Raw genomic sequence first — 72,089 nt, forward strand, 5'->3', positions numbered from 1 at the left:
CTCTCAGATATAATTTCCCTCTGAGATTGAGTGTATAGAAATGAGATTATAGACAGAGCCTCTCTCTCTCACGCCTACTATATTTGACATTTTTCTTCTGCATAACCTACCACATTTGACACAGACTACAATGTTGACAAAGCAAAAGTAAAATTTGCTGCCAATTTAGAAAAAAGAAGACAAAGGAAGAAAGTTATCTTCCTTAAATTATGAGATAGACCCCACAAATCTCCCCCTCCAGTCTCATTCACCTGAAAGAGGTAACACCAGAGATTCTAGTTTGAGCGCATGCTGATGACCTTCTTCTTTATAGGATCCCACAATCCGCATCCTAACTCTTCATCTTCATATCTAATGAATATGTAGGGAACAAATTTATCATCCAACTTTGTTTTCTGCTCCTTTGATACATGTGCCAAAGCTCTGCAACCGAACACCTTCAGGTGTGAGTAGGACACCTCCTTGTTGGTCCAAATTCTCTCCAGGATGTCAAGCTCCAACGGAACCTTGGTTAGCATACCCACGGGATTTTCACTAGTGTGAATCTATTTGACCTATAAAGATTCGTTCTCTACCTACTCACGAATCTAATGACATCTGACATCGATATGCTTTGTTCTTGCATGGTACATGGAGTTCTTGCTCAAGTCTATTGTACTTTGACTGGCACAGTAGACGATATTCTCCTTTTGATGCAATTCCAGCTCTTGAAGAAACTGCTTGAGCCATACCATCTCCTTGTCAGCTTCTGTAGCGGCAATGTACTCTGCTTCAGTGTTGAAAGTGAAACACACTTCTGCAACTTAGACTGCAATGATATAGCTCCCCTGAAAATGTAAACAAATATCTAGTAGTGGATTTTCTGTTATCAATGTCACCTGCCATATCAGCATCAGTATATACCTTCAAGATTGGATATGATCCTCCAAAGCACAAACAATCTCCCACAATACCTCTTAGGTACCTGAGTATCCACTTGACTGCTTCCCAATGTTCCTTTTCAGGATTTCAAGAAACCTGCTGGCAACACCAACTGCGTGAGCAATATCAGGTCTAGTGCATACCATTGCATATATCAAGCTTCCGACTGCTGAATAATAAGGAACTCTAGCCATGTTCCCTTTCTCCTCCACTATTGTAGGACATATCTTCTTTCTCAACTTTAGATGACTAGCAAGAGGTGTGCTGACTGGCTTAGCATTTTTCATGTTGAAGCGTTCCAGTACACGTTCAATGTACTTCTCTTGAGATAGCCACAACTTTCTGCTTATTAGCTCTCGAACTATCTTCATCCCCAGAATTTGTTGTGTTGGGCCCAAGACCTTCATATCAAATGACTTGGATAGATCTCCCTTCAACTTTGCGATCAACTCCTTGTCTTTTCCTACAATTAACATGTCATCCACATATAACAACAATATAATAAAGTTATTCTTAGAAAATCTTTTGAAGTATACACATGGATCAGAATAGGTCTTTATGTATGTTTGACTTTTCATGAATGAGTCAAACTTCATGTACTACTGCCTTGGTGCCTACTTCAATTCATAAAGGCTCTTATTCAATTTGCACACCATGTGTTTCTTTCCAGCTACTTCAAATCCTTCTGGTTGCTCCATATAAATCTCCTCTTCCAAATCTCCATGAAGAAATGTAGTCTTCACATCCAACTGCTCCACTTCAAGATCTAGGCTAGCTTCTAAGCTCAAAATTGTTTGAATAGAAGTCATTTTGACAACATGTGAGAAAATTTCATCAAAATCAATACCTTTCTTCTATTCGAAGCCTTTAACCACCAATCGAGCTTTGTATCTGACCATCTTGGCATTTCCATCTTTCTTTAGTTTAAAGACCCATTCGCATTTGAGTGGTCTTTTACCCTTTGGAAGTTCAACTATCTTGTACGTACCATTTTTCTATAGAGATTCCATCTCTTCTCTCATTGATTTCATCCACTGGTTCTTTTTTGGATGGGACAACACCTTCTTAAGAATTTCTGGCTCTCCTTCATCACCGATGAGGACATACTCTGTTGAAGGTTACCTATATTACTCTACCCGTGGCCTCTCTAATCTCCTCAGAGGTTGAGGTTGTTCTTCTTCTTCAGTGGGGTGCTCCACTTCCTTGACACCTTCATCAAGTTGCTCCCCCTGCTCTGCAACCTTGTCGGTCCTACGTTCTGCACTTGTGGGATTGTTATAAGTAGATGGATTAGTAACAAGGTTAAGAATTATACCATTCTTGGCATTCTCTGACATATCAGCAGCAGTTCCAACTTCACTTTCTCGAAAGACTACATCTCTGCTTCTGATGACCTTCTTCTTTACAGGATCCCACAATCTGTATCCAAACTCTTCATCTTCATATCCAGAATATGTAGGGAACAGATTTATCATCCAGCTTTGTTCTTTGCTCCTTTGATACATGTGCCAAAGCTCTGCAACCGAACACCTTTAGGTGTAAGTAAGACACATCCTTGTTGGTCCAAACTCTCTCCGGGATGTCAAGTGCCAACGGAACTGATAGATTTCTATTGATAAGGTAACAGGCTGTCTGAACTGCTTCACCCCAAAATGACTTAGGCAGTTTAGCCATTCTGAGCATGCTTCTCACTTTCTCCACAATGATGCGGTTCATCTTCTCGGCTATGCCATTAAGTAGTGGGATTCCAGGAACTGTCTTTTCATGTCTGATCCCATGACTTGAACAATACTCTTCAAATTCCCTTGAAGTGTACTCACCTCCATTGTCACTTCGGATACGTTTTAGCTTTCGACCCGTCTCCTTTTCTACTAGAGCATGAAACTTCTAGAGAACTTGAAACACCTGATCTTTGGTTTTCAAAATATAAACCCATAATTTTCATGAAGCATCATCAATAAAAGTAACAAAATACTTGTTACCGCCCATCGATTCAATTTTCATTGGACCACAAACATCAAAATATACCAAATCAAGTATATTCAATTTTCTTTAAGGCGATGTCTGAAATGAGACTCTATGTTGCTTACCGAATAAACAGTAGTCACAAGATTTTACCGTTGTACCTTTGGCATAATAAATGAGTGATTTCTTGGCAAGAATCTTTAATCCCTTTTCACTCATATGACCCATTCTTTTGTGCCACAAATCTGCAACAATCTCATCTTGTGCCGCGTTCAATTCACCTTAGAATATTTCTGCATTTGTTCTGTACAACGTGCCACTACCAACCCCCTTTCCAATCACCAATGATCCCTTGGTGAGTCTCCACTTTTGATTTGAAAAATAGTTCTCGTACCCATTTCAATCTAAAGCAATTTCCGAGATCAAGTTCATCCGCAAATCAGGTACATGTCGCACGTCCATTAGAACCAATGTGCATCCGACATTTGTCTTGATACAAATATCACCAATCCCCGTAATCTTTGAGTAACTTGTGTTACCCATTCTCACAGTGCCCAAATCTCCTGGTACATATCTGCAAAAAAGATCTTTTACACGTGTGGCATGGTAAGATGCTACTGTGTCAACCACCCATTCCGAATCTAGACCTGACAGGTGCATGAATTCCTCTTCCTTATTTATAAAGAGGACAACATTATCATTGTTTTGAACCATGGTAGTTGTGTTGTCGTCACTCTTCTGGACACTAGTTTCACCTTTGTCCTTCCTTAGATTTGGGAAGTCTCTTTTGAAGTGACCCGGTTGATCACAATTGTAGCAATTTCTGGCTCTTGATTTGGATCGGTTCTTAGACTTCCCACGAGCTCCAGATCTACCATTGTTGCTCGAACTCCTTTACTAACTCTTGCCTCTACCTTCTGTGATGAGAGCCTGTCCTTGATTTTCAGGCTTCTTTCTCATCTTCTCATTAGGTAGAAGAGCCGATGTGACATCTTTTAACTCAATAGTAGTCTTACTATGCAGGATTGTTTTTGCCAAATTATCTTACGAAGATGGCAACGAGTTCAATAGCAAGATCACTTTATCTTCTTCCTCGATTTTTACTCCGAGGTTGGCGAGCTGTGTGATTAGTCTGATAAACACATTTAAATGTGACAAAAATTCGTACCTTTACCCATGTGTAAGGCATATAACTGCTTCTTCATGTACAATTTATTTGTCAGCATTTTAGACATGTATAGGCTTTCCAACCTTGTCCAAATATCACGTGCGGTGTCTTTATCAATGATGTTATTTACCACATCATCTGATAAGTGAAACCTGATTGCACTAGCAGCTCTTTCACCCAAGTCAGCCCAATCCTCAGCTTTCATGGTATCAACCTTTTCGGCATCATCATCTAGTACCTTGTGTAATCCTTGTTGGATGATCAAATTCCTCATCCTTCTTTGCCATGTTGAGAAACCGTTATCTCCATTGAATTTTGCTACCTCGTACTTTACTCCGGACATTTTTATTTTTCACCGAGTATAGTACTACTGACAATATTTTTGTGAATGAGCAAAACATGTGCTCTGATACCAGTTGTTGGGAATAAATCCCACAGAAATAATTTTCACGGTACTAAAAGCGGAATAATAATGTAGCACCGAGATACGGTAATTAACAAGAATAAAAGAGTTACAATGACACTAAGATTTTTACATGAAAAACCCTTCTTGAATAAGAGGGGAAAAACCACGACCCCGAGAAGAGTAACTAATATCACTATAGCAAGAAATTTTATACTTTGTAGGTCCGAGAAAAATCCTCCAAAGACCACTACAACACTCAAAAGAAATAACCCTCTTTTGATATTTTCACCTCACTACAATATCACTCACTCTCTATTTTTCTCACAAACTATTTTCTTATGCCATGTCTGTGAAACCTCACTCTTTTTTTCTAACTCTCAGATATATTTTTCCTCTGAGATTGGGTGTATAGAAATGAGACCTGAAGCTCTCCATTTATAGGCAGAGCCTCTCTCTCTCATGCCTACTATATTTGATATTTTCCTTCTATAATAACCTACTACATTTGACACAGCCTACAATGTTGACAATGCAAAAGCAAAAGTGGATGCTAATTTAGAAAAAAGAAGACAAAGGAAGAAAGTTATCTTCCTTAAATTATGGGATGGACCCCACAAATCTACCTCTCCAGTCCCATTCAACTAAAAGAGGTAACACGAGAGATTCTAGTTTGAGCGCATGCTGATGACCTTCTTCTTTATAGGATCCCACAATCCGCATCCTAACTCTTCATCTTCATATCTAATGAATATGTAGGGAACAGATTTATCATCCAGCTTTGTTTTCTGCTCCTTTGATACATGTGCCAAAGCTCTGCAACCGAACACCTTCAGGTGTGAGTAGGACACCTCCTTGTTGGTCCAAACTCTCTCCAGGATGTTAAGCTCCAATGGAACTGATAGACTCCTATTGATAATGTAACTGGCTGTCTGAACTGGTTCACCCCAAAATTACTTAGGCAGTTTAGCCATTCTGAGCATGTTTCTCACCTTCTCCACAATGGTGCGATTCATCCTCTCGGCTACGCCATTGTTCTGTGGGGTTCCAGGAGCTGTCTTTTTATGTCTGATCCCATGACTTGAACAATACTCTTCAAATTCCATTGAAGTGTACTCACCTCCATTGTCACTTAGGAGACGCTTTAGCTTTCGACCCGTCTCCCTTTCTACTAGAGCATGAAACTTTTGGAAAACTTGAAATACCTGATCTTTAGTTTTCAAAATATAAACCCATAATTTTTGTGAAGCATCATCAATAAAAGTAACAAAATACATGTTACCGCCCATCGATTCAATTTCCATTGGACCACAAACATCAGAATATACCAAATCAAGTATATTCAATTTTCTTTAAGACGATGTTTGAAATGAGACTCTATGTTGCTTACCGAATAAACAGTAGTCACAAGATTTTACCGTTGTACCTTTGGCATAAGAAATGAGTGATTTCTTGGCAAGAATCTGCAATCCCTTCTCACTCATATGACCCATTCTTTTGTGCCACAAATCTGCAAAAATCTCATCTTGTGCCACGTTCAATTTACCTTGGCATATTTCTGTATTTGTTCTGTATAACGTGCCACGACCAACTCCCTTTGCAATCACCAATGATCCCTTGGTGAGTCTCCACTTTTGATTTGCAAAATAGTTCTTATACCCATTTCAGTCTAAAGCAATTTCCGAGATCAAGTTCATCCGCAAATCAGGTACATGCCGCATGTCCTTTAGAACCAATAGACATCCAACATTTGTCTTGATACAAATGTCACCAATCCCCGTAATATTTGAGTAACTTGTGTTACCCATTCTCATAGTGCCCAAATCTCCTGGTACATATCTGCAAAAAAGATCTCTTATCGTTGTGGCATGGTAACATACCGCTGTCAACCACCCATTCCGAATCTAGACCTGACAGGTGCATGAATTACTCTTCCTCATTTATAAAGAGGACAACATTATCATTGTTTTGAACCATGGTAGTTGTGTTGTCGTCACTCTTCTGGACACTGGTTTCACCTTTGTCCTTCCTTAGATTTGGGAAGTCTCTTTTGAAGTGACCCGGTTGATCACAATTGTAGCAATTTTTGGCTCTTGATTTGGATCGGTTCTTAGACTTCCCACGAGCTCCAGATCTACCATTGTTGCTCGAACTCCTTTACTAACTCTTGCCTCTACCTTCTGTGATGAGAGCCTGTCCTTGATTTTCAGGCTTCTTTCTCATCTTCTCATTAGGTAGAAGAGCCGATGTGACATCTTTTAACTCAATAGTAGTCTTACTATGCAGGATTGTTTTTTCCAAATTATCGTACGAAGATGGCAACGAGTTCAATAGCAAGATCACTTTATCTTCTTCCTCGATTTTTACTCCGAGGTTGGCGAGCTGTGTGATTAGTCTGATAAATACATTTAAATATGACAAAATATTCGTACCTTCACCCATGTGTAGGGCGTATAACTGCTTATTCAGGTATAATTTATTCGTTAGCATTTTGGACATGTATAGGCTTTCCAACCTTGTCCAAATATCACGTGCGGTGTATTCATCAATGATGTTATTTACCACATCATCTAATAAGTGCAACCTGATTGCACTAGCAACTCTTTCATCCAAGTTAGCCCAATCCTCAGCTTTTATGGTATCAGACTTTTTGGCATCATCATCTAGTACCTTGTGTAATCCTTGTTGGATGAGCAAATCCCTCATTCTTCTTTGCCATGTTGAGAAACCGTTATCTCTGTTAAATTTTGGATGAGCACTACACTTTGTACGGTTCACACTAGGGAGATTCAGAGAGCTGGATTTGAAGGCATCAAAGCAGTGCGACTGTAGTACATATTGTGCGGTCTGCACTGAAGAAACCGCGGTTGCACTACCATTTTATGCGGTTCGCGGAAGCAAACTTTAGAGAGATGTCAAGTGCCAAAGTTCAAGCCTATGCGATCCGTGGTCATGTTTGTGCGGACCGCACTAGACTCCTTCGTGGCCGCATTCCATTCTGTGCAGTCCGCGGAGCCTGGGTTCAAAGAGTTGATTTTTCAGAGTCAAGAGCCTAGTGTGGTCGCACACCATTTTGAGCGGTCCGCACTAACCCCGCATGGGCATTTTTGTCCAGTTTTTCCAGCTTAGTATAAATAGAACCTTTTTTCCATTTTTAGGGTATCAACTATTTTTTGAACTGAGCTGCGCTCGTAAGAAGACCATCTGTAGCCATTTTGGGCATTTTAACTTAGTTTTAACGATAGAATCTCTATATTTACTTTAGTGTTTAATTAATATGCCTTTATCTTCATCTATTTCTCTGTTCTTCTCTTCAAGCATGAGGGAGCTAAAACTATTAGCTAGGGTTGTGGCTCAACCCTAGTGTGGGTAATTGATGGGTATTGTGATTTAGGGCTAGATTGACTATGGGTGTTTGTTATTTGTTTCAATTTTATAGATTAATTTATGAATTGGTGGTTGCAAATACTCGTTTGTGCTAAGTTGACTTGGCTTTTCTTGAGAAAGAGAGCCTAAGTCTCCAAAATTGACCCAACAAGGAATTGGGATGGACTCAAGAGAATTAATAGTCCCAATTAAAGGGTTAAACCTCGAGAGAGTAATTACCCGACTTGAACCCTAGTTGCTTGCTGTATCAAACGATTTATGAAACAAAAGTCGACAAAAGTTTTCGCAACTTAGGTTCATAATTTTACTTAAACATTAGGTCAAATGTTACTAAGCTTTTATCCCAATTTATTGGAATTATAGAGTGATCTACCCACCAAATGGAGAGCTGTGAGTCTAGCTTCCAACGCATTAAACCGTTCATCGATACATTTCGGAATAGAGAGATATTCGCATTTTTGCGAGACTGCGCCAAGCAGCTCTCTATGGGGCCCACATAGGCGGTTTAAGACATATGGATATATATAAAATTCCAAAACCCCATTTTAAGTCATTAATTTTCAGTGTATTCATACCTTATAACCCTAAAAACATTCTCTCAAGTTTCTCTCATGATCCAATACCCAAACAAAGGGAAAACAACATAAATCAAGTGTCGGAAATCCCGTGGCGCTAGTAAGTTTCTTGTTCTTCTTATTGTTGCTTATTTTTGTGTTGTTCCAGCTCGTGTGGGAGGTTGTTTTAAGTGGTTTATGTTCTGTAAATACTCCCTCAAGGTTTTAATATCTACCCTAGGTGATTTCAAGTCTTCTATGTGATTCTAGTACCAAAAACCCATAATTGATTGCTAATTTTGCTTCCTTGTTCTTGTGGCAGCATTGGAGGGATATTTCGTAGACAATTTAAAGTTGTTCTTTATGTTTAAAGGTAAGAAAAATCTTACTCTACAAATATTTAAGATTATCCAAGTTACGGCTAAGTCATTAAAGCTAGAACTTGTGAAATATATATCGAAAGGCTTTGTGGTAATGTTGTTGGTTGGTGGACTGTTTTGAGAGGCTCAATATGATTATTATTGATGTTGTTTGGGATTTTTGGTGATTTTTTTGACTTGTGGGAATTCGTATAAATAAGGGAGGTGCTATCCGTTTCATCATAAAATAGGTTGCGGTCGATACATAATAGTTACGACGCTTAAATGGTAACGATAATATCATTTCTCCTATTGTAGACTAAGGATTCGTGACATTTTCATATCTTGAGTATAGGAAGTATATACAAGGTATGTGAGGCTATCCCTTTCCTTCTTTTTGCATGACTCCAATTGTACATGATGTAATGAATGAGATTCCAAAAATACTCTACTCTTAGAAGGTAGCAGTACATACGTTGTTTTCCTTCTTATGGAACAATTGATGTTGAGGTTGCTTCTCTTATTCTAATGTTATCAATGTTGTTGGTACTTCATGATATTTATAAGATTCGTGATGAAGAGTTAGTCCTAATAAATTCAAATACCTTAAAACACAACCTCTTGAGTATATTAAGCACCTCTAGGTTTACCCAAAAATATGAGTTACAACATTCTTGATTCATTTAACTTCTAATACTTGTTAACCACCCTTATACACCCTTGTATCATTTAAGACCAATAGGATCAACTTATTATCATCTTAAAGACAATCTCTTCATGGATTTACGTCGACTACCTTACGACATGAACTAATGTACGTGAATATGGGTTGTAACATGCTTATAGCCATTGATCATTTTATTTGCTTTCTAGGTTAGTTTACATTTTCGCATTTGGATATAATATTTTCTCAAAACTTTTTCAAGTGTTTGGCTTAGCATAATAAGTGATAATTCTCTTACACGCCTAATCGCCTATATATTGTTCTCTATGTGATTCGACCCCGACTCATAGTTGGGTAAATTATATTGCATACGACCGTGTCCATTTACTTTTTAGTAGTGGATTCTGACGTCATCAATGACCTGAAATTCCCAACCTCAGGATAGTGATGGAGCCTAACATCTACTTGCTAGGCAAGCCAATGTTGTTAAACTAATTTTTCAATTTTTAACAATTAACATAGAGTAATGATATTTAACGAGAAATAAACTCAGAATTTAACACAGTGTTAATAGAAGTAACGTGATGCTAACTACTCCAAGAAATTTAGAGTCACTAGTACATGTGAAACTAGAGTACTACATACATGGTCTGAAACAAAGTACAACTATTCGAGACTACATAAACAATAAAATGGAGAAAGAAGGGGGCTTTAGGGTTGCGAACGCCATACAACTATACCTCAAGTCTCCAAATATGGCTGAATCCGAGCAGAACAACACTAGACGCCGCTGGGATCAACACTAGTATTTGCACAAGAAGTGCATAAGTGTAGCGTGAGTACAACCGACCCAATGTACTTCGTATGTGTCGAGCCTAACCTCGACGAGGCTATGATAGGACACCTACTTGAAACTTGTACAGATATATACATAGAGAAATGAAATAACAGGTAGGGCAATTAAAACATTAACTCTGAAGGGACATTCGAAGGGAGAATATCATAAGAGCGACAAGTACAAAATCACCAAATAACATTTTCCAAAATAAGTAACAATGTAACCAAGTAAATCAGCATTCCGAAAATCAAATAAGGCAATGAAATAAAAATGGCACGGCATCACCTTTCGTGTTTTTACTCTCGTCCTCACAAAGTAATATCATAAATAAAATGACACGGCATCACCCTTCGTACTTTTACTCTTACCCTCTCATAATATCATAAATGATGATAATCAATCAAATGCATGACATCACCCATTGTGCCTTAATCCTCATAACCTCTCAATCGATGATAATAAATGCAAATAAGACACGACAACACCCTTCATGCTTTTTACTCTTCCTCTCCAAGCAACAATACAAATCTGGGTTAACAATACAAGGCGGGAAGTAATTTAATTTCAATTATAGTGCCATGACAACAAACTGAACTTTCAAAATTTCCAACATCTTTAAAATTAACAATAAATACAAGGTGAATAATTAAAAAAGTAATAATATATCCTAAGCATGAAAATTATAGTCAATGAAACAACCTAGTACAAGAAATAATTTTCACCCGCATGCTTTAATCCAATGACAACACATATGTACTCATCACCTCACATATACATCGTCCCTATACATAATACACATAGCAAATAGACCAACAAGTCATAATCCATCAAGTCAAGGTTAACCATGACACTTACCTCGCTCTGCAACCAAATCAAGGCACAACCGCGGCTTTTCCTTTAGATTTAGCCTCCAAACCAATCAAATATAGTTCAAATAATTCAAAATAGGCTTTAGAAACTACCCCACTTGTGAAAAAGATTCAATTTTTAATGATTTTGAAAAAAGTCAATAAAAGTTAGGTCCCGCTTGAACAAAACTCGAGATTCGGACCAAAACTCAATCACCCATTCACCATCGATCCGAGTTATGTCATTACTTTCGAATGGGACCTCAATTTTACAAAATTCTCAATTTCTACCCATATCCCTAATTTCTAGCATAGAAAATCATAGATTAATGGTTAAAAATAATAGGTGTTTATGGAAATGTAATGAAACAAGTTAAGATTAACTAACCAATAAAGTGAGGATGAAAAACTTCTTCAAAATCACTTCTAGGGCGAGATCAAACTTGAAAATGGTGAAAATCCCAATTTTCATATATGTTTCGATACCTGAGCGCCAGGTGCTCTTCGCATTTGCGAAGCACCTGACACATTCGCGAAGAATAGCTTCCATGAGGCCTACGCGTATGCGATGTACCCTGCTCATTCGCGAAGGCTTAGCTCCCCCATTGCCTTCGCGTTCGCGAGCCGCAGCCCACGTTCGCGTAGAGTAACCGCCCAGCCTCCCCTAGGTTCCCTCAAAGCTTCGCGTTCGCGGAAAGTTGGTCGCGTTTGTGATGGGTAAGCCCCCCTTCCATTTCACGTTCATGATCAATTCCTCTCGTTCGCGAAGAGTAAATCCGCCCTAGTCCTAATTTTCTCTTTGCGATCGCGAAGCACAAAGCACCAATTATTAGTAACTTCTGAAAAAATAGCAATTCCTAAGTCTGAAATGGTTTGTAGCCTATCCAAAACTCACCCAAGCCCCTCGGGCTCAAAACAAAACATGCACACAATTGTGATAACATCAACCAAACGCGCTCGTGCCATCAAAACACTAAAATAACACCTAGAACTACGATTCAATCATCAAAATACATGAAAATTCAAAGAAAACTCAAGAACTTCTAAAATCACATCCGAGCATCCAAATTCTATCAAACCAACTGTGTTTTGCACCAAATTTTACCGACAAGCTTCGATAGCAAAACAGACCTATACCAAGTCCCAAAATTAAAATCTAAACCCGATAGCATAAAGTCAACCTACGGTCGCACCTAGGAAATTTCAAACCTTTAAATTACTAGCTTTCGGCAAAACAAGTCAAATCAGCCTAAGGACCTACGAATTCAATTTTGCGTATACGTCTAAGTCCAAAATTACGATATAGACCCACAGGGATCTTCAAAATACCAATCTGGTGCCGTTTACATAAAATATTGTCCATAATCAACTCAAGTTATTTTTAAAGCCAAAAATAATAGTTTCTTCAAATTTTTGCATAAAAACTTTTCGAAAAAAGACTCGGACTGTGCACGTAAATCGTAAAATATCAAATGGAGCTAATAGAGGTCTCAAAATACGAAAATAAATGCTAGTAGTCAAAACGACCTATCGGATCATCACAATAAAACTGTACAGGTTGTAGAAAGTATCATTTATAATTCTGGCTTCTTTTACCTCATCGAGGTAACAAATTAATACTTGCTGAGTTTATTGGGCCGTTTGTACTAATGCTACACTCTACACCTAACTATGCAGATCCAGGTGTCGGACCCAATCATCAGTAGCCGAGGCTAGTAGCGGAGTTGATTGCTGAGAGACGAGGTAGAACTGCATTCTTGACCGCAGTCTTAGCGTCTCTATTTTCTTATGTACTGCTATCTTTACTTCAGACAGTACTGTACTTGGTCATTTCAGACTTGTATTTCCGTATTAGAGCTCATGACTCTGTATTAAGCAGTTTCTAGGGATTTATCATGTATTAGCAATGTTTTGTTATGTTGAGGCTTCTGATTTATGTTATTTCTACAATTTCGTTATTATAGTACTTTATTATTATGGCCGGCTTGCCTAGCAAATGTATTAGGCGCCATCACAACGGATTAGAATTTTGGATTGTGACAGACACCCACTTAATCTTTCTTTGCACGTGTCACTCAATTTGCAGCCTTATGTTAAACAAGCATTACCCTCCCTGTCCAACAATTATATACCTCCTATTAGACACAGTTCTCTAAGCACTTCCATCTCTAACACATAATTTGGAAGGTATATTATATCAATTTAAAATTTAATATCTAGTTATAATATTTTAATGTACTGTTGTATAAGCGATGCATTGGCATATATTCTCGAAACTCTGTTTTGTTTACACAAACTTTGGTCATTCAAAGCAAATCAAGAGTATAGCATGACCAACATGATAATAAAATGTTGCTAATTACTGGCAATTCTACACACATAAATTGTTAAGTAGAGATGGGAACACGTGGGGACGTGAGGGGTACAAAGTTAGGCAAGGGAGCTACTGTGCGAGAAATGAGTAATTTGATCAAGGCACATAAAAATTTGCACGGTAGCTACAGTAATGCCCTTCCTTAGCTAGTTAATAACGATGCTAATGTTATCAGAATTAATGATTAACACGCAAAAGCAGATTAGTGCCGCATAACAACTTGAAATCATAACCTTTTTAGCATTACTATATATTAAGTGGTCATTTCATTATGAGGACTAGGAGAATATTTCTATAAAAAGTTTCGCATAAAATAAGAAATGTTTTATTGGAGAAACCAGAAAACATAAGTCCCACATATTTAATGTTTTGTTTAATTGATTGGGGTATGAAAATATGATTACCAAATACACTAATGTAATGTTTAATTTGCGATATTAACTAAGACCCATAATAGTTTATGTAAAAATCTATATGTTATTTCAGTGGAAGAGCAAGGATTTTAATTATAGAAATTAAAAATATAAATAACTAAATACACAAATAAGCTTAAATATTATTTTCACGTGTCGTACAACATAACCTTTTGTTGGACAATTGTTACCCTTCTACTTATGTTACTTCTTTTGAGTTTTCTTATAGATGTGCCTATTTAGCTCTTTTTACATATAATACTAATAATAACTCTAAGAACTAGAAAGAAACCTGAAGAATGAACTGCCATATCTTCTGCTTAATCTTTTACGTTAAAGGCATGTATGAAGAGAAACTCGTCCTCCATCTATACTATTTTGTATCTATTATATTTGGATTAAATTTGTAGTGCCCATCTAATACCTAAAGGAGCTGAAATAGACCCAACAATATCTTTGGGAGTTTGAAACGAAAATTTAATTATACCGCTATGACAATAAAAATGAGATAGTACAACTTTATTGCCTTATCTATGCAATTGAGCCCACGCATAACACGGGCTAATCGTAATTAGTCCATAAAAAAACACAAGAATTAGCCGTTCTAAAGTTTACTACTTTCACAAAATCTAGCAAAAGTTATAGAGGGCGTTTGACAATTAAATTCATGCAAAGATTCGAAAACAATCAATACGGAATTAGGCTAAAGAGTCGAGAATTTAATATTTGCCCTTCATCAAGACGCAATATATAAATAAGCCTGCACGCTGCGACAACTCAAACCATTTCCAATATTGCCTCACAAGTCAGTAATGCCCTTTCCTCTCTCAAACGTTCATTGTCTTTATCTCCCTTCCCCAACTCTCAGAAGAATGAAAAATGATTAAAAATTAAATTAGAAAATGCAAGTCATAATTACATCAAGTCACAGGCTTTTCTGCCATCTTCATCAACTTAAGAGTCCTACATCATTGTCTGCACAACAAGCGGAGTTTAAAAAACATGGACCCGGTAAGTTACTTTTTCTATGCAGGATTTAACTTATATCTACTAACACTGCAAAGAAATGGAGTTTACACTAACTTGGATCCCTTACGCGAATTATCCCTTCATTCTAAGTTATGTGAACCTATTTGATTAGGCACATCGGTAAAGAAATAAAGGAGGACTTTTAAAATTTGTGGTCGTAAACAAGCCATAATATTTATATGACTATAATCTTTTGAAACTTGTGGTGTTAAATATGTTAGAGTATTTATGTAGCTACAAAAGTTTCTCACTGAGGGAATAATTGGAAGGTTAAGTTTTATGAAATTCCAATTTAAAAAGAAGTCATTCTTTTTTGAATGGACCAAAAAAGAAATAAGTTCATAGTACAAAATTTCATATGATGGATTGGAACTTAGATGTAAACATATTTCCCACTGTTATGGAATGGTTGATTTCTTTTAGTAATAGAATTTCAGAACATGTTGAGTCGAAATTGTTCTCTGTCCTGTACTTTTGTCTTTCATTCGGCCCGCTTGTGAGAAGAAACTCAATCTCCAACAGTTTAGTTTTTAATTAATTTTAATCAGAAAATTGTCTTGTTTTGCACTTTTCGTCTTTGAGTTAGTAATAAAGTACGCAAATGGTATTATGATGAAGATATCACGCTTCACCTAGGTTATTCATTCAAAATTTCAAATTTAATTTTAGCTTGAACAATTACTGAGAAGTAGCATCTGTCCGATAATTTTTCAACCTAAAAGTTTTATTTTTGAAAATAAACAAAAACAATGTCCAGCACTAATTTATTAACCTGCATTTGCTCATAATGACTAGCTTACCTTATTGTCTCTTATGCTATAGATCACCAATTATTAATATATCACAGCAAACCTCCTTTTGAATTTAATGGTCAGCGGATCATGCATGGGCCAGACCTAATTATCTCCCAAAGATTTTTCTTACTCTGGTTCAACTTTTGGGGCCTCCTGATTGTCTTTATGTATAGGCTTTAACCAAAACGCACTTTCGATGGTTGAATCTTGAACTCGCCTTTATATGATTACTAACATTTCCCTCCTATTTCGATGAGGAATTTTCTGAAGAAAAACTTCAAAATGAACCCCCTTTCAAGTTCAACATTTGTACGTCATTATAAAGCTGGCAGACCTTACTCTTTCAACTATCCAAATTTAAAATTCAAATATATTTTGTATATCAAAGGCACTTAGCCAATAAAGTACAAAAATATCTGAATTTTAATATTTAAACTCTGAGTTTCACTTCGTACAGAAAATGTAGCTGATTTTTTATCATAACAATTCAACTCACCAAGCTGTTTGAATTTTAGAGCCATTATAAACATATGAATTTTAGAGCTATATAATATTATATAGATTAGCGTCAGTGGCGAAGTCAAGATTTTTACTAAGGGGTGTTGCTTATAGTGGAAAATATAATAGTTCGTCGCAGGCAAGAACAAACCTGTGTCACGGGGAGTCAACAGTGAAAAAAATTTGGACAAGAATAGCTCCGCTCCTGAGCGGGAGATACAAGCCCAGTTTTATAAATAAACTGGGCTAAAGTGTTGTATGTATGTGGGTGACAGTTGTCGTATGCGGGTACTACGAGGCCCACGACTGTCATTTACTTACCCCTTGTTATCTCAATAGTAGTATAACTAATTAATTACTATGCCGTTTCATTTTTATTTGATATATTTACAGGAAATTGGTTGTTCCAAACTGAAGGCTCACTTCTATATAAACCACTTCGTCTCAATTGTGCACCTAGCGATGCAAGTTATCTCGGTATGATCATTTCAACTGTGCAAGATATATAATACATTAAACAATTGCCTAAGGAATTGTTCACAACCACAAAGCAAGTTTTGATAAATCAGCTACACGCACTTTTTGCAGGTAATGTGATTGAGTACTTAGAATCTAATCGCTCAAACAACTCCGAAGAAAAGGATATTCAGGTGATAAAGAAAATTTTGCCTTAGCATGACTTCTCTTAAATTGGTGACAGAAGTGTTATTTTACGGGGCAAATATATTTTTGAAAAATATTTTCGGATGTTGTGATTGGTGGGTGAAAATAATTTATCTATACTATATTAAAAGCACGAAGCCCCTTAGCGAAATATCGTTCGCCTTTTTAATTACCCTTTTAAAATATGTTTCGTATTGGACAAAATTGTAATTTAAATTACAATCCTAATTTTTAGGACTTTAAAATCAACTACAATTTTGTTTATTTAGCTTTTCCTTATTGAACTAGGTAGAAAATCCTAATATTTAGCCTTTAAAATCAATAAGAGTTTTTCCTTATATAAATTTTCTTATATAAACGTTAGAAACTGCTATTATTTAGCTAAGTTATACAAGTCAAAAACACAATGCTTTTAATAACACAAAAGATCCAAAGCTTACATATGATTTGTTTATTGAAAATAGAATTCTTATTACATAAAGTTATAATTACTGTTGAATATCTTAAGGAGTTGAATTAACAAAAAGACTAAGTTACTTCTTTAATATTGAGAGCAAATAATTAAATCTTTGAAATAATTAATTAGCAAAAGAATTCAAATCAATTTTTTTTTTTCAAATTTATCATATAAGTAAAATTATTTAACAAGTTGAAAAACTCTTAAGATACATAAACTTATTTTTTATAAGAAGTGCACTAGCGGTGAAAGAAATAAAAACTAAAGCAGAATCGATTATAGTGATAAAAATATAAATTTGAAGAAATAAGGATAAAATAGTAGAAGACAAAATATATTATAAATGAGTTGTCAGTTTATTTTGCTTTTTTTCTTGTGTTCAGTAAAAATGGACAATGGTTGTATACTTTTTTATATTATGTTATTCATATTAAAATATTTATTCAACATAAATCATTTATTAAAAATTTACATTGTCGTTACCAATCGTGTAGGATATATACGCCAACCTTTTTCATTCTCAAATTCATAATAGACTAAAAGATTCATTTTTTTTTAAGTTTTGTTATTTGACAAATCTATAAAAATTATGATAAAGGTATTTTTATGTTTTGTGTTTAGTATTAGGTCAGATTAATAACAATAATTTTCATAAGATATTTCACCATCAATCTTCATAAATCACAATAAGACATTGTGAATTTTTATGCGCTAAGATTCTTCGTTTTTTTTGGTCAAAAGTATCTTCATTTTTTGAGATAGGTACATGGAAAAAATTATCATTTCAGGATTTTTTTAACTTTTATTTTATATAATTTAAACAAATATAATACTTACATGTTATTTTTAAAATTATGTATTTAATGATATGGATACACGCGCAAAGCGCATATTCTAAACTAGTATTTAAAAAAGATATATTTGGATAAAAAGGCTAGTACATTTCTTTTAAAAAAAAAAACAATACGACATTTTAAAATGAAATCATAGCATAATTGTTTGTCTGAATAGGTAAACAGAAAAATACAGATCAAAAGTTTGACAGAAGAGATCAAACATATGTTGAATTCGATGGAGGATGGAAGGTCAAGTGTCTTAGCCTATGAAACAGCTTGGGTTTCCTTTATTCCGAATACTACTAATAATCAGAGACCTATGTTTCCATCTTGTCTTGAATGGATTATAGACAATCAACTTTGTGATGGTTCATGGGGAGAGGAGATTGTATTATGCATATATGATCGACTCTTGAACACACTAGCATGCGTTGTTGCATTGACATTATGGAACACATGCCTTCATAAGAGAAACAAAGGTGAACTTAAAACTTATATTTCTTCATCTTCGTGCAAATATGTTACTCTCTCCGTTATAATTTATATTTATGTGAACCTATATTACTAGGCATGAAGTTTAAAAAAAAAAGACTTTTGAAACATGTAGTCCTAAACAAGTCATAATAGTTGTGTGAATATAATTCTTTTGAAACCTATCATCTTAAACGTATCAAATTTGTGTGTTTGTGTGGCTCTAAAAGCCTTTTATTAAGGGTATAGTGGAAAGTTCAAGTTAAATTATTTTCAAATTTGAAAAGGATTCATTATTTTTGGAACGGACTAAAAGAAATAAATTCAAATAAACTAGAACAGAAGGAGTACTATATATTACTCAGTATTTAACATGATTTTTACGTTATTCTCGTCGAATTTAAGTTATATGCATACACTTTCTCCTAACACATTTACACAATCAAATCGCTCAGGTATTTATAGGGAAATTTTCGTGATAAGCATTAATTTGTCGGCAACTTTATAAAAATAGTAATGGATTGAATAGCCTAAATAACATTCTAATTACTTACACCAAACCAAATAGTTTATTCTAGTAAAATATCGAGTACTTATAAAATTTTACTAGTTTCGTAAGCTCCTTAGCTTTTAGTATCTAACCAATACTTGCATGCTTACAATGGGCCATTCTTGTTTCCTAGGAGTGATCTTTATCAAAGAAAACTTAATGAAGCTAGAGACGGAGGAAGTTGAACATATGACTTGTGGATTTGAACTTGTGTTTCCTGCTCTCCTTGAGAAAGCGAAACAATTAGGCATTGACATTCCGTATGATGCTCCAGTGTTAAAGGATATTTATGTAAGGAGAGAAGTAAAGTTTACAAGGTAAATTCACTACTCCTTTTTCATCTTAGCGTTATCCTAATAACTTCAATTGGCACGAACGTGGATCCAAGATTTTAATTTACCGGTCCAATCTATAAGATTTCAGCATCATAGTCATTGTACTTTTTTCTTATGGATTCAGAATGTAATATTTATTGAAATTACGGTAAAGGTCCAAATATGCCCTTGTGCTATATGAAATTGAACACAACTACCCTTCGTTAATACTTTAGCCCATATATGCCCTTACCATCACATAGTTGGTCCATTTATGCCCTAGCAGTCACATAGTTGGTTCATATATGTCCTTTTCGAAACGGAATCCACCCAAACTAATTAGCTCTTTCTTTAATTGTACTAAAGTACATTACAAACACTATTTCCTTTTTATTTGTACTTTTTTTCCTTTACCGTTCTCTTTTCTTTCTTCTTTTTTCTTTTCTTCTCTTTTTTTTCCTTTTTCTTTCTCCCATATCCGATTTCCTCCATTGGTGATGCCTTCTCCATTTTCGTTACCAATTTTACGTGATTTTATTCCTAAAAATCAAACCTACACCACCAAAATCTTCATAGCGAGAAGGCTCTGGTTCTTCTGAAAAGAAGGAGATGAAAATTGTTGGAGAAATTTCGATGGTGTTAATTTGGTGAAGGTGGGATATGGTTATTCAAATTTTGAAGGTGTTGTTCACTGTGGAGCTTCAAATCTGAAGGGAACATGACCTTTAAAATCCGAATAACCATATCCTACCTTCACCCAATTAACACCACCGAAAACATTTCTCCGACAATTTTCATCTCCTTTATGTCAGAAGAACTTGTGGGGTTTGTGATATTAAAATTAGCAGGAATTCATGAGTTTTGTCAAGTGAAATTGGTGAAGAAAATGGAGAAGGCATCAGCAATAGAGGAACTCGAATATGGGAGAAAGAAAAAGAAAAAAAAAAGAGAAGAAAAAACAACAAAAGAAAAGAGAAAGGTAAAGAAAAAAAGGTACTAATAAAAAGGAAATAATATTTGTAATACACTTTAGTATAATTAACGAAAGAGCTAATTAGTTTGGATGGATTCCCTTTCAAAAAGGGCATATATTGACCAACTATGTGAGGGTAAGGGCATACATGAGCTAAAGTATTAACGAAGGGCAAATGTGCTCAATTTCGTATAGTACAAAGGCATATTTGGACCTTTTCCGTTGAAATTATAGTGATTTTTCACAAATATATCTATATTCCGTAAAAAAAAATTTATTAGATTTAATTGTTGAACCCATTGGTCAGAGGATCCTTCCTTCCGTGAATAATATACATTTTTGTTTTGTAGAATTCCTAAAGATGTTATCCATACGATTCCGACAACAGTGTTGTTTTCATTAGAAGGATTAAGGGACGACTTGGACTGGCAAAGGCTTTTGAAGCTTCAAATGCCTGATGGTTCATTCTTAACATCCCCTGCTTCCACTGCCTTTGCATTCATGGAAACAAATGATGAAACGTGTTTGGCATATCTTCAAAACGTTGTTCAAAAGTGTAATGGAGGAGGTACCTAGAATATTCCTTTGTCCAATAATGTTACATAACATGAACAATTTCGAAAAATTGTACTACTTCTGTTTCAATTTATGTAAAAGCATTTCATTTTATGTCTAATTACAAGCTTTTAAGCAACACAAATAACGTTTAAGCAATACAAATAGAATGATAAGACCACAAGTTTTAAATAACGTTTACATCCTTACATGCAATATGTTTAGCGCGACAATACCCACTCGACATAGTAACGCGACTTTGGGCGATTGATCGATTACAACGCCTTGGAATCTCTTATTATTTTGCGGAAGAGTTCAAGGAACTTTTGGATCATGTGTTCAGGTAAACAAGGAGCAATATAATTCTTCTCCATTTGCTTCACACTATTAAGAGTATGAAATTATCAATTTTGAGCAATTTATGTGACAAGTCTTATTTATTGTTGAACTACAGATACTGGGACGAGGAGAATGGAATTTTCTGTGGAAGGAATTCAAACTTTTTTGATGTTGATGATACATGCATGGCTATAAGGTTGCTAAGGTTACATGGGTATGATGTTAGTCCAGGCAAGTCAATGGAAAATGAGTTCCTCAGTGATTTCGCAATACTATAAGTCGCAATAATGAACCATTCAAAATATCTAAAAAGCATATGAAAAAATCACGGTCACAAAAAAACTCGTTTGACTCTCAAAATTCGAACTCTGCCAAATACAATAGCATTTACTGGTGGCTTAATCTATTTTTTTATTATCTGTCACAGAAGCGCTAAACAATTTTAAAGATGGTGATCAATTCTTTTGCCAAAGAGGTGAAGTGGACGGGTCACCATCACATATGTTTAATCTCTATAGATGTTCCCAAGTATTATTCCCAGGAGAAAAGATACTTGAAGAGGCAAAGAATTTCACTTACAACTTCTTACAGCAATGTCTAGCAAACAATCAATGCTTAGACAAATGGGTCATAGCCAAGGACATCCCCGGGGAGGTAAATAATGAGCAAAGATTTTAAGTTCTACATGTAATCATCCATAGAAAATGCGATTAGCAACATGGAAAATATGGGAAATTAACTACCTGTTAGAATACCTTACAACACACTAATAGTAAAATTCTTTACGCATGCAGTACATATAAGTTAAATCCATGAGAAATAAACTACTCATTTTGAAGAACTGCAATATGCGATACTCTTTATGTTTTACCTTGCATATTTTACCAAAAATCTTGTAAAACATTCATTTATAGATAAGGTATGCACTTGAATTTCCATGGTATGCTAGCTTGCCTCGGGTGGAAGCTAGGCTTTATATAGAACAGTATGGTGGTGCAGATGATATTTGGATTGGCAAAACGTTATTCAGGTAACACTTTTATTTTCTAGTCAATAAACTGTTCTATGTTAGTTTTCATTTGATTTTACTATACATAAGTAGTTACACAAATAAGAGAGTATTTAACTTGGTAAAACTACAAAATTATAGTCTAACCAACTCTTGTCTCTTGGTACTTCAAACAAATAAATGTTATCATAATTGCCTCAGGAAGACTTAAATTGATGTGTGTGATTATCTCATCTAAATTTCAATTTGGTAAAGACCACAATTTTATTTGCTTAATTTGTCTAATTAGTTCTGTATACTCACCTCACCAGCGGAAATGATTTTTCTTCTGGCCAAGCATGTGAAAAGTTTTCTTCAATAACAGGTGTCGGTGAAATTCAAATTTAGGATCTTTGCATGTTATAATGCTATGTTTATGTCACGACCCTAAACTCGGACCCGATCGTGATGGCGTCTCTCATGAAGACAAGGCCATCCGATACTTTTCCATTTCAATTTTAAGAAATTAAACAATAAGTGTTAAGTCTTAAACACGATAAAATCCCAAATGATAAGTAGTGAACATTACAGTTTGCGGAAATAAAACTCAACATAGTCTGGTACCGGGGTGTCACCAGTCATGAGAATCTATCAATTTAATACAAGTCTGAAGTGTCTACAAAGCTATTATAGAATCGCTGAAAGAGAATGAAATGAGATAAAGGGGGGAAGCACTGGGCTGCGGACACCGAGCAGCTACCTCGTGAACTCCGAAATCTGTCGGGAGCTCTCAACTCTCGCAAGCAGGATCTGCAATGCCTGAATCTGCACACGGAGTGCAGGGAGTAATGTGAGTACTCCAACTCAGTGAGTAATAATCATAAATAAAGACTGAGAAATATGAAATCACGTAAGCACATAACAAGCTATAAGGAAGTAGTAAAAGCCAGCAAAATAGTGAAACAATACAGATGTGTAAAATCACTAAGTTCAGTTTAAACTTCATAAAATGTCTTTTTAACAAGTTAAGCAAGTAAGTGACAGGCAATTAGGAAAGATAAACACATAAAGGATCGCCCCTCGGGCACAGTGACAACAAATCCGCCTCTCGGGCAATATCTCAGAAACAATACCAGCCCTTTCGGGCTATATATCACATCACAATGGGTACCCGCGATTACTGGGGGTGTGCAGACTTCTGGAGGGGCCCCTTACAGCCCAAGCGCAATATCAAGCCATCTCGTGGCATCATCACTAGGCTCTCAGCCTCATATCAACAAGCTACCTCGCGGCGTACAAATCTCATGCCCTCGGCCTCAAAATCATAATCCGGTGTTTCCTCACAACATAGGCCCTCGGCCTTACTTAGTCAAAAATCCTCACAAGCCACTCGGATAATAGTAAAACATGATTCTCAGCCCAAAGTATCATTTAATAGATTATTTAAGTGTTAAAACAGAGTAAACATGGTTGAGTTATGAAAAATAGTAGAATATAACATGACTGAGTTCAAGTATAAAGTCAAAATAGTGAGAAAATATCAATAAAAATCCCCTAAGGATTCAAATAGTTGGCACGAGGTCCAAATATGGGATTACGCCCAAAACATGATGATAGCAAATAGATTTCAGTCAAATACGCGGTAAAATAGTCATTTGGGACGGACTAAGTCACAATCCCCAACAGTGCATGACCCCACACTCGTCATCAAGCATGTGCGTCACCTCAATATAGAAAACGTTGTGTAATTCGGGGTTTCATACCTTTAGGACATCATTTACTATCATTACTCACCTCGATCCGGTCCAAACTCTAGCCTGCAAGGCCTTTGCCCTCACAAATCGACCTCCGGATGCTCCAAATCTAGCCACAATCAGTATATAATCATTAAAATATGCTAAGGGAATAAAGCCCACTCGAGAATATCCAATTTCCATCAAAAATCTCAAAATTGCTAAAATCCGGCCCCCGGGCCCACATCTCGGATTCCAATAAAATTTACATCAATAGGTTCCTTATCTTCCCACGAGTTCATACATATCAAAAGTACCAAAATCCAACCACAAACGACCCCTTAAATCCCAAATCCTAGGTCTCCAATTACAAGCCCTAGTTCTTCAATGCTATGCTTAAATTCCATGATTAATTAGGTAGAATTCACACAAGAATCGAGCATTGAGTTCAAAAATCTTACCTCCAAGTGTTATCTCTTGAATTCCTCTTCAAATCCTCTCACAAATCTCCAAAATTACCCAAAAATGGTGAAAGTTAGCCCTAAAATCGTGGACAATGGTTTTTTAAACATTATGTCCAGGCATCAAAAACCTTTTTCGCGAACGCGGTCAAAGCCTCGCGTTCGCGAAGCACAAACTCAAGTTTACCAATGCTTCCTTCATCGCGATCGCGACTATCACTAAGCGAACGCGAAAGATTGACTTTATCACTCACTACGAACGCGACACCACATCCTCGAACGCGAAGAACAAACACCCTGGACCCTGCTGCTCACTTTCCTTCTATGCGAACGCGGCATGAACCTCGCGAACGCGATACACAACACCCCAGCCCTTTGCGAACGCGGAGCCTTCATCACGAACGCGAAGGCTAATTCCTCAACCTCACTCGCTAACCCTTCGCGAACGCGGACCTACTCGTGAACGCGAAGGTCAATTTTCCTGCAACCTTTCAACAGTTTTTTTGCAACTTTTCAAAACATGAAATGGCCCGATTGACTACCCGAAACTCACCTGAGGCCCTCAGGACCTCAACCAAACATGCCAACATATCTCATAACATCATTCAAACTTGTTCTAACCTTCGAAGCACTCAAAACAATATCAAAATACCAAATTTGCATCGAATTCAAGCCTAAAAATTCCAAAATCTTCTAAATTACGCTTTTGATAAAAAACACAACCAAACCACGTCCGAATGCCCTGAAATTTTGCACACACATTTAAAATGACACAACGGAACTGCTGCAACTTCTGAAATTCCAATCCGACCCTTATTTCAAAATCTTACTTACCAACCGGAAAAGTCAAAATCTCAATTTCGCCAATTCAAGCCTAAACCTTCCACGGACCTCCAAAATGCATTCCGATCATGCTCCTAAGTCCCAAATCACCTAACGGAGCTAACCAAATCATAAAATTTCCAATCCAAGATCATAGACAAACAAGTCAAAACTTGATCAAACCTTTCAAATTTCAAGCTTCATACTAAGAATTGTTCTTCCAAATTCCTTCTGATTACCCTGAAAACCAAAACCAACGATTTACATAAGTCATAATACATCACACGGGGATATTTATGCCCGAGAACTGGCGAGCGAAGTGCAAAAGCAAAATGACCGGTCGGGTCGTTATAGTTTAACTGTGTGATCATACCATAAAAAATTCATGTGATTAGACATAACACACTCAAATTTATTTAATGACGCCTTGAGGGCCAATATTTATCTAATTGGCTTCAGTGCCAATATATATATATATATATATTTAAAATTATGGGATCATGTTACTATTTGTCGCAATTTTAGTAGATTTCTATGCAAAATTTATATTTACATCGAAAGTGTTGAATGGCAGAAATCCCACATCATTGAAGTACCAATTTTGGTTGGTACTTCACCCTATAAAAGGAGGCCTAATGTTTAGGATTTAAACACACCTCTCATTTGCTTTCTTATCTTCTTAAGGCATTTGTATCTTCTCTCTTTAGTATTATTTCACTTGTATTTTTGAAGTGGAATAAAATATTGGTTGTGTCCGAGGAGTAGGCAAAATAGCCGAACCTCGTAAATTCTGGTGTTCCTTTTATTGTTGCTTTATTGTCTTATTTATTATTTGGTGGCTGTCATAATTTTTGGTATAGTAGTTGTGACTTATTCACACTATATACATTTGGCTTCCGCATAAATTGGTATCAGAACCAAGGTACTTTCTAAGTATGCTCTGTGGTTGCAGCATAGTCTGATCTTCCACATCAGAAAAGAGTTATCTTGATAATTGAGTCAAGGTTCAGTCTGAGTATGCTCTGTGGTTGCAGCTTAGTCTGATCTTCCACACTAGAAAGGAAATAATCTTGATTTTTGTCGTCAACTATTAAATAATATTTGTGTCAAATATGAGAGACAATAAACAAGAAGAATCTACATCAAGTGTCAACAATACGTCATCATTGGCATCTTCGCTTATGACAAGAATTGTGTCAAATGCGAAATTTGCGGTAGAAATTTTTGACGGATCAGGATATTTTGGGATGTGGCAAGGCGAGGTTCTAGATGTCCTTTTTCAACACGGGCTAGATCTTGTCATTGAAGACAAAAGACCAAATGTTATTGGAGAAGAAGATTGGAGAATTATCAACCGTGTTGCTTGCGGTACCATTCGATCCTACCTTGGTAGAGAGCAGAAATATCCATACACAAAGGAAGCTTCTGCAAGTAAATTATGGAAAACACTGGAGGATAAATTTTTGAAGAAAAACAATCAAAATAAATTGTACATGAAGAAGAGACTGTTTCACTTCACCTATGTTCCTGGTACCACGATGAATGAACATATCACCAGTTTCAATAAGTTGGTCACAGATTTGCAAAATATGGATACAACTTATGATGATGGTGACTTGGCCTTGATGTTGTTGGCGTCACTTCCTGATGAGTACGAGTACCTTGAAACTACTCTACTCCATGGAAATGACGAAGTTTCTCTCAGAGAAGTTTGTTCGGCTTTGTACATCTATGAACAAAGAAAGCGAGAAAAACAGAAGGGCGGAGAAGGAGAAATACTATTTGTAAGGGGTCGTCCTCAAAATTAAACGAGAATAAAGAAGGGAAGATCCAAGTCAAGATCCAGACCCAGCAAAGATGAATGTGCCTTTTGTCGAGAAAAGGGGCACTGGAAGAAAGACTGTCCGAAGTTGAAGAATAAGGCCAAACATAACAATGGAAAGGCCATTATGGATTCAAATGTAGCTGATTGTGATGATTCAGACTTCTCATTAGTTACAACAGAGTCATCAACATCATCAGACATATGGTTGATGGACTCGGCTTGTAGCTATCATATGTGTCCCAATAGGGACTGGTTCGTGGAATTTCAAGAAGGAAAATATGGAGTCATCCACACAGCGGACAACAGCCCTCTTACCTCATATAGAATTGGTTCAATACGATTAAGGAACCATGATGGAATGATCAGAACATTAACAGATGTTCGATATGTACCGGATTTGAAGAAGAATCTCATCTCTGTAGGAGCACTAGAATCAAAAGGGTTCAAATTCATTGCAGAAAATGGAGTGATGAGAGTATGCTCTGGTGCACTAGTGGTAATGAAGGCCAATCGGAAGAACAATAACATGTACCGTTATCGCGGTAGTACAATTATTGGGACAGCGATAGTAACATCCAGTGACGACAAAGAGGCAGAAGCAACCAAGCTATGGCATATGCGCTTGGGACATGCTGGAGGAAAATCCTTGAAAACTCTATCAGATCAAGGATTGTTAAAAGGAGTAAAGACTTTCAACTTGGAGTTTTGTGAGCATTGTGTCAAAGGGAAACAGACAAGGGTTAAATTTTGTACAGCGATCCATAATACTAGAGGCATTTTGGATTATGTACACTCTGATGTTTGGGGTCCTTCCAAAACACCTTCATTGGGTGGGAAGCACAATTTTGTAACCTTTGTTGATGATTTTTACCGAAGAGTGTGGGTGTATACAATGAAAAGCAAAGATGAAGTGCTGGGAATTTTTCTCAAATGGAAGACGATGGTGGAGAATCAAACAGGCATGAGGATCAAGTGTATTCGCACAGACAATGAAGGTGAATACAAAAATGATCATTTCAATAAGGTCTGTGAAAATAATGGCATCGTCCGACACTTCACTGTTAGACATGCACCACAACAGAATGGAGTGGCAGAACGTATGAACCGGACCTTGCTGGAGAAGGTACGGTGTATATTGTCCAATGCTGGCTTGGGCAAATAATTTTGGGCTGAGGCAATTACATATGCATGCCACCTCGTTAATCATCTATCATCTGCTGCTATTGATGGCAAGACACCATTTGAAAAATGGTATGGAAAGCCTGCTGTAGATTATGACTCTTTGCACGTGTTTGGCTCAACTGCATATTATCATGTGACAGAGTTAAAATTGGATCCAAGGGCAAAGAAGGCTATTTTTATGGGAATTACTTCTGGAGTCAAAGGATATCGCTTATGGTGTCCTATGACAAAGAAAGTAATATACAGCAGGGATGTTACCTTTGATGAATCTGCTATGGTAAATAAGGTAACAAAAGATACCAAACAAAATGAAGGTGCTTCTAAGCAGGTGGAGTTTGAGGGAAATTTTTTTTTCCTACACAAGAAGCAGAGGAGGAGACAAATGAAGATTATCCTCTGGAAGGAGAGCCAGTAGAGGAGATTCCAACTCAGGAACCTCAACAACAACTTGAATCAATAGCAACTAGTAGGCCAAAAAGGACAATAACGAAACCTGTTCGTATCATAGAGATGGTTGCTTGTGCAACCTCAATTGTAGCTGATGATGTTCCTACCACTTATAAAGATGCAGTCCAAAGTTTAGAAGAAGATAAGTGGAGGATTGCCATGAATGATGAAATACAGTCCCTTCATCAGAATCATACATGGAGATTGGCCAATCTCCCAAAGGGAAAGAAAGCAATTAGGTGCAAATGAGTATTTGCAAAGAAGGAAAGATTTCCTAACCAAGTAGATATTCGCTACAAAGCAAGATTGGTGGCCAAAGGATATGCTCAAAAGGAGGGAACTGATTACAATAAAGTATTTTCTCTAGTTGTAAAACATTCCTCCATTAGAATTATGTTGGCTTTGGTAGCACAATTAGATTTGGAACTAGTTCAGATGGATGTAAAAACTGCTTTTTACATGGAAACTTGGAGGAGGAAATCTACATGACTCAGCCAGAAGGATTCAAAGTTGCTGGAAACGAAAATATGGTGTGCAAACTTGAAAAATCGTTGTACGGATTGAAACAATCTTCTAAACAATGATACAAGCGATTTGACGAGTTTATGTTGCGACAAGGGTACAAGAGAAGCAAATACGATCATTGTGTGTATTTGCGCAAGCTTAAAGATGGTTCCTTTGTATATCTTCTCCTATATGTTGATAGCTTCCAAGAATTCAGAAGAAATTGATAAGTTGAAGATTCAACTGAATAAGGAGTTCGAGATGAAGGATCTGGGTGAGGCAAAGAAAATTCTTGGCATGGAGATAATAAGATATAGACGTTCAAAGAAACTCTGTTTATCTCAGAAAGAATATTTGAAAAGAGTACTACAACGTTTTGGCATAGATGAAAAGACTAAGCCAGTTAGTACTCCACTTGCTCCCCATTTTAAGCTAAGTAATACTATGTCGCCAAAGGATGAAGCTGAACGAGAGTATATGTCAAAGGTACCATACGCAAATGTTGTTGGTAGCTTGATGTATGCAATGGTCTGTACGAGACCTGACATTTCACAAGCTGTTGGAGTTATTAGCAGATATATGCATAATCCAGGAAAGGAGCATTGGCAAGCTGTGAAGTGGATTCTACGGTATATTCATAATACTGTAGATGTTGGGTTCGTTTTTGAGCAGGAATGCAATCAGTCTGTAATTGGATATTGTGACTCAGATTTTGCGGGTGATCTGGACAAACGAAGATCAACTACTGGTTATGTGTTTACTTTTGCAAAGGCACCAGTTAGTTGGAAGTCTACTTTGTAGTCAACAGTTGCTTTGTCTACAACAGAGGCAGAGTACATGGCTATTACAGAGGCTGTGAAGGAGGCAATTTGGCTTCAAGGGTTGCTAAAGGAGCTTGGTGTTGAACAAAAAAAATCACAATTTTTTGTGATAGTCAAAGTGCTATTCAATTAGCGAAGAACCAAGTTTATCATGCAAGGACGAAACACATTGATGTTCGGTATCATTTTGTATGAGAAATCATAGAAGAAGGTGGAGTCACAGTGAAGAAAATTCATACTACAGAGAATCCTGCTGATATGCTAACAAAAGTGGTAACTGCGGTCAAGTTTCAACATTGGTTGGATTTGATCAACATTGTTGAACACTGAAGATTGAAGATGAAGACACAACTAAAATTTTGTTATTGAGAGAAAATTGAAGATATGAAATTTTGCCAAGGTGGAGATTTGTTGAATGGCAGAAATTCCACATCGGTGAAGTACCAATTTTGGTTGGTACTTCACCCTATAAAAGGAGGCCTAATATTTAGGATTTAAACACACCTCTCATTTGCTTTCTTATCTTCTTAAGGCATTTGTATCTTCTCTCTTTAGTATTATTTCACTTGTATTTTTGAAGTGGAATAAAATATTGGTTGTGTCCGAGGAGTAGGCAAAATTAGCCGAACCTTGTAAATTCTGGTGTTCCTTTTATTGTTGCTTTATTGTCTTATTTATTATTTGGTGGCTATCATAATTTTTGGTATAGTAGTTGTGACTTATTCACACTATATACATTTGGCTTCCGCAACAGAAAGATCTGCCCCTGCCACACACAAACTGTTAGGATTGAAAAATCAGGTGTCATGCGGAAGCTAGCAAAGCAAACCTTCAACGACGATAAATCCAACAACAAAAGAGAAATATACCAAAAGAGACACAAACATTTCACGTGATTTGGTCAACTGACCTAAGTCCACAAATGGAGATAAGCAATCCACTATATAAAAGAGAGTATAAAATATCGAGAGAACAACCTCACGAAGAGACAAACACAAGTGATACACTAACACTACACGACTCTCAAATCCCATATGGCTACATTGTGGATGCTACTGAATGAGAAGGATGAATCTTCAATTAAGAGAACTCCAAAGCTTTTCCTACAAGAAAAGATACTAGCTAAATATGAGAGATTTGTAATTTTCTTCTACATGAAGAAAAATCCAATTAAGGTAAACATGTTGCCCTTTACTTCAACAAATAGAAAAATCAAATATGATGAGAAATTATGGCAAACCTCTAACACAAACGGCTAGCATTAAGGTTTTAGGAGCAATCCTAAGTTACACATAATAAAGTCGAAAACGCCCAAAGTATGTGGTTGCCTAATTGGAAATTTGTTAATCTTTTGCCCATGCAGAATGCCCGATATCAGCAACAATGTTTATTTACAAGCTGCAAAATTGGATTACAATAGATGCCAAAGTCAACATCGATTTGAATGGCTGATTATGCAACAGTATGCGCTTGAAACTTTCTTATATAGTTGTACTAAACTTTATAAACAATCAAAATATTTAGCTTTTTTATCTTCTTTATTAATTTGCGTTCATAACATGAATAGGTGGTTTGAAAAGTGCAACTTCCAACAATTTGGAATAAGCAAAAAGTACCTCTTAGTTTCTTATTTCTTAGCTGCTGCAAGTATATTTGAAGTCGAGAAGTCAAGAGAACGACTTGCATGGGCTAAATCTCGTATAATATGTAAGATGACTACATCTTACTACAATGAAAAAGCCACAACTTGGACCACTGGGAATTCATTGTTGATGGAATTCAAGGATTATCCGAGCAGAAATAATGGGTAAGTATATATAAAATGATTAGCTTATGTATGAAGATATTCCTATATCTCTCGCAACAATTAGTTGGAAACAAATTTATAAAATATACATGGCAAGTTGCACACATTCTCATTTCTCACAACAAATATTTAATTGGTACTTCGGTTTTTATATTTACAGAAGTTATTTCGCTTTTTTTGCCCCCTCTGTTGCAGTAATGAAACAAAAGAGATCATAGTTCTCAACAATCTTCATCAGTTTTTGCACCAACTCTCGGAAGAGACTTTTGAAGACCAAGGCAAAGACATCCATCACCAACTACAAAAAGCAGTGAGTATACAAGGATTCCTTCTTATTCTAACAATCAGTGGCATGTACAGAAAATTTTGTAAGCGATGTCACCATTTGAAAAAGTAAACGAATGAATAAATTATTATAACAATAAGTGGTGTAATTTTTATAATTTTACCTAATATTTTTATTTTTCTTATTATCTACCATATATATTAAGTAAAAACTTTGATGAAGCGGTGTCACGCAAGGTGCGTACACCCCTAGCAACAATATTGCTAGCTAGTAATTAGATTCATCATTCACTATATCTTTTGAATTATCAAAATAAGTCAAACAGACAAAAATAAATTTGGATTGAGTTATGTATTCAATTGAATCGATTATTTTCAGCTTGAGTTATGTATACATGGGCAAGAAATTAAAGAATCTATGTATACAAAATAAGACCATATATTCGTTCTGAACTCATAAACTCTAAATTTTAGATCCACCTATGCAAATAGAACTACAACCTTAAGACTGACTAATGATGCTACTCTTCAAATTCTTCATATTATTTTTGCTTGCTTGTTTTCTTTTGAGTGTAGTGGGAAACGTGGTTGATGTCTTTGAGGGAAGAAAAGGATACATGCCAAGAAGAAGCAGAGTTGTTAGTGCGCACAATTAACCTTTCTGGCGGCCATATGACACATGATGATATACTATTCGATGCGGACTACAAGAATCTGTCCAATCTTACCAATAAAGTTTGTCACATGCTTAATGAGATCCAAAATGAAAAGGTTAGAAACCATCATAGTCATCTCTTAATTTTCTTTCGAAGTAATTACCCTAACAATCAATTATTTTTCAGTTTGTTCTATTAAGTCATAAAATCATTTTTATAATTTAAAAAAAATCATGTGTGTATTTGGTATGATATGTTTTGTTTCATAATGTTTTGAAAAGTATTTTACCTAGGAAAACAAGTTTCTTAAAAATAAAGAAAATGATTTCCCTGGTGCGAGTAGAGAAAACAAGTTACATATGTAGCTCTCAATGCTGATTGGCCCCCACCCCCACCCCCACTCCCACCCCCAACACTACAACCCTCTCCGGACCCATCCCTGCAACAATCCAGACTTTAGATGGAGTTCCACATCGGTAAAACACAAGAGAGATGCTGGGTTTATAAGTTAACAAGCCTTAGACCCTAGTGATGCGTTTTAAACCCGTGAGGGACTAGGCCCAGAGGGGACAATATCACTAGCGGACGCTGAATCCATAAGAGGGGGTGTATGCAACACCCCAGACTTTAGACAGAGTCTCACATTGGCAAAACACAAGAGAGATGCTGAGTATATAAGTTAACAAGCCTTAGACCCTAGTGACGCATTTTAAAGTCATAAGGGCTTAGACCCAGAACGGACAATATCACTAGCGGGCTGAAATGTTACAACCCCCCGCCTCCACCCTCGACCCTTCCCCCTACGCTTGGGATGCCATATCCCCTCCACGCCACCCCACCACCTCGCTTTAGGTCTATAGTGTTTGCCTAGATTATACGCAAATACATGTGAACAATTTTTTTTGTTTAGTTACCAAACATCAGAAAATAAATAAGAAAACCACTTATTTTTCGAGAAATTTATTTTAGGATTTTTTTGGTGGAGTACATTTTCCTTCATACCAATCATAACCTTTCAATGTATCACTAAAAATAAAAATAAAAATGTCAGAAAAATTATGTTAAATTCAATCCCGTAAACATAAGAAACTCACCTTACATAATATCTATAAAATACAACGCTTTAAAAAACAGAAAATAAAACATTTTCTAACCCATTTAAAAAGTCGTGATGTGTCTCATGGTGGAAGACAACGGGTTTTTGGTTGGATTTCAAAATGATTTTTATAAATATTAGACGGGGCGATATTGATATTAAAAGGTGTGCTGAAGTGGCAGCCTACTTATTTTTTATGGAACCAGATTTAGTATTTTCTTGTATTTTTTTAGTTTTTGTGATACATAAGAACGATTTAGTTATTTTTTCATTTAAATAATTTTATGATTTTGGCACATTAAATCTGTGAAATTGAACAATTCTTTTTTATTTCTATTCTAATTCCTCTATTTAAATCTAAAAAAATGCTAGGTGACTGGAAGCTCAAAGACCACCAATATTGAATTCGACATGCAAGCTCTTGTAAAGTTAGTATTTGGCAACATCTCAAACAACATCAACCAAGATATTAAGCAAATCTTTTTTACAGTTGTTAAGACTTTCTATTACACTGCACACGTTAGTGAGGAAATAATCAACTTTCACATATCCAAGGTACTTTTTCAGCAAGTCCAGTAATATTTTATTGTAGCTGACAGTAATTTTAAAATAAAATATGGTGCTTTCTCTTTAGTTTATTATACTTTGCAACTATAACCGTTAGTTTGAATTGTAACATGTAAAAGTGAAGTTATTAGTGCGTTTTCAAAGTTGGGATGCTAAGATGATTCTACCATAATTTATTATATTTTAATGTCAATTTATTGAATATGTCAAATAAGATATATCTAGCTTAGGTGTTGCATGCTATTTTATGATGCAAAATAGGTATGAACAACGAAAGTAAATTAAATAGCTAGGATCACCTGCATAAGATAGAGACAACACATAGAATATAAATTTATCAAACGCAAAATCGATACTTATATATTAAAGCGTGACAACAATTGGAAAAAAAGCCTCCAAGCACAAAAAAAGCGTCCACAAAATCATCCTCCAGTTCCATAATCTTCTACTGTATTACACGAATAATACCCGAAATTTGTGAAATTCACGCGGGCAAATTTCTCCTAGGAAAAATGTGTAGTAAAATCTCTACCCTCCTTATGGAATAAGACCCTTTTTATAGCCACAAGGTTTAGGGTTTAAAACCCATTTCTACACTATTACGACTTTCTTTTTCACCAAGAAACAATATTACATTTAATTCTTAATTATTCAGGCACAACAATGACCACATATTTTAATTAATTAGACTTCATATTATGGACTTAATTCGAAATATCCTGTTATCAAAGATCTCAAAACATGAATTAGTATAACTACTCAAATCGAGACTTAAAGTCAACTTATGAATTAAGTTTACTAGTTGCATGCAATGGTTTCTGTGACAACCCATTAGATCGTTTTGCGTACTACCTTTATTTTTATATTTTGAGATCTCTATTAGCTTCATTTGATATTTTTTGATTAGCGTGTGTGGTCCGTGTCATTTTCCGAAAAGTTTTTACGTAAAAATTTGAAGAAAAAGTGATTTTAGGCTTAAAATGAGACTTAAGTAGACCACGATCAACATTTTTGGTAAATAACTTCAAATCGGTGTTTTGACGATTCCGGTAGGTCGTATGATATTTTTGAACTTGTACGCAATTTTGGTTGGGGTTCGAAATGACCTGAGCGCATTTCGGCGCGTTATGTGAAAAATTGTGAAAATGAGTCTTCAAGTTTAAAATCATAAGTTTTAATGATCGATTTTATTTGATGTTATTTTTAAGATTTGTGGTAACAAACAAATTCGTAGGATGTTATTACACTTGTGTGCATGTTTGGTTTGGATCCCGAGAAACTCGGGTGAGTTTGGAGTGAGTTCTGAATGAGTTTGGATAATTTGGCAAATGCTAGTGTGCTTAAGTTCTAGTGCTGAACTGCAGGTCACACATTTGCAATGACCAGTTCGCAAATCCAAACTCCGCTTTTGCGAAGTCGAGCTTGCATTTGCGATGAAGGGCTAGGAAAGGTAGCCTTCACGTTTGCGAAGAAATGTTCGCATTTGTGGACATCCCAGGCTTCGCTTTTGCGATGGCTTGGTCGCATTTGCGACTGAGCACTAGACTTAGGCAAGTTCGAAAATTCAAACCTTTGATCACATTTGTGGTAGAAAAGGGAATCGGAAATGCGATATTTTTTTCGCATTTGTGACTTATGCAGGCTACGGGCACAGTTTGCATTTGTGACCTGTGTTTCACATTTGCGATTGTCGCAATTGCGAACAAGAATTCGTGATTGCGATACCTGCAGCTGGGCTAAAAGAGGTAAAAATCAGAACTTATCTCGTTTTACACCATTTCTCAAGCCTAAACACTTTAGAGACAACTTTCTTAAGAGCTTTTCTTCCTAAAATCATTGGTAAGCAGCTCTAATCCACTTTCTTTCAATTTCACGTTACTTTTCATGGGAGTTTAACATCAAATCTAGGATTTTCATGGTAAAAATTAGGAATTTTTGTAGAATTTAGGATTTTGCAAAGTTGATATTTAGATCTCAAATTGAGGTCGGATTTTGAAATAAATTATATAACCGGACTCGGGGGTGAATGGGTAATCGAATTTTGATCCGGATCTGGAATTTTGCCCAAGCAAGCATGTAGTTGACTTTTGTTGACTTTTTTCAATTTCATCAAAGATTGAACCTTTTTCATTTGTGGGTAGTTTATAAAGTTTATTTTGAATGGTTTGAACGATATTTGGCTAGATTTGGTTGGTATGGAGTTTTGTTCGAAAGGAAAAGCCATGGTTGATTGTTGAGTTGGTGGCGCAAAGAGGTAAGTATCGTATGTAACTTTGATTTGAGGGTATTAGGACTTATTGGTCTATTTGTTACATGAATTATATGTGGTAACAACGTATATGCGAGGTGACAAGTATATATGTCTTGTTATGGGGTTAAAGCATGCTGGTTGGGCTATTTACTTTCATGTCTTCATTTATTCCATGTTATCTCTTGTTACATGCTTTAGTTGCTACATGTTTTTACTCATTAGCCATATTTTACTTGTTATTTGTTATTTAATTGTTACTTGTTTCGATTTGTTAAATTCTCGCTCAATATCTGCTTACCTGCTACATGTTCCTATTTGCACTAGTTGTATACCTTCATTCTCTCATATTTTACTTGCTTGTATTGTCCTTATATTACTTGATACACTTTATTGTGTTATTCCATTTATGGGAGATATTTAGCTATTCCTGTATTAATTTATTGCCAAAGTTTTGGATTACAAGGTATCAGTTATTCCCCCGTTTGTACTGGTAGTTCCTTAATGTTCCGCTCGTTTCATTTCCCTTTTGTGTTGAGATTTCGTATATAGTGGTGTTGAGTCGTTTATGATTAATGAGTTGATGTTGGGAACGAGACACGTGACACAATGGTATTGAAAGGAAATTATATTGGAATCGGGTTGCAGGCCGCAACAGATAATGATATGATATTGGGATCGAGTTGCATGCCACAACAGTTATTGTGGTAAGTGCTAGGATCTTGTTTCCCATTGCAACAGAGTTTATGAGTTATAGTTGTAGAGCTTTTATCTCAGTATTGTAATATGAGAGTTGAAATCATGTTATTCTGGGCCCTCTATGTCACGACCCAAATTCCATATTAGGCCGTGATGGCATCCAACACCGTTGTTAGGCAAGCCAACACTAATCAAATAGTAAATTCTCATTTGTGTAGTTAGTACGTGATAACTTCCATTATAGATTTAGGAAATTTATAGTTTAAAAACTTAAGAATATTTAAATGAAAGAAATAAATTCGAATCTCCATCACGAAGACAAGACAAAACAACATAATTCTACTAATGTGTGTGCCAAGACCCGGTGTCATAAGTGTGTGGGAAATCTACTAGAATATACATTACCATACTACCCTACTTTCTGGAAAAGGAATAGATCGGGATCATAAAGATAAAAGAAAGAATCCAGCTGCTGCAGAATGGCTCAAAAGGGCAGCTCACCGAAAAGTCTCAAGATGAGGAGTCCGCTCTATGCGCCGAACTGATGGCCAGATGCACCTGCCTCAAAGCCTGTACAATCAAGTACAGAAATGTAGCATGAGTACATAGAAATATGTACCTAGTAAGTATCTCGCATAACCTCGCAGAAGTAGTGATGAGGAGTCGACTTCAACACTTACTAGGGCCAGCAAATATAATAATATGAAGTTCAATATATTTAATTCACAATGTACGTAGATGACAACAAGCTCAAATAAGAATAAATACTGAATCTCCTTTCATCCAATTAATAAAACTAGGCACTTTCCTCATTTAAAATAAGTTACCTTCAAGCAATAAATTATACAAATTATAAGAGTTCCGGTTCCATTGTCATACACAACTACCACCGAGGACGTTCGGCCCGATCCAACATAAAAGTAAAATGTGCACCACCGAGGGTCGAACAACACAAACCATAAATGCATCTATTCACCCCATTGGTGAATCATACATGCGACGTGGTAAAAAGCATAACCCCACTCGCGAATCATACGTGCGACGCGGTCAAACATAATTTTCATCATTTAAGACACAACACTTTTTTAATTCTTTTTTTAATCAAATGGATACAATTCACTTGAAGCCTATAAATCCTTAGATTTCCTTCAACTTAAATTCTTTCATACCATTAGCACATATAAGCAAATAATATTGTCCACAAGGCATGATGTAACCCTAGAACTATCCGGACATAACAGAAATAGTAGCTACGTACGGACTCTCGTCACTTCGTGCGTATGTAGCCCCCCACAATTAATAATATATTAATTAAGTTCACTAATAGGGAAATTTCCCCCTTACAAGGTTAGAAAAGAGATTTACCTTGTTTCGAACTTACTTCCAACTCAAGAACGCGTTCAAACTCTCAAACCGGAGCCGCACAATCTGAAACTATGCAAATAGTGTAAAAACCAATCATTATAGGCTTAAAAATTCATATTCTAGCTATTAATGTAATTATCCAACCCCAAAGGCAATGTTCTTAAAATTCACCCCGTGCCCACGTGCCCGGATTTAGGAAATTTTTGAAGGTGTTATTATCTATAACCTAAGGATCAAAAATATATGATTTTTACTTCATTCCATAACGAATTTCGTGGTTAAATCTTGTTTTTACCAAAACCCAAGATTTTAGTCTAATCCCATAATTTTTCACTAATCTGCACATGGTAATCTACCCAAAATCCAAGTATTTAACTCACATATGGTAGGAATTTCTTACCTTCAAAAGCTTAGTGAAGTACCCCTCTCAAGAAGCTCAAAAATCATCTACAATGGAGTGAAAAATGAGCCAAAACGTCTAACTCCCGAAATAAATGAAGGTCACTACCTTCAGTGATATCCGCATCTGCGGTCCTGGACCACACCTGCGTCCACCTCACCTGCGAAAGAGGCAACTTTTGCAAAACTCCACTCGGCCGGCTGGGCCGCATCTGTGAGAAGCCAATCGCTTGTGCGGTTCTGCTTCTGCGGAAAGGAGGTCGCTTCTGCGGTTTCTGGGCTAGCCACCCATGGCTGCATCTGCGATGGCTTAGCCATTTCTGGGGTGTCGCAGCTGAGGCTGGACAACCGCAGGTGTGGTTATGACAGATGCTTGGAGCTTCAGCTCCTTCTCATATTTTCAACTAAGCTCGAGCCTCGTTTGATTGACGCTAGGGGCCCCTGGGCTCTGCCCGAATATACTGAAAAGTTTGGAATGTTAAAATAAAATCGCTCGAACCCTCGGAATGCCCGAAACAATGCTAAATCTAGGAATCACACCCTAAAACCAATTGAATCAAACTTATGAAATTCACGTTCTTGAATCTACTTCTAATGTGACGAAACACACTAATACTACTCGGATGTGACGAAACATATCTATTCTTATGCAAGTTTTAAATGACATTACATATCTATTCTCGATCTCAGCCCGTTCGTACCTCAATATCACAAAAACCCTCTCCAAACCAAATTTTAAGAACTTCAAAATCCTTAAGGAATCAACTTTCACTATTAGGCGCCAAAACGTTCCCGAGTCATCTAAAACAAGATCTAGAAATTCGTCCAAGTCCAAAATCATCATACAAACCTATTGGAGTTGTCAAATTCCAATTCTAAGGTCATTTACTCAAAATATTGACCAAAGTTAAACTTGGTCTTCTAAGCTAACCTTAAGGAACCAAGTATTTTGATTTCAGCCCAAACTCTTCCAATTCCTGAACCAACCATCCCCGCAAGTCATAAATTAATTAAAGCAAGTACAAGAAGTCTTATTCAGGGGAACAGGGTTCTACAAAGAAAAATGACTAGTCGGGTCGTTACACTCTCGTAGTCGACCTTCAGGTCTATTTATATGAGTTTACTGCTTTATTTTTATTTTAGTATTATGTTATTATTATTCGTACAAGTTTATTGTGAGTGTCTTGACATAGCATCGTCCCTACTTCGTCAAGGTTAGGCTCGGAACATACATAGTATATGGGGTCAATTGTACTCATGCTACACTTCTACACTTCTTGTGCAGATCCTCGTGTTGGTCCTAGCGGCGTGTAGTGGAGACTGCTTGGATTTGACTACACTTGAGGTAGAGCTGCTTGATGTTCACAGTCCCTGAAGTCTCCTTATATTATGTTTACTATTTATCTAGTTTCAGACAATTATACTTTATTTTAGACCATAATTGTGGTATTCTAGTAGTGTATACGGCGAATCTGGGGGCCCGATTTCCCCGTCATAGGGCCGTCTCGCGGTCATGCGCCTCAAAGCTCGTAGCCAAGGTCGAGACTCATCCTCGGGGTTTGTTAGGTATCGATTTGAAGGACATCACATTCCGACAAATACAACGGACTACAACATGCGGGGGGGGGGGGGAATCCCAAGGAACGCGGCTTAACATGACAAGGTTGGCCTATCCGGGGCCTATTTTCAAGATGTCACGTCTAGCCATCCTATTTCCATACCTTCATGGTTAACACGTTTTGTATTATAACGGATTCCCCTCATATATAAAGGGGATCCACATCACTTTGTAAGGCGTCGACTGATGCTGCTTCACTTTATTCTCCACAAGTTTAGTAATATCTCCCTCTCTTTCTTCTTTCTAACTTGCTCGCTCTCACTAGTTCGATGCACTTTAGCATTTATCACTATCTTAATTTTTCTTCATTTATCGCTTGGTATTGGCCATATAGAGCTTTGTTTGATTACAACCTAACTGTTATCCCATTCCCGACTACCCCCGATAGCTCGAGCTCGACCCGGATATCGAGTCCGAGGTCCCCTATCGACCAATCCTACACCCGGGCAGTAGGCCTCTCGGTTTGGTTACTGCCTCATTTTAGCTTGCATTTCATCGTTAAACCTCATATTCCTAGCATCATCTGCTCTAACAACTAGCAAAAAAAATAGATCACGTATTTTTAGAATCTCATTTACAAATTTAATTATTGTTACCATTTTCACGGTAAACAGTTTGGCGCCTACCATGGGGCTAAAAATAATAGTGATTATTTTCTTGCTGGCTTCATTGCAAAAACGCAAGTTATCTTTCACACTTTTTCTTGCCCAAGATCTTCGCTTTCAGGATAGAGCACCTGGCTCAACAAGTGAAATGGGAAATCGGAACCTCAAAAGCGACAGAGAAAAGGACACGACTGCCCTAGAGGCCGAACACCACCGGGTTCAACCCGGACGGAAGGGAAGGTTCTCCAACATAATGTCCACATGATTATTGGGGGAACCAATGTTCCCCAAGGACCCATGTCCAAATGAACGAAAACGTACACTGCGGAAGAGGGACCAACCCGAAAACACTTACCCGAAGAAACCCTCGTATTTAGCGAAGAGGATCTCGAGGCTATGATGGAACCGCACAACGACGCGCTAGTGATCTTGTTTCTCTTAAACAACACCAGGATAAAGCACGTGCTTATGGATCCAGATAGCTTGACCAACATAATCAGGTCAGAAGTAGTAGAATAGTTGGGGCTGCTCAATAAAGTTGTTCCCATTCCTTGAGTCCTCCACGTCTTCAACATGATCGGAGAAGAAACGAAAGGAGAGATCACCCCACCGATCAACACATCTGGCACAATCCATAACACCAAGTTTCAGGTCATCGACGACGACATGAGATACAATGCCTTACTTAGCAGGCCTTGGATACACAACATAAGGGCAATGCCCTCGACTTTGCACTAGGTGATAAGGTTTCCCACGAGGGATGGCATCACGACCATACATGGAGAACAGCGGGCAGCAAGGGAAATGTTCACGGTCCACCATGAGACACCAACCCCCCATGCCCGGTCTCGGACGAGGAGGGAAGCGTGCAGACACTCGAAGACAACGAGGAATACTTCTTTCCCCCCGAACCTTCATCGTCCCCAAGGAATCGGATGCGACCAAGTCAACAATCGAAGAACTGGAGCAGACCGTTTTGATTGAGCACCTCCCGGATCGCAAGGTATACCTGGGAACGGGGCTGACCCCCGAGCTCAGGACATGGTTTATTCAATTTCTTAGTAACAATATCGACTGTTTCTCCTGGTCCCACTTAGATATTACAGGTATCCCACCGGAAATAACCTCCCACAGGTTAAGCGTCAATCCCAAATTCAAAGCTGTGAAGCAAAAGAGAAGACTACAGTCCGAGGTAAAACATGCCTTCATCAAAGAGGAGGTAGCGAAACTTCTTAAAATCTGATCTATTAGGGAGGTAAAGTATCCTGAATGGCTAGCTAACGTAGTGGTAGTGCCAATAAAGGGGAACAAGCTAAGGATGTGCGTAGATTATAAAGATTTGAATAAAGCGTGCCCCAAAGATTCCTTCCTGTTGCCTAATATCGATCGTCTGATCGATGCTACGGCCAACCATGAGACCCTCACTTTCCTCGATGCCTACTCGGGGTACAATCAAATCCAGATGAACCCTGAGGACAGGGAAAAGACCTCATTCATCACGAAATATGGTACATATTGCTATAACATAATGCACTTCGGGCTAAAAAATGCAGGAGCAACATACTAGCGCCTAGTTAATAAAATGTTCGAGCATCAAGTAGGTTAATCAATGGAGGTATATATTGATGATATGCTAGTCAAATACCTGTCGCGCAGAGGACCATCTGACCCATTTGTAGGAAACTTTAAACATCCTCAGAAGCTACAACATGAAGCTCAATCCTGAGAAGTGTGCCTTCGGAGTAGGCTCGGACAAATTTTTGGGCTTCATGGTTTCAAATAGGAGGATCGAGATCAACCCCGGCAAAATAAAGGCCATCGAAGAGATCACAGTGGTGAACAACGTGAAAGCTGTCCAATCGCTGATAGGGTGGATCGCGGCCCTAGGCAGATTCATATTGGGATCATCAGACAAAAGCCACCATTTCTTTGCCCTAAAGAGCAACTTCGAATGTACTCCAGAATGCCTATGCGCCCTAGAAGAACTAAAATGATACCTGTCTAGCCCGCCTTTACTGCACACACTCAAAGAGGATGAAACGCTATACCTATACCTAGCCGTGTCCAAAATAGCGGTAAGCGGCGTACTTGTTCGAGAAGAGCAAGGTACATAATTTCCTATTTATTATGTAAGCCAAACCTTGGGGGACGCTGAAACCCGGTACCCCCATCTGGAAAAATTGGCTCTCACATTGATAAGCGCCTCGCGCAAGCTAAAGCCTTACTTTCAGTGCCACTGTATCTGCGTCCGGTCGACTTATCCCCTACAGATCATACTGCATAAACCAGAGTTATCGGGTCGATTGGCCAAATGGGCCATTGAACTTGGGGGGTATGATATCGACTATCAACCTCGGACGGCCATCAAGTCCCAAATCCTGGCAGATTTCATGGCCGATTTCTCGCCATCCCTCGTGCCCGAGGTAGAGAAGGAACTTTTATTAAAATCAGGCACATCCTCCGGGGTATGGACCCTTCTCACAGATGGTGCCACAAATATAAGAGGATCAGGACTCGGTATAGTCCTAAAGCCGCCCGTCAACGGCATAATCAGACAATCCATAAAAAACATAAAGCTAACTAACAATGAGGCCGAGTTTGAGGCTATGATTGTATGTTTAGAGTTGGCCAAAAGTTTGGGAGCCGAGACTATCGAGGAAAAATGCGATTCGCCTCGTGTTAAGCCAAGTGAACGGAAGCTACGAAGCCCGAGAGGACATAATGCAAAGGTATTTGGACAAAGTCCAAATCACATTATGTCGCTTCGAAGAATGGACCTTAGTCCATGTACCCCGAGAGCAAAACAACGAGGCCGATGCCCTCCCAAACCTGGGATCTTCTGCTGAAGAAGAAGACTTGCTCCTCGGAGCTGTCGTCCAACTGTTCAAATTTGTGGTCGAGGAAGGTCACGCGGAAATTAACTCCGCCAGCCTGATATGGGATTGGAGAAACAATTACATCGTTTATCTGAAGGACGGGAAGCTACCCGCAGATCCAAAAGAACAGAGGGCTTTGCGAACCAAAGCGGCCTGGTTTCACTCGAAGAAAATGGGGCTGTGTACAGGAGAACTTTCGATGGCCCTCTGGCGGTATGCTTGGGACCGAGTAACACAGATTATGTGCTCCGAGAGATCCACGAAGGCACCTGCGGAAATCCTTCCGGGGCCAACTCCTTAGTCCGAAAGGTGATCAAAGCAGGCTACTATTGGGACAACATGGAAAAAGACGCTAGGGAATTCGTCCGAAAATATGACAAGTGTCAGAGGTTCGCTCCCATGATCCATCAGCCCGGCGAACAACTATATTCCGTTTTATCACCATGGCCATTCATGAAATGGGAAATGAACATCATCAGCCCTTTGCCGACGGCACCAGGTTCGAGATCCCGTCCGAAATAACATGCAACAACAGGAGGCAATTCATCGGAAGCAAGGTAACACAGTTCCTTGAAGAAAACAAAATCAAGAGAATCCTGTCGACGCCATACCACCCGTGTGCAAACGGCTGGGCCGAATCTACGAATAAAACCATCATTCAGAACTTGAAAAAGAAATTTGAGAGCGCCAAGGGAAAATGGAGAGAAATGCTGCCCGAGGTGGTGTGGGCATATCAGACAACTCCAAAATCAAACACCGGGGAGACACCCTTCTCTCTAGTATATGGCACTGAAGCACTGATACCAGTTGAGGTCGGGGAACCAAGCGCCAGATTATGGCACACTAATGAAGGATCGAATAATGAAGCCATGGAAACAGCCCTCGAGCTGCTCGATGAAAGACGGGAAGCCTCGCTGGTTCGGATGGCTGCCCAGAAGCAGAAAATCGAAAGATACTACAACAGAAGAACAAACCTCCAATACTTCGGGATCGGAGACTTGGTTCTAAGGAAGGTTACTCTCAACACCCGAAACCCTAATGAAGGGAAACTTGGCCAGAATTGGGAAGGGCATACCATATCCTTGGGATAGTTGGCAAAGGATCCTATAAGCTTGGCACCATGGAGGGCGAGCAGCTTCCGAGTAACTGGAATGAATCAATGCTTAAGCGGTATTACTACTAGGGCATCCGGTTGAAAAACCCCACAAATATCCTCGAGCAAACGTCGCACACTTTTCCTTTGGTAGGGTTTTTTTTTTATCCCGAAACGAGTTTTTACCGGCAAGGCTTTTAATGAGGCAACGTCCATGCACTTCCCAAGAAGGATTCAAAGGGTCTACAAGACTTCCTTTGAAATCAGCCCTGCCCCGGGAAAACGGCGAACGAGGCTCCAATAGGAAACAATGTACCAGATCAAACGGTCCAAGGAGCCGCGCTCGGGTGAGCCGAGCTCACAACAACGAGGTAACATGTATTTGTGCCAAGCAATAAAAGAATATCTTTTAGCATCTCATACTCCAACAAAGGAAATCTCAGTATACTCTCGAAAGGGTTCCCTCCATCGAATGCATCCCAAAATACTCAGAGACTTAGCGTCAACAATTTGGCACTCACACGACACCGGGTCGGAACTCCGGGCTCATAAAGCCCCAGCAAGGTAACCCCGAGCTCATGAATGACGGCCTTCGAGCCTAAGAAAACTCGATGACTTGGGCACTGTCGCCAATCGCCTTACACTGGGAAACCTGAGGGCGTAAGACCCCGAGTGGGCAAACTCGGTATAACCAAATCTATTTTACATAGTAACACAAATTGTAAGACCTCAACATGCACGATAATACTGTAAGACCTCAACATGCATGACAAACTCTAAGACCTCAACATGCATTAAATTTTTTGTAAGACCTTACTACAGGCATAAAAATCAAAATCTCGAAGTTTAGGCTAAATGTCGCATTTGTAAGAATCCCAAAAGGGCATACCCTCGGTGTAGACGCCTAAACTATCATTTGGGATCAAAAATGGCTCCGGCCAAACACATATGACTACGGTCAAAACGGTTGATCCAGCCAAATTAATGCAACTCGGGGACGCCCGACTGTCGCTAAACAAAATCGCAGGCCACTACTTTGAATATACTTCGGAAAGAACCGGTTAAAACACGCTTCCCTCAACAGGAAAACGAGCTTCAACCATGTCAGCTCCAAATCACAAGGCTTCGATCTACTTAGCCTACAAGCTAAAAACCTTCCGAGGTGCTCGAACATCACCGCTAACGACTTGAAATCGAGGTTCTTCCCGAACCGAAGACGGGTTAGGCAGAGTTATTTCAAAAGACCTTAACGAGAGGAATACAAAGCCTAAAACATGCCTACGGGCAAAAACGCAAGAGCCATTGCTGCCAGCCAAATAAGCCTTTGGGCGCACACTAAAAGGTCTCAATGACCAAAACCACGTAAGAGCCACTGTCGCCAGCGTAGAAATTGAAAACTTGAGGATTAAAATGAGCTTGAGTCGTAACCCGGTTTGGAGACCGGATCTAAACGAGCCTCCGGGACACACACTCAAAAGGTCGCTTCGGCCCAAGGTGCAAGAGCCATCACCATCCGCCCATGCAGGAACAAAAAGCTTGAGGGTTAATTAAAGCTCGAGTTGCAACACAACTCGGAGACTGAACCCAAATCAAGCCAAATACAAATGCCTAAGGGAAAGGGATAAGAATCGTCATCACCCGACCGCACAGGCACATGAGAGCGGAAATCATTAAGGCTCGGGACAAAACCGGCCCGAAAACTCAACGCAAAATGGCTGCACAAAAGCACAAGACCCCTCATGGCAGTTCACACTAAAGGCCGTATCGACTAGTCGCATGACAACTCCCGAACTAGCCTAAACGGGCCTCAGAGCTATATTGCAAGTCTAAAGTTCTTTCGCCAATCCTTGTCGAATTCAGAGCAGAAAGGGGAATAAGGGAAACGAAGCCACGAGATTCTCTTCATACATATGCCAAAATAAAAGTACTATCTACAAACAGGGAGATAAATAGGAAAAAACAACAGATCCTAATCTATTGCCAAACCGACAGCCTCAAAGGCTGCATCTAGGCGATTACGAATACCCTGACGGCATCCCCTCTATTCGGGGATCCACCCCCATTTTTAACACCGCTCGAGCTTCCTTCCAATGCACCCTCGATGGTCAGCCTCCGGGAGTAGGGCCAAGCATGATCGCATTTCTAGGTAATGTTGGGCTAGCCCCCTCGAACGTCCTTTCAATGCAAGAATCTGCGACGACCGCTCCTCCCCCATGCAAATATACAAGCGCCTCAGCCTTAACTTTTATTCGAAACAATGCAGCCACCAACTCAAAATGGAGGCTCTTATACTTGCTACTATCCTCCTTCACATCTTGGAGCTGACACTCAATCAAGGTAACTCTCCCCCTAAGGTTGTCCCTCTCGGAAGCCACCTCACTCACATGCCGAATAAGCTCGAAGATTTCAGCATCTCTGGCCTGAAGCTCCCCTCTCAGCAGGGCGTTCTCCTTCTCAAACTGCACAAATCGAGGACCAAAGAGTTAAAAGCGATGGAATTTCACAAGGGCTCAAATGATAGTAAAAATAGGGGATGAATAACTTATTCGGTGAAATAGGCTTTCTCACGTTCACGACGGCTCACCTCATCCTGATACTGGGCGAGTGCCTGGTTATAAAGCACTTTAGCCTGAAACCACATAAAAATGTTAGGAGAATAAAGGCCGGAGCAGCCCGAAGAAGCAGACAAGGCTAGCAGAAGTTACCCACTTACAAAGCCTGCCCATCACGCCAAAAATAAATGAGGCGTTGACCTCGGAACTACCCTCAAGAATGATCGCCGGCCTCTCGAGTGCATCTCCGACTTTGATCAGTGCTCCTACCGCGGAAGGCTCCTTGCGAGACTCATCTTGCATTCCATAAGATGGAAGGATCTTCCCTTTAGGAGAATCAACAATAACCAACGGGCTAACGGGGTCAACCAAAATCTCTGTCCTCTGTTCATCTTGGGTCCCAGATTGAGTCCCCTCCAAACTGCCTGCCAAGGGCGTCCCAGCTCGAGGAGGACTCCGGCCACTTGCCAATTCAAGGGCAGTGCTCGATACCCCATCCATTTCCTCACCGCCATAAAGCTGGGCCACGCCATCATCAGACTCTTGTCCGAAAGCATCTATCCACACGACCCGATGATCAATCGATCCCAAACGCTCTTCAAGGGGTACCGAGAAGATGCTTTATCCCTCTCCTTCAGCGCGAGGATTTCCCGTTGCCCCGAAGGTCTGAACTGATGGGTCAACCTTGGAATCCTCCACCCTGACCCTCTTGGGATCCGGTGGCTCAGCCGATAAGCTCTCATGCCTTTTCTTCTCCTCTCAAGCATCAGAGTGTCCCCTCCAACGAACGACACCTCCCTCATCAGTGGGATTCCTCCTAGACCTGTATAGATGCAGAGGTTAAATGCACAAGATGGATAAAGGTACTAATAGCAAGCTACATCAAAATGCACGGATGCATCAAGGCTCACCGTGGTCTTTGGCTCCCCACCGAGCTCAGGATAAATCCCGCCACGCTCGATTGGTATACGGGAAAATTGAGTACAAATGACCAACCCAATCCTGGAGATCCAACACCGCACTGGGATAGATCGCTATGGCTAAAAAAACAAGAAAGGCAGAGTTAAACACATAAAGAGAAATCACCAACAAGGGGCAAAGACACCATGTTTACTTATGCCCGGCGTTCCACTTCTCAGGGAACGACATCTTTTCCACTGGGATCAGGTCATATGTCCTCACTCGGACGAATCGGCTTAACCATCCATCATCCCCGAACTCCTCGGTGGAGGCAAAAAGGGATCTCGGGGCTCGATAGCGAAGCTTGATTAAGCCCCCCGAAGGAGACGAGGACTATACATCTAGATCAAATAGTTTAGGATGAACGGCATTCCCTATATCATAATCGAGTAGTGCCTAATCATATAAACCACACGCCAGAACGAAGGATGAACTTGACCTAGGGTTACCTGGTAACTCCGACAGAAGTCGAGAACCATAGGGTCGATCGGGGGCGAGGATGGCCCCACCGGCCCCAAAGTGAATGTGTAGATGTACACACTCAGAAAGCCGGCCCTATGATTCATAATATCTTCATCCTGAGTGGGAATATCCACGAGCACAGTATCCCCCCAACAACAGTTGGCCCTCACTCTTTCAATATCCATTGTAGAGATGATATACCTAGTTATAGGCTCACGACGCCCTGACTTCGAGGAGGGTCTCTCAGCCCTAAAATCGGAGGTCATCACAAAGGGTCCTGGGACGCACTCCTCAGCACGAGGGGAGTGGCCACTTCGCCTTGAGAGAAAAAATGAAGAAGATGAGCCCGCAATCTCCTAGGAAGCAAAAGTGAAAATATTTGCCATCCTTGAGGAAATCTGAAGGAAGAAAAAAAAAGGAGTTGCGTTCCTGAAAAAGAGAACGAGGGAAAACAGACCTCACTAAGGGGGTTTTGAACACGAGATAGAATCTATAAAGGAAGAGGTGAGTATTTATAAAAGTACCATGGGTACATTGAAGGAAGCCAACCGCCACAGTCAGTGTTGAAATCTGCAGGAACGGTGCATATAGTGTGACTTGGCACCTCATAACTGTTCGCAAGCACACCAGAGGAAGCAAGAGTTCAGAACCATTTCTTATCGTTTCTAGTAGCCTTCACTCTAAGAAATGCGGAGACTATCTGTATACGGCAAATTCGGGGGCCCGATTTCCCCCTTATAGGGCCGTCTCGCAGTCATGCCCCTCGAAGCTCGTAGCCAAGGTCGAGACTCATCCTCGGGGTTAGTTAGGTATCGATTCAAAGGACATCGCATTCCGACAAATATAGCAGACTACAGCAGGCGAGGGGGGAGTTCCCAAGGCACGCGGCTTAACCTGACAAGGTTGGCCTATCCGGGGCCTATTTTTAAGATGTCATGTCTAGCCATCCTATTTTCATACCTTTACGGTTAACACGTTTTGTATCATAACAGATTCCCCTCCTATATAAATGGGATCCCCATCGCTTTGTAAGGCGTTGACTGATGCTACTCCACTTATTCTCCACAAGTTCAATAATATCTCCCTCCCTTTCTTCTTTCTAACTTGCTCGCTCTCACTGGTTCGAGGCACTTTAGCATTTATCGCTATCTTAATTGTTCTTCATTTATTGCTTGGTCTTGTCCATATAGAGCTTTGTTTGATTACAACCTAACTGTTATCCCATTCCCGACTACCCCCGATAGCTTGAGCTCGACCCGGATATCGACCTCGAGGTCCCCTATCAACCAGTCCAACACCCGGGCAGCAGGCCTCTCGGTTTGGTTACTACCTCGTTTTAGCTTGCATTTCATCGTTAAACCTTATATTCCTAGCATCATCTGCTCTAACAACTAGCATAAAAATAGATCACGTATTCTTAGAATCCCATTTACAAATTGAATTGTTGTTACCATTTTCACGGTAAACCAGTAGCTCATGTACTTGTGACTCTGATTTCTAGGAGTAGCTTAGTACTACATTATTTAAATAAAAATACTTTGTTCGTTTAGTTTATCAAATTTTAATTATTCTCTGTTAGAAATTGTTAAAACTGGTTAAGTAATTATCTGACATTGGCTTGCCTAGCAAATAGATGTTAGGCGCCATCACGATAGTTGGGATTTTAGATCATGACAAGTTGGTATAAGAACACTTGGTTGCCTAAGTCTCACGAGTCATTATCAAGCTTAGTAGAGTCTAGAGGATCGGTACGGAGACGTCTGTACATATCTTATAAAGGCTATAGAGCTTTAGGAAATTTTTCTTCTTTCTTTCTCTATCATGCAATTTTATTCTATCACTGAAGTTTGAATCATTCTATTGTTGTTCTCTCGTATATGGTGAGGACACACATAGCATCCATATCCGTGCAGGAGCTAAATCCCCAGGTTGCAGCCACTACTAAGGGTAGGTGCTGGGGCCGAGGTAAGGCCCGAGGCAGAGGCAAAGCTCAGCCTAGAGCACGCACAATAGCACCTATTGCAGAGACTCAGATCGAGTATGAGGAGGCAATCCCTGTTCAGACTACACCGGTTGGACTGGCTCAGGTCCCGGAGGGGTTCAAAGCCACTCCCATACTTCGGGACGCTCTAGTCCGCCAAGTTGGCCTTATGGAGATTGTGGCCTAGGCCAGTGTATTTCCTATGGCACTATCTGCCTCTCAGGCTGGGGGAGGAGCCTGGACTCTCGCCACTCATACTCTGGAGCAGATGTATCCCATATAGCAAACTCCGGCGGTTCCAACAGTTGGAGTAGTTCATCCCGTTATTGCTACACAATCTTGGGAGAGGCCCACGATGTCCTTTGAGGGTCTTAAGAGGTTAGATATGTTCACCAAGCTCTTTCCTATTCATTTTAGTGATAAACATTCTGAGGACCCACATGATTATTTGGATAATTTCCGCGAGGTGTTGTGCAACATGGATGTGTGGAGTCCAATGGAGTTGATTTCAAAGTGTTTCAGATGACCGGTTCTACCGAGAGGTGGTGGTAGGACTATATTCGAGGCAGAATAACAGGTTCACTCCCACTCACTTGGGATTCGTTCTCACAACTAGTTTTGGAGAAGTTCATTCTTTTTTACTTTGAGAGAGGAGTACCACAACTAGTTTGAGTGTCTATAACAGGATAGCATGACTGTTACCCAGTACGAGACCAGATTTGTGGACCTAACTCGCCATGCACTTGACTTGCTCCCTGCTAAGAGGGAGAGGGTGTGGAGATTCAAATATGGCCTTACGTTTGGTATCAAGATACATATGGCCTAAAAGACTGGGATGATATTTCTTTCTAGCGGGTTGTAGAGATTCATAGCGGATTGATAGGATTCATGACCAATGTAGAGAGGTGGTATATAAGAAGAGTCCTCATCATTTTGGTGGTTTTAGCGTGTCATGACCCTAAACCTGGACCCGGTCGTGATGGCACCTCTCGTGAAGACAAGGCCAACCGAGACATCCGTTTTTTATTTTTAAGTAGTTAAACAATAAGATTCAATTCTAAAACATGATAAATAATCCAAAGGTGAACAGTGACAATACAGAACAATATTCGGAATACAACCCAACACAGCCCGATACTGGGGTGTCACTAGTCATGAGCATCTAAAAATCCGGAATAATCATGAAAAGTCTATAGAGTTCAATACAAACTAAAATAAGGAGAAATAAGATAGGGAAGAAGCTATGGGTTGCGAACGCCGGCAGCTACCTAAGGAATCTTCGGATCCGCCTGAGCTGGAAAGATCAACACTCGGGAGCGGGACCAGATGCGCCTGAATCTGTACACGGGGTGCAGAGAGTAAAGTGAGTACTCCAACTCAGTGAATAATAATCATAAATAAAGACTGAAAGCATAAAATCACGTAAGGCACATTACAGGCTATAATGAAGTAGTAAAACTAGTAAAAATAGTAAATCAGTAAAGATATGTGAAAGTTATTTTACTTCAAATTAAACTTCATAAAGAGCCCTGAACTGATGGAGCATGGGACGAACTCTGAGCTGGAAGGGCACTAAGGGATGATTGGCCCTGATGAGAACTGTGAGAACCATGACCCGATGACGCCCCATGATAACCTGGGTGAGCTGAAAAGCCTTTTTAAACAATTAAGCAGGTAATTGACAGGCAATTAAGGAAGATAAACACATAAAGGTTCGCCCCTCGGTCACAATATAACCAAATCCGCTCCTAGGACAATATCTCAGAACAATACCAGCCCCTCGGGCTATATCTCACATCATAATGGGTACCCGCTCTCATTAGGGGTGTGCAGACTCCTGGAGGGGCCCCTTACGGTCAAAGCACAATATCAAGCCATCTCGTGGCATCATCACTAGGCTCTGAGCCTCATATCAACTAGCCACCTCGTGGCGTACATATCTCAGGTCCTCGGCCTCATAATCATGATCAGTGTTTGCTCACAACATAGGCACTCGGCCTTACTCAGTCAAAAATCCTCACAAGCCACTCGACAGTAGTAAAGCATGATTGTCAGCCCAATTATTATTTAAAAGATCATCTAAGTGTTGAAACATAGTAAACATGGCTGAGTATGAAAACAGTAATATAAGATGACTGAGTTCAAGTATAAAGCGTAAACAATGAGGAAATATCAATAAAAATCCCTGAAGGGTTCAAATAGTTAGCACGAGGCCCAAATATGGCATTCGACCCAAATCATGATGATAGCAAATAGATTTTAGTCAAATACGCGGTAAAATAGTCATTCGGCATGGACTAAGTCATAATCCTCAATGCAAGACCCCACGCTCATCATCGAGTGTGTGCGTCACCTCAATATAGCACAACGATGTGCAATCCGGGGTTTCATACACTCAGAACATTATTTACAATCACTACTCACCTCAATCCGGTCAAATCTCTGGTCCGCGACACCTTTGCTCCTTGAATCGGCCTCTACTTGCATCGAATCTATCCAAAATCAGAATCACGACGTCAATATATGCTAAGGGAACGAAGCCCAAAAAAAAAATAATCAATTTATAACATAAATCCCGAAAATACCAAAACCCGACCCCCGGGCCCACGTTTCGGATTCCGACAAAATTGACATTAATGGATTACTTATCTCCCCACGATTTCATACATATTAAAAGCATCAAAATCTATCCACAAATGACCCCTCAAATCCCAAATTATTGGTCTCCAATTTCAAGCCCTAGTTCTTCCATTTTAGGCCTAGATTCCATGATTAATTAGGTAGATTTCACATTAGAATTGAGTTTTAAGTCCATGAATCTTACCTCCAAGTGAATTACCTTGAATCCCTCTTCAATCCTCTTCAAAAAGTTCCAAAAACGCTCAACAATGGAACAAATAAACCCCAAAATTGCGGACAAGATGAATATTTAAACCTTCTGCCCAGGCCTGAAATCCTTCGTCGCGATCGCGGGAATTCCTTCGCGACCGCGAAGCACAAATTCACAGAACCCAAATTTAACCCTACGCAAACGCATCAAATCCCACGTGAACACGATGCTCAGGCATCCTACACTATGCGATCGCGGACAGGGCACTGCGTTCGCAAAGAACAAACTCCAAGTCAAACCCCTGGTCCACTTAACTCTACACGAACGCGACCTTCTCCACGCGTTCGCGATCAACAATCTCTCCACCTTATGCGATCTCATCTCCAACTTTGCGAACGCGAAGAACAAACTGGGCTGCCCCCACAAAAGCTCTACGCGATCACGAGACATCCTACATTATTGCGAAGAAGAACACTCTGCTACATCTGAAGCCAAAAAATCTGCAACTTTTCCAAAGCATGAAATGATCCGATTGACCACTCGAAACTCACCCGAGGCCCCCGGGACCTCAACCAGACATACCAAAATATCCCATAACCTCATTGAAACTTGTTCCAACCTTCGAAACACTCAAAACAACATCAAAACACCAAATTCGCATCGGATTCAAGCCTAAGAATTCCAAAATCTTCTAAATTACGCTTTCGATCAAAAACCCAACAAAACCATGTCCAATTGACCTGAAATTTTGCACACACACCCCAAATGACATAACAAAACTACAGCAACTCTCGTAATTCCATTCCGACCCCTATATCAAAATCTTACCTACCAACTAGAAATCGCCAAAATATCAACTTCGCCAATTCAAACCTAAATCTACTCTGAACCGCCAAAACTCATTCCGATCACACTCCTAAGTCCCATATCACCTCCCGAAGCTATCCGAACCATCAGAACTCACATCCGAGCCCTCTAACACATAAGTCAACATCCGGTTGACTTTTCCAACTTAAGCTTCCTCAAAAGAGACTAAGTGTCTCAAACCTTACCAAATCCTCTCCGAACCCGAGCCAACCAACCCTATCACATATAAAACCGATAGACAAAGAAATAAGAAATACCGGATGCACACTCGACAAGCTGGGTGGCAAAGCAAGCTCATAAGCCATCTTCCCGATCCTCCAAAACACCTCAATGGCCCAATGAACCACAAACTCAATTTCTCTTTCTTCCCAAATCTCATAACACCCTTAATGGGCGAAACCTTCAACACAGCGTTCTCACCAACCATGTAGGACACATCTCGAACCTTCCTATCAGCATAACTCTTCTGTCTCGACTGCGCTATAGGAAGCCTCTCCTGAATCACCTTCACCTTTTCTAAAGCAACCTGCACCTAGTATGACCCCAATAGCCAAGTCTCACCTAGCTTGAACCAACCAACTGGAGATCTACATCGCCTCCCATACAAAGCCTCATATGGAGTCATCTGAATACTCAACTGGTAGTTGTTGTTATAAGAAAACTCTGCAAGCATTAGAAACTGATCCCATGAGCCTCCGAAATCAATGACACAAGCACGCAACATGTCCTCCAATATTGGAATAGTGCGCTCGGACTGCCCGTCATTCTGAGGGTGAAATGTTGTGCTCAACTCAACCTGAGTACCCAACTCTCGCTGCACAAACCTCTAAAACTGCGAAGTAAACCGAGTGCTCCTATCTGAAATGATGGAAAATCGGACACCATGCAACCAAACAATCTCTCAGATATAGATCTCTGCCAACTACTCTGAAGAATAAGTAGTACACACAGGACTGAAGTGCGTGGACTTGGTTAGCCGATCCACAATCACCCAAATAGCATCAAACTTCTTCGAAGTCTGTGAAAGTCCAACTACAAAGTCCATAGTGATCCTCTCCCACTTCCACTCTGGAATATCCATCCGTTGAAGCAAGCCACCCGGTCTCTAATGCTCATATTTCACGTGCTGACAATTGAGACACCGAGCTACAAACCCCACAATCCTTCTTCATTCTTCTCCACAAATAATGCTGCCTCAAATCCTGATACATATTCACGGCACTCGGATGAATGGAATACCGCGAGCTATGGGCCTCCTACATAATCAACTCCAGAAGCCCATCCACATTGGACACACAAATCTGGCCCTGCATCCTCAACACCCCATCATCACCAATGGTCACATCTCTGGCATCATCATGCTGAACTCCGTCCTTAAGGATAAGCAAATACGGATCATCATACTGGCACTCTCTGATACGATCATATAAGGAAGACCGAGAAACCACACAAGCCAATACCTGACTGGGCTCCGAAATATCTAATCTCACGAACCGATTGGCCAAGTCCTGAACAACAACTGCAAGAGGTCTCTCCCCAACTGGAATATATGCCAAACTCCCTATACTCACAGCCTTTCGGCTGAATGCATCGGCCACCTTATTGGCCTTTCCCGGATGGTACAATATAGTGATATCATAATCCTTAAGCAACTCCAACCACTTCCGCTACCTCAAATTGAGATCCTTCTGCTTGAATAAGTGCTGGAGGCTACGATAATCAGTAAACACCTCACAAGACACACCATACAGGTAATGCCTCCAAATCTTCAATGCGTGAACTATGGCAGCCAAAACCAAATCATGAATGGGGTAGTTTTTCTCATGGGGCTTCAACTGAGAAGCATAAGCAATAACTCTACCCTCCTGCATCAATACACAACCAATACCATCTCTCGAAGCATCACAATACACGGTATATGAACCTGAAGCTGATGCCAAAACTAACACTAGAGCTTTGGTCAAAGATATCTTGAGCTTCTGAAAGCTCTCCTCACACTCGTCCGACCATAAAAATAAAGCACCCTTCTGAGTCAACTTGGTCAAGGGGGATGCGATAGACGAGAATCCCTAAAAAAATGGCGATAATAGCCTGCCAAACCAAGAAAGCTGCGAATCTCTGTGGCTGAGGACGGTCTGGGCCAACTCTGAACTGCCTCTATCTTCTTCGGATCAACCTGAATACCCTCGCTGGACACCACATGCCCCAAGAAAGCCACTGAATTGAGCCAAAAACTCACACTTGGAGTGTTTTGCATAAAGCTTCTCCTCCCTCAATCTCTACAACACAACTCTTAAATACTCCGCGTCCTCCTCCTGACTACGCGAATACACCAGAATATCATCAATGAAGACTATGACGAAAGAGTCAAGATAAGGCCGAAACACACTATTCATCAAATGCATGAACGTTGTTGGGGCATTGGTCATCCCAAAAGACATCACCAAGAACTCATAATGACCATATCGGGTCCTGAAAGTCGTCTTAAGAATATCTGAGTCCCTGATATTCAACTGGTGATAAACCGAACGGAGATCAATCTTGGAGAACACTCTCGCTCCCTGAAGCTGGTCGAATAAATTATCAATGCGAGGCAAAAGATACTTGCTTAACAGTTACTTTGTTCAATTGCCTATAATCAATGCACATCCTCATAGTGCCATCCTTCTTCTTCACAAACAGAACCGACGCACCCCAAGGTGACACACTAGGCCGAATGAACCCCTTACAAGGAGTTCCTGAAGCTGCTCCTTTAACTTTTTCAACTGTGCTGGTGCCATACGATATGACCGAATAAAAATGGGCTGAGTGCCCAGCACCAGGTCAATACCAAAATCAACATCCCTATCCAGTGGCATGCCTGGTAGGTCTGCAAGAAACACATCAGAAAAATCTCTTACAACTAGAACAAAATCAATACTGGGAGTCTCAGCACCGACTTCCCTCACAAAAGGCTAGATACGAAAGACAACCCTTCCCAACCATATGTTGGGCCTTCAAGAACGAGATCATGGGAACATAATAAACCACACCTCGCCACTTAATCCGTGGCACACGTGGTATAGCCAATGTGACTGTCTTAGCATGACAGTCCAGAATAGCACGACACATAGATAGCCAATCCATGCTCAAAATGACATCGAAATCCACCATACACAATAATAAAAGATCCACTCGGATCTCTAGACCCCCAATAGTCACCACACATGACCGGTACATATGGTCTACAACAACAGTATCGCCCTCTGGGGTAGATACATGAACAGGTGAAGCAAGAGACTCACGGGGCATATCTAAATAACGAGCAAAGTATGATGACACATAAGAAAAGGTGGAATCAGGATCAAATAATATAGAGGCATCTCTGTGGCAGACTGAAACAATACATGTAATAACATCATCTGAAGTAATAATATCGGGTCTAGCTAGAAGTGCATAGAAACGGGCCTGACCGCCACCTGATCGACCTCCCCCTCTGGGGCGACCCCTAGCTAACTGACCTCTACCCCTAGATTGCTGGGCGGGTGGTGATGAAGTAATTCGCGCTGAAACAGATGACTCAACCCTCTGCTGAGATGAACTCGCAAGACGATGAGGGCACTGCCTCAACATATGACCCATCTCTCCACACTCATAACAACTCCCAGGTGCTGGAGAAGGGGACTGAAGGGAACCCCTTGCATTGGAGTGACTAGCAGATGCACCTGGCATAGAAGAGCCCTGAACTGATGGAGCATGGGACAAACTCTGAGCTGGAAGGGCACTAAGGGATGATTGGCCCTAATGAGAACTGTGAGAACTATGACCTGATGACGCCCCATGATAACCTGGGTGAGCTGAAAAGCCTTTTTCAACAATTAAGCAGGTAATTGACAGGTAATTAAGGAAGATAAACACATAAAAGTTCACCCCTCGGGCATAGTATCAACAAATCCGCCCATCGGACAAAATCTCAGAACAATACTAGCCCCTTGGGCTATATCTCACATCACAACGGGTACCCGCGCTCACTGAAGGTGTGCAGACTCCTGGATGGACCCCTTAAGGCCCAAGCACAATATCAAGCCATCTCATGGCATCATCACTAGGATTTCGGCCTCATAACAACAAGCCACCTCATGGCGTACATATCTAAGCCCTCGGCCTCATAATCATGATCAGTGTTTCCTCACAACATAGGTCCTCGGCCTTACTAATCAAAAATCCTCACAAGCCACTCGGTAGTAGTAAAACATGATTCTCGGCCCAATTATCATTTAAAAGATCATCTAAGTGTTGAAACATAGTAAACATGGCTGAGTATGAAAACAATGGAATATAACATGACTAAGTTCAAGTATAAAGTCAAAACAGTGAGAAAATATCAATAAAAATCCCCGAAGGGTTCAAATAGTTGGCACGAGGCACAAATATGGCATTCAACCCAAATCATGATGATAGCAAAAAGATTTCAGGAAAATACGCAGTAAAATAGTCATTCGGGATGGACTAAGTCACAATCCCCGATAGTGCACGACCCCACGCTCGTCATCAAGTATGTGCGTCACCTCAATATAGCAAAACGATGTCTCTAGCCCGCGGCGCCTTTGCCCCTCGAATCGGCCTCCACTCACGTCGAATCTATCCAAAATCAGAATCACATCATCATAATCTGCTCAGGGAATGAAGCCCAAACAAAAATAATCAATTTACAACATAAATCTCGAAATTACCAAACCCGACCCCCGGGCCCACGTCTCGGATTCCGACAAAATTCACATCAATGGATTCCTTATATTACCATGAGTTCATACATATAAAAAGCATCAAAATCCATACACAAATGACCCCTCAAATCCCAAATTCTAGGTCTCCAATTTCAAGCCCTAGTTCTTCCACTTTAGGCCTAGATTCCATGATTAATTAGGTAGATTTCACATTAGAATCTAGTTTTAAGTCCATGAATCTTACCTCCAAGTGATTACCCTTGAATCCCTCTTCAATACTCTTCAAAAAGCTCCAAAAAACGCTGAACAATGGAAGAAATAAACCCCAAAATCGCGGATAAGACGACAATTTAAACCTTCTTCCCAGGCCTGAAATCCTTTATCGCGATCGTGGGACTTCCTTCGCAATCACGAAACACAAATTCGCAGAACCCAAATTTAACCCTACGCGAACACGTCAACTCCCACATGAACGCAATGCTCAAGCATCTTACACTACGCGATTGCGGATAGGGCACTGCGTTCACAAAGAACAAACTCCAAGTCAAACTCCTGGTCCACTTAACTCTACACGAACGCGATATTCTCCACGCGTTTGCGATCAACAATCTCTCCACCTTATGCGATCGCATCTCCAACTTCGCGAACGCGAAGAACAAACTTGGCTGCCCCCACAAAAGCTCCATGCGATCGCGAGACATCCTACGCGATCGCGAAGAAGAACACTCCGCAACAGCTGAAACTCAAAAATCTACAACTTTTCCAAAGCATGAAATGGTCCGATTGACCACCCGAAACTCACCCGCCTAGGACCTCAACCAAACATACCAACATATCCCATAAGCTCATTCAAACTTGTTCCAACCTTCAGAACGCTCAAAATAATATCAAAACACCAAATTCACATCGGATTCAAGCCTAAGAATTCCAAAATCTTCTAAATTGCGCTTTTGATAAAAAAATCCAACAAAACCACGTCCAATTGACCTGAAATTTTGCACACACATCCCAAATGACACCACGGAACTACATCAACTATCAAAATTCCATTCCGACCCCTATATCAAAATCTCACCTACTAACTGGAAATCGCCAAAATATCAACTTCGCCAATTCAAGCCTAAATCTACTCCGAACCTCCAAAACTCATTCCGATCATATTCCTAAGTCCCAAATCACCTCCCGAAGCATTCCGAACCATCGTAACCCATATCCGAGCCCTCTAACACATAAGTCAACATCTGGTTGGCTTTCCCAACTTAAGCTTCGTCAAAAGAGACTAAGTGTCTCAAACCTTACCAAATCCTCTCCGAACCTGAGCCAACCAACCCTATCACATATAGACCGATAGACAAAGAAATAAGAAGTAGGAATAGGGCAAATGGAGAGGTAACTCATGAGACGTCTGGCCGGGTCGTCACATAGTGGTGCCGCATTTGGAGGAAGTGGTTCATTTAGTAGAGGCTATCCTCCCAAGCTGATTCAATTAGTGCTTCAGGTAGCACACGGTGCTTCGACCAGTCGTGGTTCTTACAGGTCTCAACTAAGCATCCAGTATTCAATGCACATTCAGCTCTTATTAGTGTACCACCACTACAGAAATACTATAGTGGTCATTCGATTCATTAGGGATCATCTCGCATTCAGTAGTTAGGCCAGCCTTGGGGTTGCTTAGAGTGCGGCGACACAGGTCATATCAGGAGGTACTGTCCTAGATTGAGGAGCAGCAGAACACAACAGGTTACTCATGCTATGATTCCGACAATGGTTGCTCCACCGCCCGCTTAGCCAGCTAGAGGCCGGGTTAGGCACCTAGAGGTGGTGGTCAGGCCGTTAGAGGTGGAGGCCAGTTAGTTAGAGGCCCTCCTGTTACATACTGTAATTTAATATTAGGATAAGTCGTAGTAATCCATATGATCTTGAAGGGATAAGACTATTCATGAGATTATAGAAGATTTGTGACTATATTATTATAAAACAACGTAAATTTAACAACCTTGATACCGTTATATACATTTGATATGGTATTTGGAGTGAAATATTTTTGTAAAAAAAAGTTTGAAAAATATGATTTTATATAGTTATTAATATTACTACTTTCGAATACGCTTTAAATTATACACATAATATGAGAAAGTTTATGAGATTTTCTTTATTATAAAGATAGAAATTGTTTTCTCACAAAAAAAAAGAAGGTTATCTTTTTAGCATTTTAAGAATTAAACTTAAATTTGTACTCTTTATTTGAGATTAGGAAAATTAAAAGTTGAGAAAATATGTACATTTTTTACATGGATTTTTTAATAAAATAATAATGTATGTATTTAATTTATATGGTACTACATGACCAAAATAGTAAAATGTATAAAGTGTATTAAAAGTGAGTAGTATTTTAAGTAATTTGAGATAGTTCTAAATTATGTGGGTAATTGATTAATTATAATATTACTAAGTGTAGCAAGATAGCATGTGAGATATACACATATAACATCCTAAATATCTCATATAGATACGGATGAAACTTAGTAAGCTTTAAGTGGATTCTACCTAACTTTGTCTTATGTATCCATATGATTTTGGGATAAGCATTTAATTAAATAAGTGAGATGCACCTCCTATTTAACTTAGTCTAACAACAATCTAAGTTACTACTCCATATAGATATATATAAGATTTCAAGTAAAATAATTGGGGGATATTAGATATAACTGAATTGCTGCTACGTTTTGGATTCCAAGTCGTTGACATCTTCTTAGCTCCATAGTTGATGCCATGCTCTTAGATTCATAGGTGATGTTATGTTCTTCCTCCTTGAGATCAAAGTACTAACGGGCTGAACCAACGTCGTGTGGTTAGGTAAATGATAAAGGTATGTTAAGGCTATCTCTCCTTCTTTTGGCATGATCCAAGTAATGAAATGTAAACGTAATGTTATTCTATAAGTAGTTCTACTCTTAGCAGTTAAGGATATCTATGTGATTCATTCATGTAAAGTGATATTCAAGCATGTCTAAGTATGCACCTAAGTCTCCATTGAGGTATATGATAAAGATATTAATGTTTATAATATAGTGATACATGTACATGCATCTTCATGTATTTACCACCGTTCTACGGCCAGTCGGGCAGTTACCACCGGTTGAGCAGTTATGTATCATTTTTTACCACCAGTTTGGCAGTGATGTCTATTCATTTATCACTGAGCTACGGCTAGTCGGGCAGTCATGCATTTACTACCAAGCTACGGCCGATTGGGCAGTTACACATTTACCATCGAGCTACGGCTGGTCGGGCAGTCATGCATTTACTATCACGCTACAGCCGATCAAGAAGTTACCACTAATCAGTTGGCAATCATGCATCATACAATGTGGATAACAGTCACAAAGAGAAGCAATATATATATAAATATAAAAAGTATGCATTTATGGTCGCACTTCAAAGATTCAGGTTGATTCTTATATGTCTGTAATTAATGTTGACTTATTGTTATGTTTTAGTTGCGCCTTATATACTCGGTACATTATTCATTTTGACGTCCTTTAGTTGGGCACACTGCATTCATGCCTGCAGGTATAGACAATCAGTTTGACGAGCCTCATAGTAGACGAGGTCAGCATTCAGCGAAGGATCAGTAAGACTCCACCTCATTCGGAGTGCAGCCGAGTGTATAAGTCATTGTGTCAGAGTTTTGCTACAGACTTATGGGTAGGCCGGTACCCTATCCAATTTTATGTCAAATAATATTAGAGGCTTTGTAGGCAACGGTTCATTTTGTACAGTATGTCAGAGGCATTGATGGCCCATATGTATTCATGTGTTAAGAACGATAGTTTATTGATACAGTGTTCGCCCACTTATAGTTATACATTACGAGTTGTGGCCATGTTAGCCCATGGTAGTTACAAACAAAAAAAAAGAGTTACATAGTGGTTCGCTTGGGCCAGTACGGCATCAGGTGCCATCTACGCCTCCTTTGGTTTGGGGTGTGACAAAGTGGTATTAGAGCCTGTCGTGTCCTTGGGAATCAATAAAGCCGTGCCTAGTAGAGTCTCACTTATGGGTGTGTTACACTCCACACTTATAATTGAGAGGCTATAGGGCATGTAGGAAATGTTAGACTTCTTTTATATCCATATCGTTCTATAGAGCTGAGTCATAAGAAATCAATATGATTCTTTCGCCAAATTTTGTATGCACCAGAGGTAGAGATATCACAGTAGAGCTTTAAGGCATAATTTCCACCTATGTTGAAGGGAGGTTATGAAAGAAACAGAAGATACAATGCGAGATTGAAAGGTAAGTAAGTTAAAGATGAAGAAGATACGACATACTCAAGTACAAAAGGCTATGAATAGTCGAGACTTCAAATATAGTTTGGGTTTCAGTTTAATTTATAGAGGAGACCCTAGTGAATTCGAATGTTTTTAAAGGGGGAATGATGTTACATCCCGTACTTTAATATTCGAATAAGTCGTAGTAATCCATATGAGCTTGAAGGGATTAAGACCATTCATGAGATTAAAGAAGATTTGTGACTATGTTATTATAAGACCCCGTAAGTTTAACAACCTTGATACCGTTATATACATTTGATATGGTATTTGAAGTGAACATATTTGTAAAAATAAAGTTTGAAAAATATGATTTTAAATAGTTATTAATATTACTACTTTCGAATATGCTTTAAACTATACGCATAATATGAGAAAGTTTATGAGATTTTCTTTATTATAAAGATAGAAATTGTTTTTTCACAAAAAAAAAAGAAATCTTTTTACCATTTTAAGAATTAAACGTACAAAAATTTGTACTCTTTATTTGAGATTAGGAAAACTAAAAGTTGAGAAAATATGTGTATTTTTTTACATGGATGTTTTAATGAAATAATAATGTATGTATTGATATTATATGGTACCACATGACCATAATAGTAAGGTGTATAAAGTGTATTAAAAGTGAGTAGTGTTTTAAGTAATTTGAGATTATTCTAAATTATGAGGGTAATTGATTAATTATAATATTACTAAGTGTAGCAAGATAGCATGTTCCTGAATATTGGAACGACACAGTAGAGAGAGAACCTCCTCCTTCTCAATAAAATATACTCACCCTACTATCAAGTGCCTAGCTATGCAACAATCAAAGACCTCTAATCTAATCCCCCCTAAACCACACGATATTGATCCCATGCATTCCATGGTTAATCTTACTCCTTCAAACCCTAGTTTCAAAGACAACCTATTAGATAGCTTACTAGATGGTCAGATTAACATGATCATTGATACAAATGTCCAACCTCATGCGAACCATTCTGATGACATGGGGAATTCCATCTCCCACTCAAATGGTAATCACCTGATTCATTTATCTCCAGAAGATCTTCTAAGAATTTACTCTCCCTTGAGATACTAAACAATTATAAAACTACAAGGCATGAGGATTCAACACCAATTACTTAAACGGAAGATTCAAGACCTGTGGAAATTAAAAGAAAACTTCCCACTGATTGATCTAGGGTCCGATTATTATATTATAAAATTTAGCAACGAAGATAGCATGCTCAAATTCCTCCACAATAGCACTTGGTTTATTTTTGGTAATTTCCTACCCATTCAAAAATGGGTCCCTAATTTCATTGCTTCAAAGGCAAAAATAACACAAGCCACTATTTGGATACGCTTACCACAATTGCTAACAGAATTTTATGATGGACTAATACTCAAAAAAGTTGGCAACAAAATTGGTAAAATACTAAAGATTGATGCATGTACATCTTCCATTCTTAGGGGGCGTTATGCTAGACTTTGCATTGAAGTGCCATTAGAGGTCCCAGTTACACCCTTCATTTTAATTGGCCAACACAAGCAAGAAATTCATTATGAAGGGGTTAAGTTTCTCTGCCAAAATTGCGGCAGATTAGGGCATTCAATGGCCTCATGCAACTACATAAAGCAAAGGAGCAAGTCTGCCAATCCAGAAGGAGACCATGCCAGTAGACAATCCAAGGCTATGGATACTTCTCAAGCCAACATGCAACTTGGATCTCATCCGCCCAAGGAGGATGTCTGGCAAACAGTTGCATTCCCCAAAAAGAGAAAATCCAACAACAAGTCAAAAGTGCCACACTGTCACGACCCCGGTTCACCCTCCGTGAACCATCATGAAGACAACTAGTCTCTACGACTAGCTAAGCCTATATTGCGAAAGATAACCAAACTTGCAGAAGTAAAACAATTTTAAAAAAATAGAAATAAAACAATAATAGTGTCCGCTCAGCATACACCATATATATAAGTCTCAACAACCAATATCTAAATTCAAGACCTGGAAACCCATGAATCACAAGCTAAGATCAATACTACATAGCTCTAACTCCGGAAAGTCTAATAAGAACATAAAAGTATAGAAGGGCTAAATACTAAAAGCAGGAATAGAAAGGGACTTCTCGGTCTGTGGACGCGGCAGATGTACCTCGAAGTCTCTAGAGCAGTCGCCTCCTCAAGGATGATAGGCCTGAGTAGCGGTACCTGGATCTGCACATGAAAAACATGCGCAGAAGAGGCATGAGTACACCACAGCGGTACTCAATAAGTGTCAAGCCTAACCTCGGTTGGTTAGTGACGAGGAAGGTTAGGGCCCTACTGAGATTAAATAATTATAAAGATGACAGGATAAGCTAAGCAGTACAATTGAAAATCTACAGTAAGAATCTACACAGGATAATACGAGTACAATAACGGAAACAGAGATAAAGGCAAACCACAAGGAAGTACCACTCATAACAAGGATGATAACCGGGGATCTCTTGGTATCCCGAGGATCTCTTGGTATCCTCAATATATGCTAGGGATCTCTTGGTATCCCGAGGATCTCTTGGTATCCTCAATATATGCTAGGGATCTCTTGGTATCCCGCACCTCAGTTCAGATCATAAACACGTACAGGGGATCTCCCGGGATGCCGTCCCGTAGTCCCAAAGTAAAAACACACAGCAGCAACACAAGAATACCCAATTAAGCTACATTTCGTACCAAGTAAATATTAAATTCTAGCCTAACATGCTTTACGCAATGCAATTAAGGTAGTTTATGCAAATAGGCAATTAAGTCAACTAAACATGCTTTTCTAAACAAGCAACAGGCTAAATTCACAAGTAGAATAAAACAGGAAAAAGAACTCAATTGAAATACTTAAGGAAAAACCAGATTTTCAACAATTAGCTCAAGTACGCGCTCGTCACCTCACGTACAAGGCATTTCAATTATCAAATATATCATATCCTAAGGGGAAGGTCCCACACACAAGGTTAGACAAGCCACTTACCTCGAACTGGCTCAAAATCAACCCGACACCACATCTTTGCCACGAGTACTTGACTCCAAATGGCCAAAATCTATTCAATTCAATTGCATAATGTAAATAACATTTCATGTAACTGATTCTACAATTAAAGTCTAAGCTAATACGCGAAATTATGTAAAATGAACAAAAGAGCGGTTTCGCTTCTGTGAACATTCACCGCATTTGCGGTTCCTGAGGAAATCCCAAATTCCGCTTCTACGGTCTCTACGCCGCTTCTGCGGCTCCGCATCTGCGGTCCCCAAACCGCAAATGCAAAAATACCAGAAGCAGCAAAAAATACAGCAACTGCAACATTTCCTCAAACTTCTCATTAAACATCTGAAATCACCCCGAGGCCCCCGGGACCTCAACCAAAAGCACAAACATTGCCTAATACCTTATTCAAACTTTTACTAATCCTTAAAACACCTAAAACAACATTGAAACCTTGAATTAACCAAGTATTTAAGCCTAAGAACTCCAAATATCCTCAAAATATGCTTTTGATCAAAACGTCTATCACAACGCGTCCGAATGACCTAAAATTTTGCACACACATCACATTCAACACTACGAAGCTACTCCAAGCTCCAGAATTCCATTCGACCCTCGAATCAAAATCTCACTATCGGATCGGAAACTTCAAAAATTCAACTTTCGGCATTTCAAGCCTAAATTAGCTACAAACCTCCAAAACACAATCCGAACATGCTCCTAACCCCGAAATCACCCAACGGAGCTAACGGAACCATCATGTTTCCATTCCAAGGCCGTCTTCACACTGTTCCGATTACAGTGAACTTTCCAACACTTAAGCTCTCATTTAGGGACTAAGTGTCCCAAAACTCTGTGAAACTCAAAACCAAACATCCCGAAAAATCGAAATAGCAGAAATAAACTAGGGGAAAACAGTTAATAAGGGATCGGGGCATTAATTCTTAAGACGACCGGCCGGGTCGTCACATCCTCCTACACTTAATCATTCGTTTGTCCTCAAACGAGCATAGAGACATACCTGAAGTAGTGAAAAGATGAGGGTAACGGCTGCACACATCCTGCTCGGTCTCGCAGGTCACCCCCTCGACCAGCTGACCATGCCACTAAACCTTTACCGATGCAATGTTCTTTGTCCTCAGCTTTATAACATGACTGTTCAATATTTCCACCAGCTCCTCAACATAGGATAGATCCTTGTCCAACTGGACTGAACTAAAATACAACACGTGCGACGGATCACCGTGATACCTCCGGAGCATCAAAACATGATACCGGATTAACTCCTGCCAAGCTGGGAGGTAAGGCAAGCTACAAGCAACCTCCCCAACACGCCTCAATATGTCAAAGGGCCAATAAACCTCGGACTCAACTTCCTTTTCTTCCCAAATCTCATAACGCCCTTCATTGGCAAAACCCGAAGTAGAACCCGCTCTTCGACCATATAGGAAACATCACGAATCTTCCGGTCCGCGTAACTCTTCTGTCTACATTGGGCTTTACGGAGTCTGTCCTAAATCACCTTTACCTTCTCCAAAGCATCCTGAATCAAATCTGTGCGCAATAATCTGGCCTCACTCGGCTCAAACCAACCCACTGGAGACCTACACCGCCTACCATATAAAAGCCTCATACGGTGCCATCTAAATGCTGGACTGATAGATGTTGTTGTAAGTAAACTCCGCCAATGGCAAGAACTGATCCCAAGACCCTCCAAACTCAATCACACACGCACGGAGCTTATCCTGAAGAATCTGAATAGTGTACTCGGACTGTCCGTCAGTCTGAGGGTGAAATGCTGTACTCAACTCTACCCGACTACCCAAATCACGCTGAACGGCCCTCCAAAACCGTGATGTGAACTGAGAAACTCTATCTTAAATAATGGAAACTAGAATATCATGCAGACGAACAATCTCCCAGATATAAATCTCCGCCAACCGCTCCGAAGAATAGGTAGTACACATAGGAATGAAATGAGCGGCTTGGTCAGCCGATCCATAATCACCCAAATAGCATCAAACTTCTTCAAAGTCCATGGGAGTCTAACTACAAAGTCCATGGTGATCTGCTTCCAATTCCACTCTGAAATCTCTATCTGCTGAAGCAATCCACCCGGTCTCTAGTGCTCATACTTCACATGTTGACAATTGAGACACCGAGGTACGAATCCAACTATATCTTTATTCATTTGTCCTACCAATAGTGCTGCCTCAAATCCTTATACATCTTCGCGGCACCCGGATGGATGGAATACCGTGAGCTATGGGCCTCCTCTAGAATTAACTCCCGAAGCCCATCAACATTGGGTACGCAAATCCGACCCTGCATCCTCAATACCCCATCATCGCCAATTGTCACATCTCTGGCATCACCGTGCTGAAACTTGTCCTTGAGGACAAGCAAACGAAGGTCATCATATTGTCGCTCCCTGATACGATCAAATAAGGAAAACCGAAAAACCATGTAAGCTAGAACCCGATCGGGCTCCGAAAGATCCAATCTCACAAATTGGCTGGCTAAGGCCTGAATATCCATTGCCATAGGCCTCTCCGATGCTGGTAAATAAGCCAAATTCCCCAAGCTCTCCGCCCAGCGACTCAAAGCATCGGCCACCAAATTAGCTTTGCCCGGGTGATACAGAATAGTGACGACACAGTCCTTCAGCAACTCTAACCACCTCCTCTGGCGCAAATTTAGATCCTTTTGCTTGAATAGGTGCTGCAAGCTTCGATGGTCGGTATAAATCTAATACGGAACCCCATATAAATAATGGTGCCAAATCTTCAGGGCGTGAACAATGGCAGCTAACCCAAGGTCGTGAACAGGGTAGTTCTTCTTATGTATCTTCAATTGTCTGAACGCGTAGGCAATCACCCTACCGTCCTGCATCAACACCGCTTCGAGGCCAACCCTCAAGGCATCACAATAGACCGTATAAGACCCCGAACCTGTAGGCAATATCAAAATTGGGGCTATGGTCAACACTATCTTAAGCTTCTAAAAGCTCGCCTCACACTCCTCCGTCCACTGGAACGGAGCACTCTTCTGAGTCAACCTAGTCATGAGGGCTACAATCAATGAAAACCCCTCCACAAAATAATGGTAGTAACCCGCCAAACCAAGGAAACTACAAATCTCTGTAGCTGAGGATGGTCTAGGCCAACTCTGCACGACCTCTATTTTCTTCGAATCCACCTGAATACCCTTACCCGATACCACGTGGCCTAAGAATGCCACTGAATCCAACCAAAACTCACAATTCGAGAACTTAGCATATAATTTCTTCTCTCTCAAAGTCTGAAGCACAGTCCTCATGTGCTATTCATGATCTTCCCGACTCCGGGAATACACCAGAATATCATCAAATAAAGACAATGACGAACGAGTCAATATATGGCCGGAACACACTTTGCATAAAATGCATAAAAGTTGTTGGGGCATTGGTCAGCCCAAATAACATAACAAGGAACTCAAAATGACCATACCGAGTCCTGAAAGTAGTCTTCGGGATATCTGGCTCCCAAATCTTCAACTAATGGTAACCTGAGCGCAAGTTAATCTTAGAAAACACATGTGCGCCCTGAAGCTGGTCAAACAAATCATCAATATGAGGAAAAGGATAACGGTTCTTCACTGTAACCTTGTTCAACTGGCGATAATCAATACACATACGAATAGAACCATCCTTTTTCTTCACAAACAAGATAGGAGCACCTCAAGGTGATACAGAATAAAACCCTTATCAAGCAATTCTTGTAACTGATCATTCAACTCCTTCAACTCAAGAGGAGCCACACGATACAGAGGAATAGAAATGGGCTGAGTGCCCGGCAATAGATCAATGCCGAAATCAATATCTCTATCACGCGCCATGCCTGGAAGATCAGTTGGAAACACATTGGGAAAATCCCGTACTACTGGAATTGAATCAACTAAAGGGGTATCAATACTGACATCTCTCACATAAGATAAATACGCGTCATACCCCTTCTCAACCATACGCTGAGCTTTAAGAAAAGAAATAACTCTACTAGGAGTGTGATCTAAAGTACCCCTCTACTCAACACGCGGTACACCTGGCATATCCAACATCACGACTTTGGTGTGACAATCGAGAATAGCATAATGGGGCGACAACCAGTCCATGCCGAAGATAATGTCAAAATCTACCATGCTGAGCAATAATAGATCCGCTCTGGTCTCAAAACCACTAAGAGCAACCAAACACGACTGATAAACGCGGTCCACAATAAGAGAATCTCCCACAGGAGTAGAAACATAAACAGGGGAACTCAAAGAATCTCGAGATATACCCAAATGTGGAGCAAAACAAGAAGACACATAAGAGTAAGTAGAGCCTTGATCAAATAGGACCGATGCATCTCTGTGGCAAACCAATATAATACCTGTGATGTCAGAATCGGTGGCAACAGCCTCGATACCGACCTCCACCTCTAGCTGGCTGAGCAGGTGGGATAACAACTATAGCTGTAATCATAGCCTGTGAACTGTGCGGGGCACGCTGTGGCTGAGAAGTCTGTGGAGGTGCACTCCTCCCAAGTATAGGGAAATCCCTCACCATATGGCGTGTATCCTGAGGATCTCTTGTTATCCTCAATATATGCTAGGGATCTCTTGGTATCCCGAGGATCTCTTGGTATCCTTAATATATGTGCCAGGGACCTCTTGGTATCCTGCACCTCAAATCAGATCATAAATACGTACAGGGGATCTCCCGGGATGCCGTCCCGTAGTCCCAAAGTAAAAACACACAGCACCAACACAAGCATACTCAATTAAGCTACATTTCGTACCAAGTATACAGTTTATTCTAGCCTAACATGCTTCACGTAATGCAATTAAGGCAGTTTAAGCAAATAGGCAATTAAGACAACTAAACATGCTTTTCTAAAGTAGCAA

General features: G+C 39.5%; 1 protein-coding gene across 1 annotated transcript; it reads left to right on the forward strand.

Moving 5' to 3' along the window:
• Window positions 1-14,690: 14,690 nt before the first annotated feature.
• LOC107805806 (copal-8-ol diphosphate hydratase, chloroplastic-like) lies at window positions 14,691-34,641 on the forward strand. Its single transcript, XM_016629888.2, has 15 exons — window positions 14,691-14,905; window positions 16,609-16,692; window positions 16,804-16,865; window positions 18,347-18,650; window positions 19,326-19,509; window positions 20,830-21,047; window positions 21,260-21,377; window positions 21,489-21,604; window positions 21,801-22,027; window positions 22,288-22,403; window positions 31,520-31,618; window positions 31,724-31,963; window positions 32,159-32,273; window positions 32,825-33,019; window positions 34,373-34,641. Exons 1-15 carry the CDS (start codon window positions 14,797-14,799, stop codon window positions 34,577-34,579), a joined length of 2,394 nt encoding a protein of 797 aa, XP_016485374.1. The 5' UTR covers window positions 14,691-14,796; the 3' UTR covers window positions 34,580-34,641.
• The last annotated feature ends 37,448 nt before the right edge of the window (window positions 34,642-72,089 follow it).

The sequence above is a fragment of the Nicotiana tabacum genome, chromosome 5, assembly GCF_000715075.1.
Source record: "Nicotiana tabacum cultivar K326 chromosome 5, ASM71507v2, whole genome shotgun sequence".
Classification (NCBI taxonomy): Eukaryota; Viridiplantae; Streptophyta; class Magnoliopsida; order Solanales; family Solanaceae; genus Nicotiana; species Nicotiana tabacum.

Coding starts and splice junctions, on each gene's coding strand:
- LOC107805806 (XM_016629888.2), top strand. CDS start 14,797: ATGCAAGTCATAATTACATCAAGTCACAGGCTTTTCTGCCATCTTCAT. Junction 16,693..16,803: donor TAGCGATGCAAGTTATCTCG/GTATGATCATTT, acceptor CACTTTTTGCAG/GTAATGTGATTGAGTACTTA. Junction 31,964..32,158: donor TATCCGAGCAGAAATAATGG/GTAAGTATATAT, acceptor CCTCTGTTGCAG/TAATGAAACAAAAGAGATCA.